Raw genomic sequence first — 72,089 nt, 5'->3', positions numbered from 1 at the left:
AGGCAATGGCTAATTTGCCATAGAGCCTAGGCAATGGCCTATGGGACTGACAGCTCTTGTCATAGAAGGCTGTGGGTCTTCCTATTCTTTGTATGGCAAGGAGGAATCTATAGTAGGCGAAAGGCTATGTTGTTTGACAGGCAGTCTTTAACATGGATTGGAAAGTCCTCTTGTGATTGGTCAACTTTGACCGATATGGAAATGAAGAAGACTTTGCCGTTTTTTCTCTCCCTATGGTATTACCGGATAGGGAAGTTGAGGCTTACTAGGCACAGGTCAACACATGGTCATGTGTTGGAATGTAAGATTTTATCATGGGAGTTCTTAGGCAATGGCTAATTTGCCATAGAGCCTAGGCAATGGCCTATGGGACTGACAGCTCTTGTCATAGAAGGCTGTGGGTCTTCCTATTCTTTGTATGGCAAGGAGGAATCTATAGTAGGCGAAAGGCTATGTTGTTTGACAGGCAGTCTTTAACATGGATTGGAAAGTCCTCTTGTGATTGGTCAACTTTGACCGATATGGAAATGAAGAAGACTTTGCCGTTTTTTTCCTCTCCCTATGGTATTACGGGATAGCGGCAATGTCAAATTGTCATAGAGTCTAGGCAAAGGGCTATGTTGTTGACAGGCAGTCTTTAACATGGATTGGAAAGTCCTCTTGTGATTGGTCAACTTTGACCGATATGGAAATGAAGAAGACTTTGCCGTTTTTTCTCTCCCTATGGTATTACCGGATAGGGAAGTTGAGGCTTACTAGGCACAGGTCAACACATGGTCATGTGTTGGAATGTAAGATTTTATCATGGGAGTGCTTAGGCAATGGCTAATTTGCCATAGAGCCTAGGCAATGGCCTATGGGACTGACAGCTCTTGTCATAGAAGGCTGTGGGTCTTCCTATTCTTTGTATGGCAAGGAGGAATCTATAGTAGGCGAAAGGCTATGTTGTTTGACAGGCAGTCTTTAACATGGATTGGAAAGTCCTCTTGTGATTGGTCAACTTTGACCGATATGGAAATGAAGAAGACTTTGCCGTTTTTTCTCTCCCTATGGTATTACCGGATAGGGAAGTTGAGGCTTACTAGGCACAGGTCAACACATGGTCATGTGTTGGAATGTAAGATTTTATCATGGGAGTTCTTAGGCAATGGCTAATTTGCCATAGAGCCTAGGCAATGGCCTATGGGACTGACAGCTCTTGTCATAGAAGGCTGTGGGTCTTCCTATTCTTTGTATGGCAAGGAGGAATCTATAGTAGGCGAAAGGCTATGTTGTTTGACAGGCAGTCTTTAACATGGATTGGAAAGTCCTCTTGTGATTGGTCAACTTTGACCGATATGGAAATGAAGAAGACTTTGCCGTTTTTTTCCTCTCCCTATGGTATTACGGGATAGCGGCAATGTCAAATTGTCATAGAGTCTAGGCAAAGGGCTATGTTGTTGACAGGCAGTCTTTAACATGGATTGGAAAGTCCTCTTGTGATTGGTCAACTTTGACCGATATGGAAATGAAGAAGACTTTGCCGTTTTTTCTCTCCCTATGGTATTACCGGATAGGGAAGTTGAGGCTTACTAGGCACAGGTCAACACATGGTCATGTGTTGGAATGTAAGATTTTATCATGGGAGTGCTTAGGCAATGGCTAATTTGCCATAGAGCCTAGGCAATGGCCTATGGGACTGACAGCTCTTGTCATAGAAGGCTGTGGGTCTTCCTATTCTTTGTATGGCAAGGAGGAATCTATAGTAGGCGAAAGGCTATGTTGTTTGACAGGCAGTCTTTAACATGGATTGGAAAGTCCTCTTGTGATTGGTCAACTTTGACCGATATGGAAATGAAGAAGACTTTGCCGTTTTTTCTCTCCCTATGGTATTACCGGATAGGGAAGTTGAGGCTTACTAGGCACAGGTCAACACATGGTCATGTGTTGGAATGTAAGATTTTATCATGGGAGTTCTTAGGCAATGGCTAATTTGCCATAGAGCCTAGGCAATGGCCTATGGGACTGACAGCTCTTGTCATAGAAGGCTGTGGGTCTTCCTATTCTTTGTATGGCAAGGAGGAATCTATAGTAGGCGAAAGGCTATGTTGTTTGACAGGCAGTCTTTAACATGGATTGGAAAGTCCTCTTGTGATTGGTCAACTTTGACCGATATGGAAATGAAGAAGACTTTGCCGTTTTTTTCCTCTCCCTATGGTATTACGGGATAGCGGCAATGTCAAATTGTCATAGAGTCTAGGCAAAGGGCTATGTTGTTGACAGGCAGTCTTTAACATGGATTGGAAAGTCCTCTTGTGATTGGTCAACTTTGACCGATATGGAAATGAAGAAGACTTTGCCGTTTTTTCTCTCCCTATGGTATTACCGGATAGGGAAGTTGAGGCTTACTAGGCACAGGTCAACACATGGTCATGTGTTGGAATGTAAGATTTTATCATGGGAGTGCTTAGGCAATGGCTAATTTGCCATAGAGCCTAGGCAATGGCCTATGGGACTGACAGCTCTTGTCATAGAAGGCTGTGGGTCTTCCTATTCTTTGTATGGCAAGGAGGAATCTATAGTAGGCGAAAGGCTATGTTGTTTGACAGGCAGTCTTTAACATGGATTGGAAAGTCCTCTTGTGATTGGTCAACTTTGACCGATATGGAAATGAAGAAGACTTTGCCGTTTTTTTCCTCTCCCTATGGTATTACGGGATAGCGGCAATGTCAAATTGTCATAGAGTCTAGGCAAAGGGCTATGTTGTTGACAGGCAGTCTTTAACATGGATTGGAAAGTCCTCTTGTGATTGGTCAACTTTGACCGATATGGAAATGAAGAAGACTTTGCCGTTTTTTTCCTCTCCCTATGGTATTACGGGATAGCGGCAATGTCAAATTGTCATAGAGTCTAGGCAAAGGGCTATGTTGTTGACAGGCAGTCTTTAACATGGATTGGAAAGTCCTCTTGTGATTGGTCAACTTTGACCGATATGGAAATGAAGAAGACTTTGCCGTTTTTTCTCTCCCTATGGTATTACCGGATAGGGAAGTTGAGGCTTACTAGGCACAGGTCAACACATGGTCATGTGTTGGAATGTAAGATTTTATCATGGGAGTGCTTAGGCAATGGCTAATTTGCCATAGAGCCTAGGCAATGGCCTATGGGACTGACAGCTCTTGTCATAGAAGGCTGTGGGTCTTCCTATTCTTTGTATGGCAAGGAGGAATCTATAGTAGGCGAAAGGCTATGTTGTTTGACAGGCAGTCTTTAACATGGATTGGAAAGTCCTCTTGTGATTGGTCAACTTTGACCGATATGGAAATGAAGAAGACTTTGCCGTTTTTTCTCTCCCTATGGTATTACCGGATAGGGAAGTTGAGGCTTACTAGGCACAGGTCAACACATGGTCATGTGTTGGAATGTAAGATTTTATCATGGGAGTTCTTAGGCAATGGCTAATTTGCCATAGAGCCTAGGCAATGGCCTATGGGACTGACAGCTCTTGTCATAGAAGGCTGTGGGTCTTCCTATTCTTTGTATGGCAAGGAGGAATCTATAGTAGGCGAAAGGCTATGTTGTTTGACAGGCAGTCTTTAACATGGATTGGAAAGTCCTCTTGTGATTGGTCAACTTTGACCGATATGGAAATGAAGAAGACTTTGCCGTTTTTTTCCTCTCCCTATGGTATTACGGGATAGCGGCAATGTCAAATTGTCATAGAGTCTAGGCAAAGGGCTATGTTGTTGACAGGCAGTCTTTAACATGGATTGGAAAGTCCTCTTGTGATTGGTCAACTTTGACCGATATGGAAATGAAGAAGACTTTGCCGTTTTTTCTCTCCCTATGGTATTACCGGATAGGGAAGTTGAGGCTTACTAGGCACAGGTCAACACATGGTCATGTGTTGGAATGTAAGATTTTATCATGGGAGTGCTTAGGCAATGGCTAATTTGCCATAGAGCCTAGGCAATGGCCTATGGGACTGACAGCTCTTGTCATAGAAGGCTGTGGGTCTTCCTATTCTTTGTATGGCAAGGAGGAATCTATAGTAGGCGAAAGGCTATGTTGTTTGACAGGCAGTCTTTAACATGGATTGGAAAGTCCTCTTGTGATTGGTCAACTTTGACCGATATGGAAATGAAGAAGACTTTGCCGTTTTTTCTCTCCCTATGGTATTACCGGATAGGGAAGTTGAGGCTTACTAGGCACAGGTCAACACATGGTCATGTGTTGGAATGTAAGATTTTATCATGGGAGTTCTTAGGCAATGGCTAATTTGCCATAGAGCCTAGGCAATGGCCTATGGGACTGACAGCTCTTGTCATAGAAGGCTGTGGGTCTTCCTATTCTTTGTATGGCAAGGAGGAATCTATAGTAGGCGAAAGGCTATGTTGTTTGACAGGCAGTCTTTAACATGGATTGGAAAGTCCTCTTGTGATTGGTCAACTTTGACCGATATGGAAATGAAGAAGACTTTGCCGTTTTTTTCCTCTCCCTATGGTATTACGGGATAGCGGCAATGTCAAATTGTCATAGAGTCTAGGCAAAGGGCTATGTTGTTGACAGGCAGTCTTTAACATGGATTGGAAAGTCCTCTTGTGATTGGTCAACTTTGACCGATATGGAAATGAAGAAGACTTTGCCGTTTTTTCTCTCCCTATGGTATTACCGGATAGGGAAGTTGAGGCTTACTAGGCACAGGTCAACACATGGTCATGTGTTGGAATGTAAGATTTTATCATGGGAGTGCTTAGGCAATGGCTAATTTGCCATAGAGCCTAGGCAATGGCCTATGGGACTGACAGCTCTTGTCATAGAAGGCTGTGGGTCTTCCTATTCTTTGTATGGCAAGGAGGAATCTATAGTAGGCGAAAGGCTATGTTGTTTGACAGGCAGTCTTTAACATGGATTGGAAAGTCCTCTTGTGATTGGTCAACTTTGACCGATATGGAAATGAAGAAGACTTTGCCGTTTTTTCTCTCCCTATGGTATTACCGGATAGGGAAGTTGAGGCTTACTAGGCACAGGTCAACACATGGTCATGTGTTGGAATGTAAGATTTTATCATGGGAGTTCTTAGGCAATGGCTAATTTGCCATAGAGCCTAGGCAATGGCCTATGGGACTGACAGCTCTTGTCATAGAAGGCTGTGGGTCTTCCTATTCTTTGTATGGCAAGGAGGAATCTATAGTAGGCGAAAGGCTATGTTGTTTGACAGGCAGTCTTTAACATGGATTGGAAAGTCCTCTTGTGATTGGTCAACTTTGACCGATATGGAAATGAAGAAGACTTTGCCGTTTTTTTCCTCTCCCTATGGTATTACGGGATAGCGGCAATGTCAAATTGTCATAGAGTCTAGGCAAAGGGCTATGTTGTTGACAGGCAGTCTTTAACATGGATTGGAAAGTCCTCTTGTGATTGGTCAACTTTGACCGATATGGAAATGAAGAAGACTTTGCCGTTTTTTCTCTCCCTATGGTATTACCGGATAGGGAAGTTGAGGCTTACTAGGCACAGGTCAACACATGGTCATGTGTTGGAATGTAAGATTTTATCATGGGAGTGCTTAGGCAATGGCTAATTTGCCATAGAGCCTAGGCAATGGCCTATGGGACTGACAGCTCTTGTCATAGAAGGCTGTGGGTCTTCCTATTCTTTGTATGGCAAGGAGGAATCTATAGTAGGCGAAAGGCTATGTTGTTTGACAGGCAGTCTTTAACATGGATTGGAAAGTCCTCTTGTGATTGGTCAACTTTGACCGATATGGAAATGAAGAAGACTTTGCCGTTTTTTTCCTCTCCCTATGGTATTACGGGATAGCGGCAATGTCAAATTGTCATAGAGTCTAGGCAAAGGGCTATGTTGTTGACAGGCAGTCTTTAACATGGATTGGAAAGTCCTCTTGTGATTGGTCAACTTTGACCGATATGGAAATGAAGAAGACTTTGCCGTTTTTTTCCTCTCCCTATGGTATTACGGGATAGCGGCAATGTCAAATTGTCATAGAGTCTAGGCAAAGGGCTATGTTGTTGACAGGCAGTCTTTAACATGGATTGGAAAGTCCTCTTGTGATTGGTCAACTTTGACCGATATGGAAATGAAGAAGACTTTGCCGTTTTTTCTCTCCCTATGGTATTACCGGATAGGGAAGTTGAGGCTTACTAGGCACAGGTCAACACATGGTCATGTGTTGGAATGTAAGATTTTATCATGGGAGTGCTTAGGCAATGGCTAATTTGCCATAGAGCCTAGGCAATGGCCTATGGGACTGACAGCTCTTGTCATAGAAGGCTGTGGGTCTTCCTATTCTTTGTATGGCAAGGAGGAATCTATAGTAGGCGAAAGGCTATGTTGTTTGACAGGCAGTCTTTAACATGGATTGGAAAGTCCTCTTGTGATTGGTCAACTTTGACCGATATGGAAATGAAGAAGACTTTGCCGTTTTTTCTCTCCCTATGGTATTACCGGATAGGGAAGTTGAGGCTTACTAGGCACAGGTCAACACATGGTCATGTGTTGGAATGTAAGATTTTATCATGGGAGTTCTTAGGCAATGGCTAATTTGCCATAGAGCCTAGGCAATGGCCTATGGGACTGACAGCTCTTGTCATAGAAGGCTGTGGGTCTTCCTATTCTTTGTATGGCAAGGAGGAATCTATAGTAGGCGAAAGGCTATGTTGTTTGACAGGCAGTCTTTAACATGGATTGGAAAGTCCTCTTGTGATTGGTCAACTTTGACCGATATGGAAATGAAGAAGACTTTGCCGTTTTTTTCCTCTCCCTATGGTATTACGGGATAGCGGCAATGTCAAATTGTCATAGAGTCTAGGCAAAGGGCTATGTTGTTGACAGGCAGTCTTTAACATGGATTGGAAAGTCCTCTTGTGATTGGTCAACTTTGACCGATATGGAAATGAAGAAGACTTTGCCGTTTTTTCTCTCCCTATGGTATTACCGGATAGGGAAGTTGAGGCTTACTAGGCACAGGTCAACACATGGTCATGTGTTGGAATGTAAGATTTTATCATGGGAGTGCTTAGGCAATGGCTAATTTGCCATAGAGCCTAGGCAATGGCCTATGGGACTGACAGCTCTTGTCATAGAAGGCTGTGGGTCTTCCTATTCTTTGTATGGCAAGGAGGAATCTATAGTAGGCGAAAGGCTATGTTGTTTGACAGGCAGTCTTTAACATGGATTGGAAAGTCCTCTTGTGATTGGTCAACTTTGACCGATATGGAAATGAAGAAGACTTTGCCGTTTTTTCTCTCCCTATGGTATTACCGGATAGGGAAGTTGAGGCTTACTAGGCACAGGTCAACACATGGTCATGTGTTGGAATGTAAGATTTTATCATGGGAGTTCTTAGGCAATGGCTAATTTGCCATAGAGCCTAGGCAATGGCCTATGGGACTGACAGCTCTTGTCATAGAAGGCTGTGGGTCTTCCTATTCTTTGTATGGCAAGGAGGAATCTATAGTAGGCGAAAGGCTATGTTGTTTGACAGGCAGTCTTTAACATGGATTGGAAAGTCCTCTTGTGATTGGTCAACTTTGACCGATATGGAAATGAAGAAGACTTTGCCGTTTTTTTCCTCTCCCTATGGTATTACGGGATAGCGGCAATGTCAAATTGTCATAGAGTCTAGGCAAAGGGCTATGTTGTTGACAGGCAGTCTTTAACATGGATTGGAAAGTCCTCTTGTGATTGGTCAACTTTGACCGATATGGAAATGAAGAAGACTTTGCCGTTTTTTCTCTCCCTATGGTATTACGGGATAGCGGCAATGTCAAATTGTCATAGAGTCTAGGCAAAGGGCTATGTTGTTGACAGGCAGTCTTTAACATGGATTGGAAAGTCCTCTTGTGATTGGTCAACTTTGACCGATATGGAAATGAAGAAGACTTTGCCGTTTTTTTCCTCTCCCTATGGTATTACGGGATAGCGGCAATGTCAAATTGTCATAGAGTCTAGGCAAAGGGCTATGTTGTTGACAGGCAGTCTTTAACATGGATTGGAAAGTCCTCTTGTGATTGGTCAACTTTGACCGATATGGAAATGAAGAAGACTTTGCCGTTTTTTCTCTCCCTATGGTATTACGGGATAGCGGCAATGTCAAATTGTCATAGAGTCTAGGCAAAGGGCTATGTTGTTTGACAGGCAGTCTTTAACATGGATTGGAAAGTCCTCTTGTGATTGGTCAACTTTGACCGATATGGAAATGAAGAAGACTTTGCCGTTTTTTTCCTCTCCCTATGGTATTACGGGATAGCGGCAATGTCAAATTGTCATAGAGTCTAGGCAAAGGGCTATGTTGTTGACAGGCAGTCTTTAACATGGATTGGAAAGTCCTCTTGTGATTGGTCAACTTTGACCGATATGGAAATGAAGAAGACTTTGCCGTTTTTTCTCTCCCTATGGTATTACCGGATAGGGAAGTTGAGGCTTACTAGGCACAGGTCAACACATGGTCATGTGTTGGAATGTAAGATTTTATCATGGGAGTGCTTAGGCAATGGCTAATTTGCCATAGAGCCTAGGCAATGGCCTATGGGACTGACAGCTCTTGTCATAGAAGGCTGTGGGTCTTCCTATTCTTTGTATGGCAAGGAGGAATCTATAGTAGGCGAAAGGCTATGTTGTTTGACAGGCAGTCTTTAACATGGATTGGAAAGTCCTCTTGTGATTGGTCAACTTTGACCGATATGGAAATGAAGAAGACTTTGCCGTTTTTTTCCTCTCCCTATGGTATTACGGGATAGCGGCAATGTCAAATTGTCATAGAGTCTAGGCAAAGGGCTATGTTGTTGACAGGCAGTCTTTAACATGGATTGGAAAGTCCTCTTGTGATTGGTCAACTTTGACCGATATGGAAATGAAGAAGACTTTGCCGTTTTTTCTCTCCCTATGGTATTACCGGATAGGGAAGTTGAGGCTTACTAGGCACAGGTCAACACATGGTCATGTGTTGGAATGTAAGATTTTATCATGGGAGTGCTTAGGCAATGGCTAATTTGCCATAGAGCCTAGGCAATGGCCTATGGGACTGACAGCTCTTGTCATAGAAGGCTGTGGGTCTTCCTATTCTTTGTATGGCAAGGAGGAATCTATAGTAGGCGAAAGGCTATGTTGTTTGACAGGCAGTCTTTAACATGGATTGGAAAGTCCTCTTGTGATTGGTCAACTTTGACCGATATGGAAATGAAGAAGACTTTGCCGTTTTTTTCCTCTCCCTATGGTATTACGGGATAGCGGCAATGTCAAATTGTCATAGAGTCTAGGCAAAGGGCTATGTTGTTGACAGGCAGTCTTTAACATGGATTGGAAAGTCCTCTTGTGATTGGTCAACTTTGACCGATATGGAAATGAAGAAGACTTTGCCGTTTTTTCTCTCCCTATGGTATTACCGGATAGGGAAGTTGAGGCTTACTAGGCACAGGTCAACACATGGTCATGTGTTGGAATGTAAGATTTTATCATGGGAGTGCTTAGGCAATGGCTAATTTGCCATAGAGCCTAGGCAATGGCCTATGGGACTGACAGCTCTTGTCATAGAAGGCTGTGGGTCTTCCTATTCTTTGTATGGCAAGGAGGAATCTATAGTAGGCGAAAGGCTATGTTGTTTGACAGGCAGTCTTTAACATGGATTGGAAAGTCCTCTTGTGATTGGTCAACTTTGACCGATATGGAAATGAAGAAGACTTTGCCGTTTTTTCTCTCCCTATGGTATTACCGGATAGGGAAGTTGAGGCTTACTAGGCACAGGTCAACACATGGTCATGTGTTGGAATGTAAGATTTTATCATGGGAGTTCTTAGGCAATGGCTAATTTGCCATAGAGCCTAGGCAATGGCCTATGGGACTGACAGCTCTTGTCATAGAAGGCTGTGGGTCTTCCTATTCTTTGTATGGCAAGGAGGAATCTATAGTAGGCGAAAGGCTATGTTGTTTGACAGGCAGTCTTTAACATGGATTGGAAAGTCCTCTTGTGATTGGTCAACTTTGACCGATATGGAAATGAAGAAGACTTTGCCGTTTTTTTCCTCTCCCTATGGTATTACGGGATAGCGGCAATGTCAAATTGTCATAGAGTCTAGGCAAAGGGCTATGTTGTTGACAGGCAGTCTTTAACATGGATTGGAAAGTCCTCTTGTGATTGGTCAACTTTGACCGATATGGAAATGAAGAAGACTTTGCCGTTTTTTCTCTCCCTATGGTATTACCGGATAGGGAAGTTGAGGCTTACTAGGCACAGGTCAACACATGGTCATGTGTTGGAATGTAAGATTTTATCATGGGAGTGCTTAGGCAATGGCTAATTTGCCATAGAGCCTAGGCAATGGCCTATGGGACTGACAGCTCTTGTCATAGAAGGCTGTGGGTCTTCCTATTCTTTGTATGGCAAGGAGGAATCTATAGTAGGCGAAAGGCTATGTTGTTTGACAGGCAGTCTTTAACATGGATTGGAAAGTCCTCTTGTGATTGGTCAACTTTGACCGATATGGAAATGAAGAAGACTTTGCCGTTTTTTTCCTCTCCCTATGGTATTACGGGATAGCGGCAATGTCAAATTGTCATAGAGTCTAGGCAAAGGGCTATGTTGTTGACAGGCAGTCTTTAACATGGATTGGAAAGTCCTCTTGTGATTGGTCAACTTTGACCGATATGGAAATGAAGAAGACTTTGCCGTTTTTTTCCTCTCCCTATGGTATTACGGGATAGCGGCAATGTCAAATTGTCATAGAGTCTAGGCAAAGGGCTATGTTGTTTGACAGGCAGTCTTTAACATGGATTGGAAAGTCCTCTTGTGATTGGTCAACTTTGACCGATATGGAAATGAAGAAGACTTTTAAGTTATGTTTGTTAGGCCTTTTTGTGATAGCTATCTCATGCACACATTTCTAATTGGTAAATGTAGAGGGTTTTTCTATATGGCCAAACTTGGTTCTTGGGTCTTTAAAACTCTGCCGTTTGATCTCTGTTTTATTGATTAATTAGTTAATTAGGCTCTGGTTTTCTAAATTATCTGCTTATAATTTTAGACTCAATTTAGGGGATGGCACTAGTGTCAGGGGCATGGCACTAGTGCTAACATTTCCTAAGTGCTAATATTTCACAAGTGTTATTATATGACAGTTAAACACGGCAGTTGGACAAGGCAATGACAAGGCTGAAGGCACAAAATTCTCTCCAATCTTCATTGAACCATCTGGGATAATTGCAGGTTTGTAGCTGGTAATTTTTTACTCCATACTATAACATTGTTTTAGCCTGTATTTTTCCTCTTTGTACTTTTATCCTTCTAAAAAGATTTTCAGGAAAATATAGAAATTTTAGCTTCTCTCCTCTCCTCCTTTCACGTTTAACATTTGACTTATACAAAGTATTCTTTTGTTGTTCCATGAAACTCCTTTTCTTCATTCAAATTTAGAACTTACAAATCCCACTCTCATTTTGCTTTTCTCTTCTTTCGATTGATTTCAGCTGGTTACATTTACCCCAACCCTGGCCCTTACACCATCCAAGTTATTTCAATTTAAATAAATGCCAGTATCACAGAACTACTATCCTTATACACAAAAACATAGTTTATCTTACCTGTGCTCTATGGAACAGCCGCTCCATTTGCTGAATATAACTATATCTTTATTAATTCCTTTAATCTGCTTGTCATTAATCAAACGTGGCTTTGTCCCACTGATGCTGCATCACCAGGTGCCCTATACTATTGGGGCCTACACCTCACTCATAGGGGGTTGGGTAGAATTACTTCTCTCTTCCTAATTCACTTTTACATTTCTTCCACCTGTTTCTTCTGTGTCTTTTTCCTCGTTTGAGGGTCTTTTCTCCTGTATCATTTTGCACTGCTGTCATATATCGACTGCTGGGCCAACCTCTGAATTTCACTGCTTTGTCTCCTTATTACCTTTTATCTGACACCCCATCCATCCATCATATTAATATATCTTTAATATACCTTCAATTTCCTATTTTACTATCTCACCATTGTCCTGTACTTCACATTGCAGTGGGTACTAACGGGTTAATCCCTGGTCATGTGACACTGAGGAAATAGCAATAAGTTTAAATTCCAGCCCCACAATCCAGCCTTATTTTCCTGAGCGTGAGTTCATCCCAATACAGCAGGGTCTCGGGCCTGTGACTGCTGAAGCTCCAGGGTTTATTTAATGTATCCTGCGAGGGTCCTATCCAGACCATGGCCTTCCATTGCCGGTACATCACAGTAAGCCGCATGGTGGTTGAAGTCGCGCAGTAAGTCGATGGTTGTATTCCAAATGATTTGAGAATGTAACAAGGACAAGTGCTCTCCTCAGGTACATTCTGTTTAATAGCTTGAAGCCTGCTATGTAAGTACAATAGGCAAATTTCTATACCACATAGTGATTTAAATAGTGATTTTTCCTTTCCCCCAGTTATGGGAGGAAGTTTTAGTTAAGTGGGTGAGTTACAGGAGAATATCATGGTGTCGTTGATATATCTTGAGAAATTCAGCATCTTGGGAGGAACCTGCATTATGTGAATCTCAGAGTCTGGTAATTTGCAGTGTGCAAGGTGTGTATAAGCACAATGTATGTTGTATACAGACTACAGGTATGAATCCCTTTATTCCAGGGCTAGGCAAGCCATTATCTATTCTGATATGATCACTTTTGTCTTTGGTGGACTAGGACTTGGAGGTTGTATTCCTACTAATGTGAGTTGGAGGCCTGTTTGCATCTCCATATTTATATTACCACGTGTAAATTCAATATGTTCATATTGTTTATATCAACAGTTGATCTGTATGGACAGGTTAAATCAACTCAACACAGTAACATCTCATGTTTGTGGTCACTGTTGCAATCAGTATGTTATATTATTGTCTCTCTGAAGTTATTATGCTTCCAGGTTGTCACCAGTAGATTATACTGTCAGTATCTCTGTAGACATGTGATAACTGTTCATTTGGTAGAATATGAGATGCCAGGCTTATTTATCTCATAGAGCTGTGGTTAAGTAGACAGGAGAGCCCACTACAGCAACATGGAGCAACTAATAGTTTTATACTGGACATTTAGATTTCACTACTACCATGTTACAAATCCTCAATATCTAATGCTGTACATTTGTACTCATCATATTCCAGTGTTGCAACCTACTCCGCATATTGATACTGTGTATGTTGTAGTTCATTATACTTACTACAAGCAACTATTCAGTAAATACCATGTTATATTTTCTCAGCAAGTTTATACTATACAATATATAGTCTGTAACAACTCAGTATATTATCTATGCAACTACTTGGTATATATTTATGCATCCAGTGATCATTATTTTTGATTCACAATTGCTTCTACTCTGTGTGTAGGTGTATGTGTGTAGGTATATGTATATAGGTATATACACTGTGCATATACAGTCATCATTTTACCATGTGGCAATTACTCAGCATTATACATAATGTAGTACAGTATGTAACATAGTAACATAGTAAGTAAGGTTGAAAAAAGACACATGTCCATCGAGTTCAACCTTTTTTTATTTTTTATTAACTACCTATCTGCCAGTTGATCCAGAGGAGGCAAAAAACCCATCTGAAGCCTCTCCAATTTGCCTCAGAGGGGGAAAAATTCCTTCCTGACTCCAAAATGGGACCAGTCCCTGGATCAACTTGTACTATGAGCTCTCTCCCATATCCCTGTATTCCCTCACTTGCTAAACACCATCCAACCCCTTCTTATACCTATCTAATGTATCAGCCTGTACCCCTGATTCACTTCCCAGCTCTCCCTGTAACACCCCTTTCCCTCCTCTAATCTCATTGGCTCCCTCCTGTCTGCTGGGAGGAGCTACTGGTGAATAAAGCATCCGACCCTTCCTTGTACCTATCTAATGTATCAGCCTGTACCCCTGATTCACTTCCCAGCTCTCCCTGTAACACCCCTTTCCCTCCTCTAATCTCATTGGCTCCCTCCTGTCTGCTGGGAGGAGCTACTGGTGAATAAAGCATCCGACCCTTCCTTGTACCTATCTAATGTATCAGCCTGTACCCCTGATTCACTTCCCAGCTCTCCCTGTAACACCCCTTTCCCTCCTCTAATCTCATTGGCTCCCTCCTGTCTGCTGGGAGGAGCTACTGGTGAATAAAGCATCCGACCCTTCCTTATACCTATCTAATGTATCAGCCTGTACCACTGATTCACTTCCCAGCTCTCCCTGTAACACCCCTTTCCCTCCTCTAATCTCATTGGCTCCCTCCTGTCTGCTGGGAGGAGCTACTGGTGAATAAAGCATCCGACCCTTCCTTGTACCTATCTAATGTATCAGCCTGTACCCCTGATTCACTTCCCAGCTCTCCCTGTAACACCCCTTTCCCTCCTCTAATCTCATTGGCTCCCTCCTGTCTGCTGGGAGGAGCTACTGGTGAATAAAGCATCCGACCCTTCCTTGTACCTATCTAATGTATCAGCCTGTACCCCTGATTCACTTCCCAGCTCTCCCTGTAACACCCCTTTCCCTCCTCTAATCTCATTGGCTCCCTCCTGTCTGCTGGGAGGAGCTACTGGTGAATAAAGCATCCGACCCTTCCTTGTACCTATCTAATGTATCAGCCTGTACCACTGATTCAGGGAGACAATTCCACATCTTCACAGCTCTCACTGTAACAAACCCCTTCCCAATATTTAGCTGGAACCTCTTTTCTTCTAATCGGAATGGGTGACCTCGTGTCAGCTGGAAAGACCTACTGGTAAATAAATCATTAGAGAGATTATTATATGATCCCCTTATATATTTATACATAGTTATCATATCACCCCTTAAGCGCCTCTTCTCCAGAGTGAACATCCCCAATTTGGCCAGTCTTTCCTCATAGCTAAGATTTTCCCTTTACCAGCTTAGTTGCCCTTCTCTGTCCCCTCTCTAATACAATAATGTCCTGTTTGAGTGATGGAGACCAAAACTGTAGGGCATATTCTAGATGGGGCCTTACCAGTGCTCTATACAGTGGGACCCCCTCCTCCCGTGACTCTCTGCCCCATTTAATACAAGTCACGACCTTATTTGCCCTTGATGCTGCTGACTGGCATTACTTGCTACAGACAAGTTTATTATCTACAAGGACTCCAAGCTCCGTCTCCATTATGGATTTGCCTAGTGCAGTCCCATTAAGGGTATAAGTGGATATTGTTACATCCCAGGTGCAGGACTTTACATTTATCAACATTGAATCTCATTTGCCACTTAGCTGCCCAGATTGCCAGTTAGTCAAGATCCTGTTGCAAGTGCCACATCCTGGATGGAATTAATTGGGCTGATAGTTTTGTGTCATCTGCAAACACTGATACATTACTTACAATCCCCTCCCCTAAGTCATTAATGAACAAGTTAAATAAAAGTGGACCCAATACTGAGCCCTGGGGGACTCCACTAAGAACCTTACTCCAAGTAGAGAATGTCCCATTAACAACCACCCTCTGTACCCGATCCTGTAGCCAGTTTCCTATCCATGTGCAAACGACTTCATTAAGCCCAACAGACCTTAGTTTAGAAAGCAGTCGTTTGTGGGGCACAGTATCAAACGCTTTGGCAAAATCCAAATAGATCTACTGCCCCCCCACTGTCCAGAATCTTACTTACCTCATCATAAAATGCAATCAAATTAGTCTGACATGACCTATCCTTCATAAAGCCATGCTGATTGTTGCTCATAATGACATTCATTAGGACAAAATTTTGAATGTGATCCCTTAACAAGCCTTCAAATAATTTGCCCACCACAGATGTCAGACTTACTGGCCTATAATTGCCAGGCTGAGATCATAATCCCTTTTTAAATATTGGAATAACATCATCTTTTCTCCAATCCATAGGCACCATACCAGATGACAGTGAATCTGAGAAAATCAGAAATAAGGGCTGGTCTAAAACTGAACTAAGCTCTCTTAGAACCCAGGGGTGTATGCCATCAGGCCCTGGAGCCTTGTTTATATTAATTTGTATTAAAGCTTTATGAATCATATCCTGAGTCAGCCACTGACTAGATTGAGCTGAGCCATTAGTGCAGTTATAAAGTGAGCCTGGGAACTCACACTCCTCTATTGTATACACTGAAGAAAAGAACTGATTTAACACATTTGCCTTTTCTGTATCTGTTACAACCATACTGGTACCATTATTTAATGGAGCAACAATCTCAACCTGCATCTTTTTACTATTAATATATTTAAAAAACTTTTTAGGGTTAGTTTTCACCTCCACCGCAATTAACTCTTCGTTTCCTTTCTTAGCCTTCCGGATTGCTGATTTACAACATTTATTACAGTGTTTATATTCATTAAATGCAGCTTCTGTCCCTACAGACTTGTAGTTTTTAAACACCTTTCTCTTCTTTCCCATTAACTTCTTTACTTCTGTATTAAGCCACACAGGATCATTCTTAGAGCTTCTACGTTTAGTCCTTAAGGGAATAAATTGAGAACAGTAATGATTTAATATCATTTTAAAGGACAACCATTTCTGTTCTGTGTTTTTAGCTGAAAACCTAATGCCCCAATCAATACTCTGTAGGGCAGCCCTCAAGGCACTAAAATGAGCTTTTGCAAAATTCATGGTTTTTGTTGCCCCAGTATATTTTTGTTTTTTGCACCAGACATTAAATGATATAACATTATGGTCACTATTACCCAGGGGCTCAATGACTTGCACATTTGCTATAAGTTCTGGCTCATTAGAGATCACTAAATCACTGCATGAGGCAAATGAAGAAGTATAAATATTGTGCATATGTAGTTCTACAACATTTCTAAGGCTAATAATTAGTGCAAACACTATACATATATAGGTGCGGATTCACCAGCTCATTTACTGGGTGCAACTTCTCAACATTTAAATAATATGCATTCGGCAGTCCATCGTTATTCTGGGTGTCACTATTAATGATAAAGGTGCACATGAAGTTATAGTTCTACTAGATTGCAACTACTTAGTGCAACATATGTTCTGCAGTTAAAGGGTCTATTTGTGACAATTCTCATTATATACTGTTGTTAGGGAATAATCCAAAAACCGGAGATCATTGAGGTAGAAGAATTCAGGAAGTTTATTAATTATATAATAAACATACACGAGCTTCGTGGGTTCTGTACAGAGTACAAGACAGAACTCCCGAACAAAGAAAAGACCACACATTATATACCCTTCAGGAGAGGAACTTCAATGGGAAAAGGCCTCTCTAGGGAGAAAAGGGAGTATTGCCAATTATCTATCATAGTGTCTCAGTGTACAATTATCTAGTGTTAGCTAGCTATGTGAACGAGAAGGGAGTAACATAGTGGGAGAGCTTCAAGGCCAGGGCACCTGCTAGAAGCAAAAGGATAACATAACATACTACTGATAAGGACCTTCTCAGATGGCACACTGTCTCCTGGGTAGTCTTGAAACAGTTCATAGAAGGGCCCCATGGGCACTTTGAAACTGCTCAGTCTACCTTGGAGGGGGGCTTAGGAATGCGAGGGGCCATCTAGGGCCTGCAAGTCTTTTCCTTCCACACTGTGTATTCTATAGATTAGAATAATTGTCAACAACACACTATATTAATACTGTACATTTGCAGTTCTTCCTTTTTTTCATGATGCAATGGCTTAATATATACAGTATATATATATATATATATCGTACAGTCTATAAGCAGGCAGGTTACTGTACAATGTGCAGTTAACATGGCAGATATAACTATTCATTAATTTAAGCCATGCATTTTACTATCCATATGTACTATATGTTACTACTAAATACTTAATACATATATAAATTCTTGGCATATTCCATATGTATATTCATAGTTTTTGTACCATCTGATTATTATCAAGATTTTATGTCACAACTATCATCCTTAATTCACTTAGTTCACTACTGATGGTTTCTACAGTTCTATTAAATGCATTATTTTTGTATTAATACTGCATACTTCTTGCAGTTCAGCACTATCATATGTAACTAACTTAACAGAATTATTCATGTTACTCCTGGTTCAGCATCTCTGCAAATGCATCGAACATGGTGCAGGTAAGTTTGTGCAGAACAACGTTAATTATGAGCTATGGCCCTGTAGTAATCATGCAAGGTATTAATACTTTGGTATCTGCAATTAATTATTGTTGTTACATCTTGTACTTCAATGGCTAATACTATCAATTACAATTCAATTTATAATGGTACAACTTCAGTAAACCAGCACATGGTAAATTCAGCATATTATTATGTGTTCTAGATCTACAAGTAATCTCTCTCTCATATACAGATTGTTATACCATATCATAGATTCTGCTTGTTTCAGTAGTATATTCCAGTTTCAGCTGTTCGTGTATCTATGTTGTAATAAGAAGGTAGAGAAGTTGTAATACACAAGTCTATAGTCATACAGGGTCTCCTGCATGGATTGATGCTGCAGGTTACGACATTATTAAGGGTTATCGTAAAACTCTGATAAAATAGTTGAGATTTGCTTAGGCATTGTCACACTAAATTACACTAACAAAGGATCTATATTGTGTATTGCTCTTCTACATTGTGTTACATCTATGTTCTTGATATACAAGGGTTGACATTACCTTACTGATTCTGCGCATGTAAGTTACAGCTAATGTTCCAAACCATTTTCTTTTCTTTTAAATGAGTAAACTCATCCAAAATGGTGCTGTAGAATAGTAAGTTATTTATCAGTATACCAGTAATGAGGAAAAACTTCAATAGCTGTAGTATGTATATAGTATCTTTTTACCTTTCAGTAGATTGATACTGAAGTATCCATGGAACATGTCTTATATTAGGCTACTGACTTACCCTTTTTACCTTTATATTTTGCATTTTCTTTTCAGCTCATTATTACAATGACACTTGTTGTCGCTGCAGCAGGTAAATATAATGTGCACCAAGTCAATGTATCACCTTGTAATGTGGGTTTGATATCTTAAACCTTCTGTAGTTCATCTTTAGTGCTATTTGTTGTAGTGCAGCCAATTCAACACAATATGTTGTTATAGTTTCATCATTTATGATCTCATGTTGGCCCAGTTGGTCTTCTATAGACATTTTTACACAATGTTGTCTTGTCTACTACTTTACACTGCATAATCTTACCAAGATGTTATTCAGTATAATAATAAACATTATTTAGCTGAAGGATTTAAAAAATGATCAATCTTTCAACAGGTTATTGGTTGTTCTTAATAGGCAATGGTAAAGTACTATAAGTTCTACTGTCCTTTTTCTACAGTAAAAGAGACCCAAAGATTACTGCAAGTATCAGCTGGTCTTATTCTAATTGTACTATTGATATTATGGTACAGTATAATTATTACTGTGGGGTGTTATAGCCATGTTAGTATCTCAGTGGTTGTATAATTTAAGTACTATAGATATGGTGTTGCAGGTATATAATATGTATACTGCTTGGGTATGTCCCATTAGTAGCCACTGCCATGTGAAGTAAGGGATTTTAGTTTCCAGTACTGAAACATGGCAGTGGCTACAAGTTTCCCGGCCCTAGTGTTACAGTAAAATAAAGATGGATTGCTGGGGCTGGAATTCAAATGTATTGCTATGTCCTGCGTGTCACATGACCAGGGATTAACCCATTACTGCCATGCTTCAGTACAGGAAATGAAAATCTCGGTAAGTTTGATTTGATTTTCCATTTTCCCACTCTGACCACAATCTGCTAATATTTAACTCTCCGAAATGCCTTCACACCCCCTGCTCCTCCCCAAACATGTACCTACCAAGTCTTACAAACACTAGACGTGTCACATCTCTCTCTTCTCTCTAATATCTCAGCCACCTCTTCTCCTAATCCAACTACTATAGCTCTTATACCACTGCCCTTAATGAGCTGCTCCTATAAAAACTAAATGTTCTAGACCCAAACAACTGCTCATACAAAAGCTCCAAAGACCTTCACTTAAATGTCACTGACACAAATCCTATTTAGAATCAGACTTTTGGAGCAACAAATCTGCCCTGCGCTCCTATAACACCAGCCTTTCTCTAGCAAAACAAACCTACTTTACTTCACTCATTAACTCCCTTTCCAGAAAACCTCTGCAACTTTTCTCTACTTTTAACATTCTTTGATCCCCCTTTCCCACCCCTCCGTTTGCATCTGTCTCTACTCAAGATATTGGGGAGCACTTTAAAAACAAAATCATGAGAAGTGACATTACAACACTACTAAACCCCCCTAGACAATCACCACCCCCTGTCCATACTCCCCAGTCTCTTCTGTGCTCCTTCTCCTCTGTGATTTATGATGAAGTCTCAATACTATCAGTTTACTCTCACCTTACTACCTGCCCACTTGATCCCATTCCTTCCAAACCTCACAATGCCAATCCCTGTCTAATTAAAGCCTAAACTCACTTATTTAAGTCTTAACTGGAATCTTTTCTTCTGAGCTAAAATGTGCACTTGTTACCCCCATTCTGCAAACAATTGTATAGTCCTCCAGGGATATAAGATTCTCCCCCACAATGAGTAAGTCCCTCTTGGATTTAAATAAATACTTACTCAAATCGAGCCTGGACCCAAAGTTTCCCCTGGGCCTGACTTGAACCAATCAGATTCACAAAGGAACTTAACCAGCCAGCTTTATTTGAGGTATACATTAATACAGAATATTACAATACAAAGTATTAAATAAATGCTCATATGTCCTGAAAGCCCGTTAGGATGTTGGGGGACATTAGTAATATAACATACAACCATTTAACCATTTCTTCCCTCATGGGGCTGATCCTGTGACATCCAATCATTGTCCTTTGTTTAACATAATTGTGCCTTTCTGTCCATCTGTCCGTATAAGCCTTTCTAAGCTTAGTATAATATGCAGATAAGTCCATGTGCTGCGCTAGTACAGTGAGTGTCCAGAATGGTATGTGAGCAGTGGCTGAGACTTAGGGGCCGATTCACTAAGCTCGAGTGAAGGATTCGAATGAAAAATACTTCGAATTTCGAAGTATTTTTTGGGTACTTCGACCATCAAATGGGCTACTTCGACCTTCGACTACGACCTTCGACTTCGATTCGAACGATTCGAACGAAAAATCGTTCAACTATTCGACCATTCGATAGTCGAAGTACTTTCCCTTTAAAAAAAACTACGACCCCCTACTTCGGCAGATAAAACCTACCGAAGTCAATGTTAGCCTATGGGGAAGGTCCCCATAGGCTTGCTAAACTTTTTTTGATCGAAGGATTTTCCCTCGATCGTTGGATTAAAATCCTTCGAATCGTTCGATTCGAAGGATTTAATCGTTCCATCGAACGAAAAATCCTTCGATCGATCGAACGAACATTTAGCGCTAAATCCTTCGACTTCGATATTCGAAGTCGAAGGATTTCAATTCGAGGGTCGAATTTCGAAGTATTTTTTACTTCGAAATTCGACCCTTAGTGAATCTGCCCCTATATGTGTCTTTCCTAACCTTGCACTAAGAATTCTTCTGATTTGAGGCAACAGATATATTCCCTGTTCTTAGTAGAAAGGCCTCTAACCTTGAAGTTTAACACAGCTGTTCTGTGGCAGTGTCCTGTTCTATAATCATTGTAGTTCATACATAACCCTTATATACAATATCTACACTTTATTCCTCCAATCTCAATAACCTCTGATACCTTTCAACTCTGAACTGCTTCAACACCCAGTCTATAACTGACTGACAATAACCTGCTGGACCCCCTACATTCTGGTTTCAGGCAACAACACTCCACTGATGGTGCCTTAATTGACCTTTTAATAGTGAAAACCAACAATCACTTCTAACAATCTAACACTGCTTTATCTCTTAGCTGCATTTGACACTTTGGACCATCCTCTCCTCCTCCACTGCCTTCAGTGTCTCTCTTGGCCTGGCCACACATTACTGTCCTGGTTCTCTTCTTGCCTCACTAACATTTCCTTCAGTTTCTCTTACAATATAATATCATCTTCTCCCCACCTCTTTCTGTTGTGGTTCCTCAAGGGCTTGTCCTTGGCCCCTTATTATTGTCTCTCTATACTTCCTCCCTTGAAAAATGAATTAACTCATATAGTCTCCAATCCCACCTCTATGCTGTTGATACTCAGATCTATTCTCCTCTCATGATCTCAACCCAGAATATTAATTCTCTTCCTGACTGTCTGCTTTCTCTACTTATATGTCACAGTGCTAAATGAAAACTTTCTAAAACTGAAATTCTTCTATTTCCCCAACTAAAATGCATAACATCCTACAAGTATCTATCATAGTTAACAATTCCACTATCACCCCATCACACCAGGCCTGATGAATTGGGGTAATCCTAGTTCTTCACTCCTTATATCCAGTCACTTTTACCTAAGTAACATATCCAAAATATGATCATTTATCACCCACAATACTGCCAAAATTCTTATTTATTCTCTCATATGATCATGTCTAGATGACACTAACTTTCTATTAATTCACCTTTCCCACCAGAGACACCTCTCCAGTCCGTAATGAATATTGCCACCAGGCTTATACACCTCACCAAGTGTTCCTCTACCATGCCACTATGCCCATCCCTGTTTATGACCCTGTGCAAAGCAGTTACCTCTGCCCAAGTTGTTTTCTTGGCCTAAATTAAGGTGAAAGCCTTGATCTTGTTACCCATTTACCTTTTTACTTTGCATCGGGACATCTTTTCATTGAAATTTAAGTCCCATGTTACTGTTGGGTAAAGGGATATTCCTAGGGAGCAAGAGATGATGTATTGGTGGAAGTGGTTTGGCTGTGTATTAGTTTTTTATCTTTGTTGATGTCTGGAACCTTTCCCACTGATATTCTCCTATATATTTCCATCCGGGGAGACCCTTCTGAAGAACACCATCCATTTTGAGGTGGAGGAGGAACATAATCCACAGAAGGGCCTGCGGTTTGTTGTTCAGGAGGTTCTGTTTGAAGCTCTCCACATTAAGAGTGATGATATCCTGTGTCTTCAGGATCAAAAAAGTCACGGAGTGTACACTGTCACCTTCACTTCCATACCACATTGCCATTGGCATTCTATGCAGTGCATTTACTTGTATGGTCAAGTTGGCTTATATTTGGTTGTCCATGCATACAATGCACATATCAAGACAGCCAATATCATTATCTTCCTTGAATGTTACTGTTCAGATGCCCATTTTTCACATTATGTGAGAAATGAGGAGGCCTAATGGAATGTTTAAATAATTTTTTTGGTTATATTTTGGCACAATTTAGAAGGATTGAGGGGTTCAAGCAATTTTCTTATCTATAGAAGTACTTTTACTCTGGGATGTCTCTTTTCTGTCATAATTGTTGGCTATTCAGGCATACACAGAACGCATGTTCTCTGAAGGGAGATTGACCCAGTGTAACAAGTGTAGTTGACCATGTCATAGTGCTGATGCTTGTCAGTCACAGAAAGTTCTGTATATGTGTGTTTATTGGAAATGTGCTTATGCAAAAAAATATATGGAAGAAGATGAGAATGTTGATTAAAGGTTTGACTGGTGTGGCTTTTACTATGATGATGTATAGTTTAGGAATGACTGATAAAAGAAAGGCAAGGAAATTGTCGTTTATTGTAAACTGTATAAAAGAAGTATTATGGGACTCGAGAAATGTACAAGTATTCAAGAAAAATGACAGACGAGACTGATGTTCGTGTTCAGACTTTTCCTGAGGTGCGGATGAAAGATTCTGTTAAGTTGGTGGTGGTGGAGAAATTCCATGGAGAAATAGACCAATGAGAAAAGATTCTTTTTGGCCTTTGTGGTAAAGAAAGAGGATATCTTGTGCATCCAGGATTTTCCAAAGGCGGGTGTCTATGACGTTAAGTTCATAAGCCAAGTCATCTGCCAGAATTTCCATCAGTCTATTCTCAGCATAAAGATGATCCCCTTCTGGAAGGTATCAAAGTTTCTTTGTTATACACCCAAGATACTAAGCTTTTGTTTGTACACATGTACAACCCACATGTGCCAATTGAAGATATTTCTCTTTTTCTACTGAGATTCTGCAAGTTAGTGAAATATATTGGCAAGGCTACAAATGAGTTGAGTTTGTGGTCATCTTAAAAGCTGACAAGACCGGCCCTGGAGGCCAATCACACCCCCTGCAAATTTCATGATTGGCCCTAATAAGAGTTATCTTTTTTATAGGGATCAACCAATATTTTGTAGGAAATGTCGATGTTACGGGCATGTACAAGAAGATTGTAACATAGAAATATATCTTCATTGAGGGTCTAAAGATCATGTTACAGCTGGCTGTGTATCAATTTTTTTGTACATTGTGTGGAAAAAGTGGGCATGTATCGTTGTTGTTGTCCAACGTCTTATGCAAATAGGACAAAAGTAGCCAGGCAGGTAAATGCTAATGAGATCACTGATTTACCTGCAGAACCTGAGGTGGAGGTGTCTCTGCTGCTACCACTGAAGGTTCTATGTCTGATGAGGAAAATGTGAAACAAAAGCTTAGGTCTAAGGTTCCTCCAGAGGGCCAAAACTGGTGTTCCGAAGGCCAAAAAAAGTAGACAAACCAAGAAGAAAAAGAGGAAGGAAAAAAGCTAAAAATCCAACACAGGAGATTAATCAGTTTCCTTCCTCTGAGGAGGACGTATCATCTCTTGATGAGATGGAGATTTCAGCTGAGTCATCTGGTGTGCAGTGTTCAGGGGTTAAACCACCAGATGGATCTGAGTTTCATGGTAATGGGTAATATGATTTTCTTTTATGACCCTTATCTTTAAAACTGTCTTCTTAAATGTCAGGAGCATAAAGAGTCCTCAGAGGAGGGCTGCTTTTTTCGATTACGTACAAACAATTGATTTCCATTTTTTATGTCTGAAATAGTGTCATTTAAATTTTATGTCAAACTATGATTTATTAAAAACTGAATGGAGTTTAGGTCCATCTGTTTGGTCAGGTGGTAATGATGGTAAATCTTCAGGTGTTGTTATTCTTTTTAAAGGTCATGATTTTAAAATTCAAGCAGTTCATGATATTATACCTGGGAGAGTGGTTTTGGTAAAAGTATCCTTTAATGATATATTTTTTAAAATTGTGAATGTGTATGAATCACCTGGAATAGAATTAAGATCTGATCTTTTTGCTACTTTGAATTTGTTCTTACCTGGTTCTGAGCCAATGTTTTTATTGGGTGATTTTAATTGTGTTCTCCCCGGGGAGAAGAGGGCTGGGGGGGCTGTGAACATAACAATGGATAAATCAGCTAATTATTTAAAAAACATGGTATCTGATCTAGGTTTTACTGATGTGTGGGCAAAGTGCAATAAAAATCAACCTGGTTACACTTGGACAAATGGGAATGTAAGTTCAAGGATCGATTTTGCCTTTGTGTCGCAGAATTTGGATCCTATTAGTGCTACTTTGGTACAAAATATTTTTCTGATCATAATTTATTATTGGTTAAGGTGTCATGCTTGGGAACACAAAAGATTGATAAAAACGACTGGAAAATGAATGTTTCTTTACTAGATGACTCTGTGGTTATTGAGAATTTTAAAAATAAATATTCTCAGTGGAGAAAACAAAAATCACCAAAAGAAAGCTTTATGTGTTGGTGGGAGAAAATAAAGTTAAAAATTAAAGATTTTTTTATCTCCAGTGGTAAAGAAAAAGGAGGAAAGGAGAAGGTATTATTCTTTTTTGAATGTCGTCTCCAAACTCTATACAAATTAAAAGAGGTTGGAATTGATGTTTCAAATGATATTGTCATGGTTAAAAATGAAAATACTAAGGGGCCAATTCATTAACTTCGATTGAAGGACTCGAAGTATAAAAACTTCGAATTTCGAAGTGTTTTTTTGGCTACTTCGACCATCGAATGGGCTACTTTGACCTTCGACTACGACTTCGACTTCGAATCGAAGAATTCAAACTAAAAATTGTTCGACTATTTGACCATTCGATAGTCGAAGTACTGTCTCTTTAAGAAAAAACTTCAACCCCCTAGTTCGCCATCTAAAAGCTACCGAACCCATAGGCTTGCCTAACTTTTTTTGGTCAAAGGATAATCCTTCGATCGTTGGATTAAAATCCTTCGAATCGTTCGATTCCTTTGATCGTTCGATCGAACTATTTGCGCAAAATCCTTCGACTTCGATATTCGAAGTCGAAGGATTTTCATTCCCCAGTCGAATATCGAGGGTTAATTAACCCTCGATATTTGACCCTTGATGAATTTGCCCCCTAATGTCTTGATCATAAGGGAAAGAAATTATCTTTAATAGCTGGATTAAGTTTCTGGAAGAAAATGGAAATGCACACAATTCTTTTTCAAAAAATTGGATTCTGGGAAAAAAATATTGAATGTTTAAACGGTCAAACCTCCATGGATGGTATACTTAAGGTGGCCACCGATTTTTATTTTATTTAATGAAAAGGTTGTAGATCTGGTGTTTTTCAATGATTGTATAAGTAATATTGAAAGTGTTCTAGATGATTCTGATTGTGACATTTTGTCAAAGGTTTTTACTGAAAAGAAAATTTTAGGCCAATAAAAGTGCTGCTGGGAAAAAACCCAAGTGAAGTGCAAGTGCAAGTGAATTTTATATGAAATTTTGGGAAATTATAAAGGAGGATTTGTTGGGTCTTTTTAGTGAATGTTTCTATGCTAAGGTTCTACCATTATCTTGGAGAAAAAGGTGATACCTCTGATATTAAAAATTGGCGTCCAATTTCTTTATAAAATTCTGATGTTTTTTTGCTAAATTATTAACAAACAGTTTCAAGTTGGTAATCAAAAAAGTAATTCTTTATAATCAGGTATGTGGGGTGCCCGGAAGATGTGTTTGGGATAATTTGTCCCTAATCCGGGATATAATATGGTATTCTGATGACCGTATGCAAAATTTAGCAATTTTGTCCTTAGACTTTGAAAAGGCTTATGATCGTGTTTCCCATCAGTTTTTACTTGCAGCTTTAAAGAAAATGGGGTTACCTGATGTTATGTTAAATCAAATCATCAAACTGTGTGTGAAATTCAAATAAATTGTAATAGGACACGTGAAATTCCCCTTTTGAGTGGTGTTAAACAGGGATGTCCATTGTCCCCTATCTTATTTATATGTGCATTAGAACCATTGTTATGTGCTTTGAGAAAAGATAAAATGGTGAAAGGAGTTCCGGTACCGGGTGGTAACGGTGTTCAAATTAAAGTTGTGTCATACATGGACGATGTAACCATTTTCTGTGAAAAGCCGGCCGCAATTCAAAGAGCTCTTTTGTTAACAAAATTTTATTGTCAAGCATCTGGGTTTAAGCTAAATGTAAATAAATGTGAGTGTTTGGGGATAGGTAATTGGGAAAATGTTAATTGTGAAGTGACAATACAAGACAAAGGAATAAAAATTTTAGGAATTCTTTTTGGTGCAGAAAATGATGGTCAACCTAATTGGGATATTTTACTAGGAAAAATGCAGAAAAAATTACAGTATTGGTCACTTAGAGGGCTGACAATGGAAGGGAAAACCTTAATTGTTAAGTCAGTATTGTTGCCAATGATGTTGTATATTGCAATGATTTTTCCACCTTCTACTTCTTTGTTTCATTTTCCTATGGAATTCTAAGATGGAAAAGTTAAGTCGAATAAAGGTTATTAGAGCAAAAGAAAATGGCGGAAATTTTTTTCCTGATTTTGAAAGATTCCTGTATGTTAAATTCTTTCGTTTTATTTATCGAAATCTTAAAAAATTAGAAATTCAATCTTGTTTTATATCTTATTGTGCTGGAGCTTTCTTTAGAAAATATAAATTATGTACTTTCCCTTTGACAATTCCAGTTTTAATGAATGTTTCCTCCCAATACATTTTATTGGAAAAAATCTTTAAAAAATATGTTTTAAGTGATGCCCCTAAGGACTTTTTATCTGACCAAAAGAAATTAACGAAATGGATCCAATCTAAAGAGGATGTTATTATTGTGGACAATTCTTCTGTTGAACAAAGTAAAAGGATTTGGAGGAATGTGTCACAAAAGCAAATGGAAAATCATCAAAAAGACTTAGCATGGTCAATTGTGCAGAATTGTTTACCCACTAGGTCTTTTCAGTATATGAGGCGCTCGGATACAACCAAAGTGTGTCCTAGAGAAAAGTGTAGATATGAAGAAACTGTTCAACATGTTTTTTGGGATTGTGTTTATGCTAAGTTTGTATGGGGAAAATTGTTTGTTTTATTGTATAATGTTTTTGATGTAAAAAACTTTGATATGAATGATGCATTTTTTGGTACCTTAGAATGCAATAATAAGGATAAAAAACTACGTGCATGGTATACTATAAACTGCATGAAGGAATCACTGTGGAAAGTTCGTAATATACTTCTGCTTAAACGTGATAACATAACTCCAGAGGAATGTATTGGATTATGTCTAGCAAAAATGTATTTGTATTTTCTAAGAGATGTAAAACATTTAGGGAAGACTAATGCTGAATTTCTATGGAGACCTACATCTTGGAATATGTTAGTTTTGTGAAAAAAAAAAAAATGTTTTTTTCTGTAAATAAAGTTAAAGAAAGATAAAATTTCCAACGCGATTGCTTCTCGGCCTTTGCATGGCCCCTTCTACTCGGCCTTGAGTCCCTTCCCTAAGGGGTTGGACTCTCGCTGCTATTGGGTTTAAGGCAGTTCCAGCAAAACCTCAAGAGGACCCTGCTCTCGGCCCTCCCGTTACTCCTTAAATGGTTAATGGGCTGCTGCTATAGGGAAACAGGCATGCTCTTGTGAGAAGGCAATCCTTTGATGGCGAATGATGGCATCCGACCTTCCTCCTGATGCTCCCCAGACAGTTCGGCTGTATGTTCCAGAGGAGAAGAAACAGACGTGGGGATTGATGCATATCCAGAGGAAGATAATCGAGGGGATTCTTGGTATGACGCATGATTCCATTTTTTGCGTCCAATCCTTTCCCCAGCAAGGATTTTTTGACGTTACCTTTTGTACCATGAATGAGCTGTATACCTGCTGGAGAGCATGCTGACTTGGAAGGAATCCGTTTTGTGATGTACCGTGCAAGACAAAGAACACCAGTGATGGTGCATATGTTTAATCCTTTCGTGAGGAATGAAGAGATTCATGCCTTTTTACGGAAATACTGTAGTTATGTATCACCTGGTGAAAAACAGAATAATGTTTTTGGGACCTTTAATGGTCAGAAAAGGTTCTGGGTTGAGTTTGAACGGGACCCAAATGGTGTTGGTGGTTTGTGCCATCCTCCCCAGTCCTTTTCCATTGGAGATAATAAAGGCTTTTTGTATTACCCAGGACAACCAACTTTTTTCCGGAGTTGTTTTAACTTTGGCCATAAAAAAGAGGACTGTACAATTGGTCAATGTTGTAGAAACTGCTGGAAACCTGGGCACAAGACTGCTGAGTGCCAGATGGGAAGAAAATGTCACCTATGTGGCTCAGACGTGCATCTCGCGAGACAATGTCCAAAAGTAAAGTCTTATGCGGCAGCAGTTCTGGGTCCTTCTTTGGAGATGGAACATGGAACAGGTGAGACTGAAAGCAAAGATTTAGAGATTGTGGAGCCTGTTTCACCATTAAAAGAGGATTCAAGGGATGTTCCAGAGGTAGTCCCTGAACTATTAAGCGCGGAAGGTGAAAACCAAGAAAATATTTTGGTTGAAAATGCTGAAAATCCTGGTAAGATGGAAGTTGACAAACTCTCCCTTAAGAGAAAGAGTGATCAGGAGAGCAACACTTCTACTCCATGGACTGATGACATTTCCAGCTCAGAAGTAACAGGTGGTGAATCTTCAGCAACCATTGATTCTAATTCATCTGTCCCATCTGCTGCTTTTTTGGATAAAGAGAGAGTTGAGGAGTTGACTCGAACTTTGTTTTTTTCAGAGACAGAGACTGTTATTTCTAAATCAACAAAGAAAAAAGAAGATGCTGTCCAAAAAATGCAAGGTACTAGGGAAGCTCAAACGGCTGAGCCAAAAACAAGTGCCAGAACAAATGCTAGAGGGATGGCAAAAAAAAAAGAACGATACATGATGAAGTTGTTTTGTTTTTTTCCTTTTCTTTAAATATGCAGCTTCGAATAGGTTCTATGAATGTGAGGAGCATTAAGACTTTGCATAGGAGAACTGCAATATTGAAAAATTTGTCATCATTTAATTTTGATATTTTATGTCTACAGGAATGCTTTTTGTCTGAAGAGCCAAAGATAAGCGGGTGGGAGAGTGGGTCATGCATATGGTCTACAAGTGCTGAAAGAAATGCTGGAATTGGTGTTTTATTTAAAAATAATTCTTTTGTTGTGAATAATGTTGTACATATTTTGCAAGGCAGAGCACTCTTAGTACAGTTTCATATTAATAATACTCCATTTAAGTTAATAAATGTATATGCTCCTTCAGGAAGAGAAAGAGAAAGACTTGAATTATTTGAATTGGAAGAGAACAGGTTATTTTGGGGGGGACTTTAATTGTATTCTAAATGCGGGTGATAGAGAGGGTACTAGGGTAGAGGGGAGTGGTTTAGATAGTTCAAGTAAGGAACTTAAAGATTTAATCAACACTTTTGGTTTCCAAGATGCTTTTAAGAATTTAAGCGGCAATCAAAAAAGGTTTACATATTTCAGTGATACAGGAAATGTGTGCTCAAAAATTGACTTTATTTTTCTTTCTAGATCATTTCAAGTCCAGAACTGTAATTCGCGAAGATTCAGTTTCTCGGATCATGTATGTTTGGAGTGCATGGTAAACATAAGTGGTGAGAGTGAATATGGCAAAGGAATATGGAAATTAAATGTAACTTTGTTAGATGATGAAGTAATAAAAAAGGAATATGAGGGTCTGTTTAAGAAATGGCATTCGAGAAAACATGAGTTCATTAACATAGTTGAGTGGTGGGAATGGGTGAAGATGGCAACAAAAAGATTTTTTGTTATAAAGGGGTGTGAAAAAGTTAGGAAGGAAAGAAATGAATTTCATATGTGGCAAATAAGACTTGAATACTTAGAAGAATTGAGAAGGTTGGGGGAGGAAGTGAACGATGAAATAAAAGAAGCAAGGGAAAAAGTGAGAAATGTATTGACGGAAAAAGGGAAGAAAATTGTAGCACAGGCAAAATTGGTAGTTAAGGAAAAGGATGAAAAATGTTCTAAATTTTTCTTTAAAAAGGTGTTTGGAAAGAGAACAAATATGGTGAATGTGCTTGGAAAAAATGGGGAGTTGGTACAAGGGAACCATGACGTTTTGAATGTAATAAGAGAGTTTTATAATGATCTCTCTACAGAGAAAGTGCAAGATAGATCTATAGAAAAAGAATGCTTAGAAGAAATTGAGTGTTGTTTGGATGATTTGGAAAAAGAAATTTTAAGTAAGGATATTTCAAAAAGTGAGTGTGATGAATGCTTGAGGAGTATGAAGAAAGGTAAAGTTCCAGGCAGTGATGGGCTGTCAGTGGAATACTACTGTGCATTTTGGCATTTAATAGGGGAAAGTGTGTATGAAGTATGTAAGAATGTTTTGGAAATGGGTCAAATGTCAAAAAGTATGAAAGAGGGTATAATTGTTTTGTTATATAAGAAGGGAGAGAAAAGCGATCTGAGAAATTGGAGACCTATATCGTTATTAAATGTAGAATATAAGCTGATAGCTAAGATTATTGCAAATAGGTTGAGAGATGTGGTTGAGAAAATGGTGGGAGTGGAGCAAGTATGTGCAGTTCCAGGAAGGCAGATAAGGGAAAGTTTGATGTTGTTACGTGATGCAATCTGGTATAGTAGAGAGAGAGGAGTGTCTGTGGGGGTGGTAGCTGTGGATTTTGAAAAAGCTTTTGATCGTGTAGTGCATGAATTTATGTTTAGGGTGTTAGAGTGTATGGATGATGGGATGGATCAAATGTTTGTATAAAGAGATTGTAAGTAAAGTGCAGGTAAATGGGTTTTTGAGTGAGGAAGTGGATGTGCGTACAGGAGTGAGGCAAGGATGCCCACTATCTCCAGTATTATTTATTTGTGTGATTGAACCTTTGATGTGTATGTTAAGAAAAGATAAATTGGTAAGGGGAGTGGAAATACCTGGTAGTGGCGGAAGAGACTTGAATGTTATAGGCTATATGGATGATGTAACTGTAATATGTAAATCAAATGTGGGTTTGAGGAGGGCAAAGATGTTGATTGAGATGTTTTGTATGGCAAGTAGGGATGTCGCGGACTGTTCGCCCGCGAACTAATTCGCGCGAACATCGTCCGTTCGCGTCCGCCGAATGTTCGCGAACGTCGCGCGACGTTCGCCAATTTGGGTTCGCCTTAGCTGGCGCTTATTTTTGCCCTCTCACCCCAGACCAGCAGATACATGGCAGCCAATCAGGAAGCTCTCCCTCCTGGACCACACCCCCTGGACCACTCCCCATATATAAACTGAAGCCCTGCAGCGTTTTTCATTCTGCCTGTGTGTGCTTGGAAGAGCTAGTGTAGGGAGAGAGCTGTTAGTGATTTGAGGGACAGTTGATAGTAAGTTTGCTGGCTAGTAATCTACTTGATACTGCTCTGTATTGTAGGGACAGAACTCTGCAGGGATTTGAGGGACAGTGAGTTTAGGTTAGTTAGCTTTGCTGGCTAGTAATCTACCTTCTACTGCAGTGCTCTGTATGTAGCTGCTGTGGGCACTGCTTCTGATCTCATCTGCTGACTGCTGTAATAACCCAATAGTCCTTGTAAGGACTGCTTTTATTTTCTTTTTTGTTTTTTTACTTTGCTACTATAAGAGCCCAGTGCTATTAGTCTAGCTGTGTTGGGGAGTGGGACTGGTGTGCTGCTCCTCCTAGTAGTTCACCACTACCAGCACCAACCAGAGTCAAAATTGTTACAAAGTATCTTATTTGCACCTGTTAGCTGTTCTGAGCTCTCTGCCAAAAGCCAATTAAGTTAGAAACTGTTTTTTTTCTGGCTGTTCAGTGCAGAGAAAAGAGGGACTTTCCAGTACAAAAGAGGGACAGGGGGTTGAGTGGTCAAAAGAGGGACAGTTGGGAGGTATGCAAGTGCCACCTAGCTGTGTGAGCTTTTTCACATTCTGTCTAAATAACAATAATAATTCCGTGTCCGTAAACATCACCTGAGTGATGTTTTTACAGCAGCAATAATATATTCCGTATCCACTACTGTATACGTTGCCCTTGCAGGCATTGTTTGCCCAGTCTTTAACCAACTGCCAGCTAGCTGTGTGAGCTTTTTCACATTCCGTGTCCAGAAACATCACCTGAGTGACGTAGTGTGATTTCTGCCCTTTACAGCACAAAACGCAGCGCTGTGTCAACAATGTATTTTTCAGATACATTTTTGCCCTTGATCCCCCTCTGGCATGCCACTGTCCAGGTCGTTGCACCCTTTAAACAACTTTAAAATCATTTTTCTGGCCAGAAATGTCTTTTCTAGCTTTTAAAATTCGCCTTCCCATTGAAGTCTATGGGGTTCGCAACGTTCGCGAACCGTTCGCATTTTTGGACGCAAGTTCGCGAATATGTTCGGGAACATTTTTTCCGCCGTTCGCTACATCCCTAATGGCAAGTGGTTTTAAATTAAATGTAGAAAAGAGTGTATGTAAGGTGTTTGGTGTGTGGGAGGAAATAGAGTGTTGTGGGTGGCCCGTGGAAAAAAAAGGGATTGAAGTGTTAGGTGTGATTTTTGGAGAGGATTTGTATGGGAAGGATAGTTGGGAACGAGTGCATAATAGAATAAAGAAAAAAATTGACTTCTGGGCTTTAAGGTCTTTAACTATAGAAGGAAGGATACTTGAAATTAAAGCAGTATTGTTACCAATTTTGCTATATATAAGTTGTGTGTTTCCGGCTCCGGATGAATGTTTGAAAAAGATTATAAGACTAATTTTTGTGTTTTTGTGGAATTCTAGGATGGAAAAACTGAAGAGAGTAAAAATAACAAAGAATAAGAAGAATGGGGGTAAAGGTTTGATGATGATTGAAAGATTTTTGGCAGTAAAGTATGTGAGTATATGTGTAAATGTAAGTAGAAAAGAGGGTCTGGAAGGTTGTATGGTGAGATATGCGGCTGGGAATGTTTTGCGAAAGTATGGCCTGGGGGTGATAGATTTGAGAAAGCCAGTGTGTTTTAAGGTACCCTGGTTTTATGTTAGGATGGAAAGGTGTATAAGGAGGAATCATTTGGAAGGTGTTGGTGTGGAGGAGTGGCGTGATAGTAAAAGTGTGATGAAAATTATTGAAGAAAAAGAAGAAATGGAAGTGATTGGAGGTTTGACTGTTGAAGAAAGTGAAACGGTGTGGAGTTTGGTTAATGAAAAATCTCTAATAAATAGACAGAAGGACTTGGCTTGGATGGCTGTGCATGGATGTTTGCCAACGCGTGAATTTCAGAAAAAAAGAAGTCTAATCAATAGTGAAATATGTGAGAGAGAGGGGTGTGGGAGGAATGAAAATATTCCTCATGTGTTTTGGGAATGTCTGTATGCAAAAGAAGTATGGTGGAAAATGGGAAAGATGATTAAAGGCCTAACGGGTGTACAACTTTTAACATTTCACATGATGTTATATGGTTTATGTGACATTGATAAAAAACAAAGTCAAATATTATGGTTAATAGTTAACTGCATAAAGGAGGTTTTGTGGGATGTCAGAAACATTTTGGTCTTTAATAAAACTGTGATTACAGTGGATGAATGTGTAAATATGATCCGAGGAAAACCTTTTTCTTTACGTTTTAAGTGATCAAAATAGATTGGGAACAGTAGATTCAGAAGGTATATGGAAATACAAAAAGTGGAAGTTCTGGATTTGAAATGATGAATTAATTTTGTCCTTTTTCTCTGTAGAAAACTTCAAGTTAAAATGATACATTGTTGATTGTACTAAAAGAAATGCAACATGATTTTGTAACATTGATGAAGTTTTTGAAGTTTTGTTTTTTATGATGTTTTACAATAAAAAATGAAAAATTGGTCAGCTTTGACTGATATGGAAATGAAGGAGACTCGGTGGGTTGTACTCTCCCTATGGTATTACGGCATAGCGGCAATGTCAAATTGTCATAGAGCCTAGGCAAAGGGCTATGTTGTTGACAGGCAGTCTTTAACATGGATTGGAAAGTCCTCTTATGATTGGTCAACTTTGACCGATATGGAAATGAAGAAGACTTTGCCGTTTTTTCTCTCTCCCTATGGTATTACAGCATAGCGGCAATGTCAAATTGTCATAGAGTCTAGGCAAAGGGCTATGTTGTTGATAGGCAGTCTTTGACTTGGATTGGAAAGTCCTCTTTTGATAGGTCATATTTGACTGATATGGAAATGAAGAAGACTTGAACGTTTTTTCTCTCCCTATGGTATTACGGCATAGCGGCAATGTCAAATTGTCATAGAGTCTAGGCAAAGGGCTATGTTGTTGATAGGCAGTCTTTGACTTGGATTGGAAAGTCCTCTTTTGATAGGTCATATTTGACTGATATGGAAATGAAGAAGACTTGAACGTTTTTTCTCTCCCTATGGTTTATGGGATAGGGAAGTCGAGGCTTACTAGGCACAGCTCTACACATGGGCATGTGATGAAATGTCAGATCTTATCAGGAAAGGGCTTGGGCCATGTCAAATTCCCATAGAGGCTACCCAGAGGACTATGTGATTGACAGCTCTTTTGATAGATGGGTGTGGGTATTCATATTCTTTATTTATGTGACAAAGACAGTTAGCCCTAACTAGGGCTATTGGGTGATGAGCAGGCAAGCAGAAAAGGGAAAACAGTCAACTAAAATCTACAACTTACACTAACAATGAAAGAATAAAAGCTAACTCAATTAACTCCTCTAGCTAAATAAAAACAAATTCTCTCTAAATTCACCTTTTTTTCTTTCCTTACTTAAACACTAAACTTATTATGTTAAGTTACATACTTGATAATTATTGTCTATATCAGCTCAATATGGCTCTAGATAAGAAATTAACATATGAAACACTGTCTAACGCAGGACCCTATGTACATCAGAACCAGAGGGTTTGGCTTCTCGCTGGCACAGTCCAACCCAAACCCAAATACCATCTATTAATCATTTAAGACAGGGAATAGGTTAAATTATGTATATGACAAATACAATAGAATCCCCCATTTTCCATCCCCCATTCAGGGGACTAGAAAAAAATGATGTAAAATCCAGGAAAATGTATCATGCATAATATATATGTGGGACCACAAAACAACAATGTAAAATGAGGAAAAACTTAAAATAAGGGGATGTAAAATGGGGGTTCTAGTGTATATCAGAAGGTAAAAATGTATCAGAAAAAACAACTAATCATTTCCAAATAATCCCCTGGAATGTGGGAGGCCTTAACTCTCCAATAAAAAGGAGAAAGGTATTGGATAAGCTACACAGAGAAAAAGCCCAAATAATTATTTTACAAGAAACTCACTGGAAACGAAAAGATACTACTTGTATCCATTTATCTTTTAGTGTCTACACACCTCCTAGAAAACGAAATCAAGAGGAGTAATAAAGATAAAATGGTTGTTATATGAGAGCAGATATAAATATCTCTGGAACTAGATATACAAAAGTAAACATTTATGCACCAAATGATGACAACAAATCTTTTTTTACAGAAGTCTTACAACAAATAAAACTCCTGGGAGGCTGGGAATATCCTATTAGGAGGAGATGTCAATGTGGTTTGGGACAATTTCATGGACAAATCAGGTAAATCAACTACACACAGAGCTAAAAGGCTACATGCCTTATGCAAAACTGTGTAACTATATGACACATTGATACTTTCAACCTACAACTAAAGGCTACACATTCTACTCATGTGTACATAACACACACTCCAAAATAGATTACATATTTATCTCCCAGACATTGTTACCAACGATGATCTCGTTTAAAATAGGTAACATAGAGATCTCTGATCATGCACCAATCTCAGCTAATTTAAATTTGACAATACATCTTACAACTGGAGATTTCTGGTCCTATCTGTATACTAGCAGATACTAACCCTAACCCTAACCATCCTACCAGGCAGCTCATATGAAAACCATCCTACCAGGCAGCTCATAGTGACATCACCATCCTACCAGGCAGCTCATAGTGACATCACCATCCTACCAAGTAGAACCTAAATGAGATCATCCTGGGAGGCAGAGAGCAAATGGTTATGACTTACTATTTTAGCATTACTAAACACATTATAATTGCATTTGTACAGCACATTTATTGCACAAATAAACAAAAAGTATAGTTGGGAAGCAGATTTGTTTTGAGCTAGAAAGATAATTTGCAGCTCTCTGCCCTCAGAGCCTCCATGTTACATTAAGATGTCAGTGTAATTCACAAAAAAACCACAGCCTACACACACCCACAGATTCCCTGCCTGCACTCAGATTACCACCTGTATGTGACTTTCTGTTCTGTGCAGTCTCCTACATAAAACTTCTCACTGAAATTCTGCTTCTCTGCAGGAATCCTCTCACTTTTCAAATAACTTTCCCTCCAGACTTCAGCAGCCATGATACAGAAGGAGCAGATGACATCACACAGCACATCATCAAAGGGAGGAGAAGATGACATCACACTCCATATCTGGCAACTTCATTGAAAGCAATTATAGAGTGTACTGACCAATCGGCTGGGGGAGGTGTGTTTAGCCTAGGAGGAGGGTGTGGCTGAATTGTTATCTGTCTGGTACATAGAGCTGCCTTGAGGGCATACTTCGTTCCCTATTCCTCCCTACTCCTGAAAGGTGACTTAGAGACTGAGTCAGTGTTTTCATTGATTCTGAATTGAGATATAGTCGTTTTCGGGTAATGTTGTGCAGTTGAATGCGACAAGATATTGCAAGTGTTTGAATGTGTGGTGAAAAAGACAGATGAGAGTCTAAAATAACTCCTAGGCAGCCTGTGTGGTGGAATGAAAGGTGGTGTTGTTTACTGTGAGTGATATCTGAGGGACAGGGGAAGATCTTGGAGGAAATATAATGAGTTCTGTTTTAGAAAGGTTCAGTTTCAGGTGTGACATCCAGGAGGAGACAGCAGAGAGACAGTCTGTGACTTGGGAAAGGACAGAATTAGAAAGATCACGAGTAGACAAGTATAGTTGGGTGTCATCAGCATAAAGGTGATACTGAAGTCCAAATGACTGAATACGTTTTCCTAGTGAAGTTGTATAGAGCGAGAACAGCAGGGGGCCAAGAATAAAGCCTTGAGGAACTCCAAAAGAGAGAAGTAACATAGTAGAAGTAGAGTTAGAGAAGGCAACTTTAAAGGAACGGTCAGACAGATAAGATGTAAACCATGAAAGAGCAGTGAATGCCAGATGAGTGTAGAATGTCAAGGAGGAGTGTGTGTTCAACTGTGTCAAAGGCTGCAGAGAGATCTAGAAGGATTAGAATGGAATAATGACCTTTAGACTTTGCCAATAGAAGATCATTGGTTACTTTGGTGAGTGCAGTTTCAGTCGAGTGTGATGGGCGGAAGCCAGATTGCAGGGGGTCGAGGAGGGAGTTGTGAGTGAGATGCTGGATCAGGCGTTTGTAAACAAGCCTTTCTAGTAATTTGGATGCGAATGGAAAAAGAGAAACCGGATGATAGTTAGTGGGAGAGATGGGATCAAAGGAAGGTTTTTGAGGATAGGAGTGATTAGTGCTTGTTTGTATAATGATGGAAAGGTACCAGTAGAGAGTGAAAGGTTTAATAGGTGGGTAAGTGCAGGAGAGAGTGTATCACAGATTGGATAAAGGAGGCGAGAGGGTATGGGGTCAAGGGAGCAGGTTGTGGGTTTTGAGCAGGTTAGAAGTTTACTAACTGCATTAGTGTTGCAGGGATGAAGGAGTGTAAAATGGATGTGAGTGGATTGGTGGTGAGTTTTAGATTATTGTCAGACAGTATGCTCTAATGAGATTGATTTTTTCATTAAAGAAATGAGCAAGATCTTGGGCAGTTACATTAATAGGTGCATGAGGTAGAGGGGGCATATGAGTGAGTTAAATGTGGCAAACAGTCACTGCGGTTTAGAGGACAGAGTGGAGATTAAAGAAGAGAAGTATTGTTCTTTAGCTAATGATAGAGCTTGATTGTACCAGGGGAGCATGAATTTGAAGTGGATGAAGTCAATATCAGTTTGTGACTTTCTCCACCGTTGCTCAGCTGATCTACCACATCTTCTGAGGTACCAAGTTACATTTGGGTCAACTCACCTCATAGGTTTGCAGGATTAGAAGTGCGTGAGGTTTTAGAGACTGGAACAAACAAGGGAAAGTTGTGCTCACCACTAATTATAAAACCATTAGGCGGGGGTGCAATGAGGCTGTGACCACAAAATACATATAGACAAATACAAGATTCCTCTGCGCTCAACCCATTATCAACATATTTAAGACAGAGACACTTTGTGCTACTGCTACTGAAAAATGTCTTACCCTTTAAACAAAACAGGGATTGTTTGTCCATATATTGCAATATATTTAATAATAAACTCATCCCATATCTGGCCAGTCCTACACTCAATTTTCATCTGATTCATTAAGAATTCTATTGCTTCATTATACATTTTACAAAGGGACTAAGTTTTACCTGCAACTTACTAGCTGCTTTCAAAGTAAAACTCCCAAACTTGGCTGCCCTTTTATTGGACACCAGTGGGATCACCTGACTATAGCTGGGAAGGGTGGGAGCTACAACATGGAGCTGGTCACTGCTCCTGTATAACTAGAACAAACAAGGGAAACTTGTGCTCACCACTAGTTTTTACTTTGAAAGCAGCAAGTAAGTTGCAGGTAAAACTTAGTCCCTGTGTAAAATATATAATGAAGCAATAGAATTCTTAATGAATCAGATGAAAATTAAGCGTAGGACTGGCCAGATATGGGATGAGTGTGACGTAGTTGTTCAGCTTAAATATATTGCAATATATGGACAAACAATCCCTGTTTTGTTTAAAGGGTGTCATTTTTCAGTAGCAGTAGCATAAAACGTCTCTGTCTTAAATATATTGATAATGGGTTGAGTGCAGAGGATCTTGTATTTGTCTATATGGTTTTAGAGACTGGAAACATTGTCAAATGCCTGAGAGTAGGAATAAGTGAGGGTACAAATGAGTGAGTTGGACCAGGGTTTGGGGAGATGTCCCCAGCTGCAAGTAACAGTAATAATGAGAGTGAGACAAGGTGTGACCTAGATTTGACAGTGCGAGCAGTGTATTGTTTGATGGGATGAGAGGGGATAAGAGATTTAACAATACAAGACAATGTGCTTAGATTGAGAGAGGGTGATGGGAGCAGTGAAAAGAGATTACAATTACAGGATAGTTTTATGTTTGGAGTGCAGATGATATATTCAGAATTATAGAGGGGAGAGAGAAAAAGAAAGTAATCAAAATTAAACATAGTTAAATGGTATAATCCGGCTTATTTTGTTTATAGAAGAATTGATGAGCTATGTAGGGAATGAGCCCTATCAGAAAAAACTCCCTTCAACAAGTCACCTGGACTTCATATACCCAAAACCAGAAAAATGTAGGAAGACACAATTTAATTGCATTTGGAATTTTGCCAGAGAACCACAATCTGACAGTGTTAGATTATAGCAGACAGAATATGAACTGCAAAAAAACCCTGTTTATTCTTAGGAGAGGGAATACAACATGGCTTAGTCACCAAGGAGTGAACCACTGATGCAGAGCAGTTTAGTCATTTATGTTAAGAATTCTGACTAGGCCAACCTTAGAATGGCCACTTAAGCATTCAAGAACAGCTGCATCAAGCCTTGTCCTTCACTAACATGGATACTTGTGACTTGTCCAGGTTCACAGGGAGTTCTTGGTCCCATGAGGTGGATTGAACCAGGGTTTGTAGCGGGGGTGTCTGCGCTGAAGGCAGATCCCTTATCCACCTCCTGTTACCTGCAAAAGAGAACTGCTTAACTTGTTATATCTATTGGTATAATCCTATACAATCTGCATCACAAAAATTCCTAGTAGTGATGGGCGAATTTGCGCCGTTTCGATTCGCTGAAAAATGCGTGAATTTCGCGCAAAATTTGTGAAACGGCGAAAAATTTGCGAAACGGCGTTTTTGACGAATTTTCGCGAATTCGCGCCTGGCGAATAAATTCGCCCATCACTAATTCCTAGTGCTGGTAGTAGTCAATGCAACTGCATTCACAGAATGCCAGAATACTGAATAGAACTATAAACTGCATAAACTTTATCTGAAAATAGATAAACAGAATAGATATGATGAAGGAACAGCTGCTCCCTTTCCAATATTATACTAAACTGTAGAACATCCTATAAGGTTCCATATTCATCTATTACCTGGTTATAACCAAGTATTGCCATAATGACAAGCTGCCCTAATGTGGCCTATATGCAAAGCACTACAGTTTATGTTAATAACACTATTTTAAGGTATGAATGGCTTGCACCTAATGACCCCTCATGGCCAATATTATACAAAATTTTAAACTGCATTGAACCTAAAGGGATTCCCCAGGCCTCTCCTGAATGTGTACATGGACTAGTCTAACACTAAACTGCTGATTAGTAATGGGGTCCAAATCAAAGTTGTATTTATACATGGACGATGTATCAATTTTTTGTGAAAAGCCGGCCGCAATTCAAAGAGCTCTTTTGTTAACAAAATTTTATAGTCAAGTATCTGGTTTTAAGCTAAATATAAAAAAAATTGAATGTTTGGGGATAGGTAATTAGGAAAATGTTAATTGTGAAGTGACAATACAAGATAAAGGAATAACAATTTTAGGAATTCTTTTTAATGCAAAAAATGATGGTCAACCTAGTTGGGATATGTTATTAAAAAAAATTCCAGTATTGGTCACTTAGAGGGCTGACAATGGAAGGGAAAACCTTAATTCTTAAGTCAGTTTTGTTGCCTATAATGTTGTATATTGCAATGATTTTTCCACCTTCTACTTTAAATATGAAGAGAATAATCAGATTATGTTTCATTTTCCTATGGAATTCTAAGATGGAAAAGTTAAGACGAATAAAGGTTATTAGAGCAAAAGAAAATGGGCAAAAAATGTGTTTCCTGATATTGAAAGATTCCTGTATGTTAAATTCTCTTGTTTTATGTATTGAAATCTTAAAAAAATAGACATTTCAATTCAAATGTTTTATATCTTATTGTGCTGGAGCATTTTTTTTTAGAAAATATAAATTATGTACTTTCCCTTTGACAATTCCAGTTCTAATGAATGTTTCCTCTCAATACATTCTATTGGGAAAAATTTTTAAAAAATATGTTTTAAGTGATATCCCTAAGGACTTTTTATCTGACCAAAAGAAATTAACGAAATGGATCCAATCAAAAGAGGATGTTATTATTGTGGACAATTCTTCTGTTGAACAAAGCAAAAGGATTTGGAGAAATGTGTCAGAAAAGCAAATGGAAAATCATCAAAAAGACTTAGCCTGGTCAATTGTGCATAATTGTTTACCCACTAGGTCTTTTCAGTATATGAGGCGCTCGGTTACAACCAAAGTGTGTCCTAGAGAAAAGTGTAGATATGAAGAAACTGTTCAACATGTTTTTTGGGATTGTGTTTATGCTAAGTTTGTATGGGGAAAATTGTTTGTTTTATTGTATAATGTTTTTGATGTAAAAAACTTTGATATGAATGATGCATTTTTTGGTACCTTAGAATGCAATAATAAGGATAAAAAACTACGTGCATGGTATACTGTAAACTGCATGAAGGAATCACTGTGGAAAGTTCGTAATATACTTCTACTTAAACGTGATAACATAACTCCAGAGCAATGTATTGGATTATGTCTAGCAAAAATGTATTTGTATTTTCTAAGAGATGTAAAACATTTAGGGAAGACTAATCCCAGAATTTATAAATTTTATACAATTAACGGAAAAATTGGAATATTATGAAGCTAGAAATAAAAATACATTACATAAACATATGAAAAAATGGGCTTTATGGAATGCTTTTATTATAAAAGAATTAGAGTTGGATTAATTTAAATTTATAGATAAATAAATAAAAAAAGGACATAGGAAGAGATTATTTTTCATACTTTCTTCTTTCATCTTGTTTTCTTCTTTTTTTTGGTTTTGGCCATATGCTGGCCTACGATATCTTTTATTATTGTTCACATTGTATAAAAATTTGTCATTTGTAACTAACTTTATTAATGTAAGTGCAAAATAAAAAATAAAAAAAAAACATTTATGGAAAACTAAAGGTGAATTTTTATGGAGACCTAAATCTTGGAAAATGTTAGTTTTGTAAAATATTTTTTTGTTTTGTCTTTATGTAAATAACATTTTTAAGAATGATACCTCTTGTGATTGAAGCTTCTGGTTCTTCTTATTCTTTTCGTATAAGTGGGCAATCTAATAGTCAAAGAGTCTAGGCAAAGGGCAAAAAATGTTGTTGACAAGCTGTATGTGACTGACAGATCTTGTGATGAAAGGGGCTGGGTCTTCCTATTCTTTTTCAGGTAAGAGGCTAATCTATAATAGGCAAAGGGCTATGTTGTTGACCTGGATTGGAAAGTCCTCTTGTGATTGGTCAACTTTGACTGATATGTAAATGAAGAAGACTTGGTAGGCTTTTCTCTCCCTATGGTATTTGTGAGAAAGTTGAAAGGCCAAGTAAAGTAAGAGATGGGAAGTTTGAAGGGTATAGATTGACACGTGCCAAAGTGGTGGGCCCCATATGGGCGTAATTAAAGATTGGTGTCTGCATGGGTCTCCGGTCTCTCAAGCAGTCCTGGGGCTCCTAGTTAACTATTCATTACAAGAGTTCAGTCTGCATGTGAGTTGTGGGACAGCAGTTGGGGAAGTTGTTGGGGTCATTTCCCCCTTGGTTCTACATTTGGTTAAAGCTTAAACCAGAAATGAGTTAAAGTGGAAATGTGCCCTGGGGGTCAAACATGACCAGATGAATCTAATTTTCATGTCAAGTACAAGTTACTGTTTTGTTAAAGGGATGGTTCACCTTTAAGTTATCTTTTAGTATTTTATTGTAACCCCAAGTAGGTTAGGCTAGACTTTGTCCAGCTAAGAAACAGGCAGAGCACCAGTTACATTTGACCCACTCTCTACAGGATGGGCCTTTCTTACCTGAAAGGGTGAACGAATGGTGTTGTTCAACTACACCTCACTTGTTCTGTGTGCCTAAATAATAAAGCATTGGACGCCAGAAGGTTCTTGATCAAAACAAACAGCAACCGGCTTTATTTTCTTAAAGTGAAAATCAGGGTTTAACACTGACAATCCTTGAGGTTTATCACATACATTGTCAGGTAACATCACTGCATTTCAGAGGCATCACCTTGTGACATCCCTGTGGAGATAGTGTACCCCATGAATAGATGCACCTCAGGATCTCTGTTTTGTGACCTGGATCCCCACACGTTGGATCAGGGAAATCACTAAACCTAAATCCCTATCAGGCTGTGATCCCTACACTACAGGCCAGTCTGAGGGGAGAGCTTGCTATCCCTCGTAGTTGGAGCACAGGCTGCTCTAGCTCACTAGTTCTATCTGCCTCCCTTTCATAGAAAGGAATTTATGAATGTATTTGCCTTCTTCTGCTGACTCTTTCCAGCTTTCAAATGAGGGTCACTGACCCCATCTAAAATCAAATGCTCAGTTTATCAGCTACTTTTTATTACTCATCTTTCTGTTCAGGGACTTCTACTCATATTCCATTCCCTTATTCAAGTTAATGCATGGTTGCTAGGGTAATTTGAATCCTAGAAACTAGACCACTGAAATTGGAGAGCTATTGAATAAAAAGCTAAATAACTCGAAAACTACAAGTAATACATAATGAAACCCAATTGGAAATTGTCTCAGAATATCACTGTCTCATTCTAAAAGTTAACTCAATGGAAGGACTTTATGGGCTTCCTGTAATTCACAGGTTTAAAGAATTTTCAGATAAGAGATTCAATAAAATCTATCATAGTTTTGTCTCACCCTCTCAATTATCCAATGATGTCTCCAAGGGAACACACATTACCCTGACTCCCTATTTACTGAGGGGTCTATGCTGGCAGAGGTCACCTACACATCACTGAGGCCACTGGTCCTATTGGCTCACTAGTCAGCTCGTCTCACACTGACTCTCTGTTTAGAATGAGATATATACACATAGGGGCAGATTTACAAAATTCGAGTGAAGAATTCGAATGTAAAAAAATTTGAATTTCGAAGTATTTTTTGGGTACTTCGACCATCGAATTGGTTAAATTCGATCGAATTCGATCGAATTCGAACGATTCGAACGATTCGAAGTAAAAATCGTTCGACTATGCGCCCATTCGATAATCGAAGTACTGTCTCTTTAAAAAATACTTCGACCACCTACTTCGATAGATAAAACCTACCGAAGTCAATGTTAGCCTATGGGGAAGGTCCCCATAGGCTTGCCTGTGATTTTTTGATCGAAGGATTTTCCTTCGATCGTTGGATTAAAATCCTTCGAATCGTTCGATTCGAAGGATTTAATCGTTCGATCGAACGGAAAATCCTGCGATCGATCGATCGCAGGATTTGCGCAAAATCATTCGACTTCGATATTCGATGTCGAACGATTTTAGTTCCCAGTCGAATATCGAGGGTTAATTAACCCTCGATATTCGACTATTGATGAATCGGCCCCATACAGTATATGGAAACATTGCTTATAAATCATTTGGTCTTGCCATTTGCACCAATGCTAATCCCACATGAACTTTAACTGGGCTTTGAGTTGAACACAAACCGAGTGCTGCTGTCACAAACATTCTATACACTATTGTAACAAAAGAATACAATAATCACTATATGGCAGCACATATTGCTCCATGCTCACACACTGACATTCTCTCCCACACCCAGTATTACTCACACACACACTGTTGCTTCATTATTAGCAAGAAACAGCTGAACAAGACTATTGTGTAACCCGGCCTGAGACACTTCCTCCTCCTCCTCCTCCTCCTCCTCCTCCTCGTCTCCCTATTCCTTCCCCTCCCGTCTACTGACTGACATTTTCCTCGACTGACACAAACAGAAGCTCAGGGAGAGGTGGGTTCACTGCACACACATTGTGTCCTGCATTGTATTATGCTACACATTGTGCTACACCACACAACACACACTCACTACTCAGCTTTAAGCTCTGCTTCATTTACTATTAAACACACAACAGCAACTTGCACCTCCTACTCACACCCAACTATTCACTGTTTTACACACTGCTCCCATGACTCCCCCTGCTTCACAATACACACTGATTTCTGCTCCACGCACAACTACTAATCTCTGCACCCTCCTATAAACTCTCTGCACTTTATTATCCCTATGAAAATGATTTCTAAATGATCTATGTAACTGCACTCTACTATGCACCTTCCATTAAACTACACACAAACTATTAAACTCTACCCTCCTGCGCACACTGCACACAGGCATTCCCACTATACTAAGTACATACAATAGACTCACAAACTACTGAACTGTAACAAATAAACTGCACTGTGCCTACAAAATGTACATTTCTTGTGCTCCCTGCTCCATTGCACAATAGATTGACACCCTGTTAAATATTCACCCTTTTCTGCGGCACGCTGATACTTCAGACTGCACAACAATACACATTCTAATGCAGTCTGCTACACACACACACCCTTCTACACAAATGGTGCCTCACATAATACACAATGCAGTCTTCTATACAAAACATCCACTGCACTATGCACTCTGATCTCTGTAACACATAAACACACATTGGACTTTGCATCAGTCACACATTGTCTTCACACTACTACACACAATGCACATACAATGCACTCACATTACCCACATGCAGTGATTGAATCTGATATTTAATTCGGGGGCTATAAAAGTTCCACTGGGCTGGATATATAGTATATTCCCATAGGGCCACACAGTTCTGTATGCAGGGAAGTGTCTCATTGGCTGAGGCTGCCAGTATTGGTGGGCTCCAGGCTTTTGCTATTGGAAGGGTCCTGGCTAAATTGCAGGTGTTGCTTCTTGTATGGAACTGTCATCTTGTTGGGTTATTTGAGCTCTTGGGAAAGGGACTTTGTGCAAATGAATGAACTTTGCCTTTATGTTACTTGGCTAGTGTTTGTAAGTGGGGAGGTGAAGTGAACTATGTTTTGTCAATCAGGGTTATAATATAATATAATGGTGCATTGTGTGTCTCCATGTGAAGGCATTGTTGGAATGTATTAGATGCGTGTTGGCATAGTCTGCTTCTTATAAAAAGGTCCCAGTTGGCCCAGTATCGATGTGTTAATAATTTTCTCTTTACTGGGATTCCTTCAGGTGTGTCCCATTGATCCCAGAAGGTGGCGTCACTGAGCAATATTCCCTCTACGTTGTTCTTACACAAGTGCAGACACATTCAGAGGGTTAATAAAGAGCTTTCTGTCAAAAGACATAAAAGTTCCTTTGGAAACACACCTGCAAGTGAGGGTGCTCTCAGATGGGTGCCAGGAATTGGGGGAACTTTGTAGCTAGAGGTAGCAGCTTCTGTCAGACTTGGGTCCAGCCAATCAGGTACAAATGCCATTTTGATTGGCCACTGTGGAAATTATGTCGCACCCACAGCAAAACTGCACTAGGTTACAAATGTGTCTGTTCTGTGGCCACTGGAATTTTGGAATGCTGCATTATGGGTAAAAACCATGGCTAAGTGGGATTTGTCTGTCTGATGTAGAAAATAATAAGAGAATATTTTCTTTATTGTACTGACCTGTGCCGACCATCTGCCCCAGCGAGGCAGGAACCATAGGAAAGGTGAGAGGTGCGGCTTTATCTACATACAGTTGTCTGATACATTAGAAGCCCAGTCTGTGGCTCAGCTAGTGGCAAGTTTGGGGTAAACTGACAGGCCCATCTGTCAAATCTGAGGGAAAATTCCCAAATCACATATAACAAACATCTATATGTCCGCTCCTTTTTCCCAGCAAAATTCTTTGACTCAATGGACACTTTTTGCACTAAATACATAGGATTCCAATGGAACCATCCACCCCACTGGATTGTAGAAACCATAAGATCTGCAGCTTTACTAAGCAAAGATTCTCTGTGGGACCCACTGGGAAATAGAAAATGTTGTGGTTGGCAATTAGGTTCCCTCTCACAGCCTGTGGGTCAGATGGGCCTGTTACACCCGTTCAATTGGTCCCTTTACTCTCCTGTATCCCAGTGCAATGTGCCATTCTAAAGCAATAGGGAGACACTGGCAATGCTTCACCTTGTTCTGGGTACAATTATCCTCTGACCTGAGAATCCCCAGATCCATCAATATCGCATATATAGCAATATCCCACAGGTTTTGCTTATTCACAAGGACTGACCACCAACAAGTAGGGATGCACTGGATCCACTTATTTGTGATTCGGGCGAATCCCTGAATCCTTCGTGAAAGATTCAGCCGAATACCGAACCGAAGGGAAAAGAAAAGGTGGGAAAAATGTTTTTTACTTCTGTGTCACGTGATTTCCCTTCCCACGCCTAATTTACATATGCAAATTAGGATTCCGATTCGGTTTAGCAATGCACAAGGATTCGGCCGAATCTCAATCCTGCTGAAAAAGGCTGAATCTTGAAGCGAAGCCTGGATTCAGTGCATCCCTACCAACTAGCGCCAGTGCCAATACATCCAAGCAAACTGGACACTAATGTCATTATTAACACCATACAACCTGTGACATGGACAATTCTATTGGTGCATCACACAATCACGCTGAAATTCTGGGTAAAAACCACTGAGATTTGTCATGTGTCTTTTTCTGCCGCAGGATGGCGTCTCAGGAGGAGGTGTTAGAGCGTCTGCGCAGCAGCTTTCTGGCAGGAAAAACTCGAGATGCCAAATTTCGTCTCTCCCAGTTGGAAGCTTTGGCTCGATTCTTGGAAGAGAACAGAAAAGAAATCTGCCACAGTCTGAAAATGGATCTCAGTAAGGTACAATGACAGCTTTTCTTGGTGTGGGTGTGTGTAGATGGGTGTAGATGGGTGTAGATGGGTGTGTGTGTGTAGCTGGGTGAGTGTAGGTGGGTGTGTGTACAAGCCATGGCTAATGTGTTGTGTGTTCCTCAGCCCCAGTTTGAGTCGGAGCTCTCCGAGCTGAGCCTGGTGAGAAGTGAGATCAACCTGGCACTCAGCAGTCTCAGCTCTTGGATGAAGGACGAGTACGTCACCAAAAACTTGGTAAGTACAGAGAGAGAGAGATTTGGGGGTACAAGAGACTGGGGGAGGGGGAGTGCTTCTGCACATGATACAATGTTACAAACACATCTTTCTCTATTTACTCTACTGTGCCTCATAACAAATAACCCTAATTGCTCCAGGACATCTTCTTCTGTTTTCTGGAGAAGATTAAGAGATACTGGGCCAGATTCAATTCAGTGAGAAAAAGGTTTATCACATGAAAACTCATGGATGAGATTCAATTTGAGATACGATTCAGTTCAGAAAATCTTATCTTACGGTTTATCACGTGAAAACTCTATTGAAGTCTATTGGGAAAAACTGGGACTGATTTTGGAGGAAAGTGTTGAATCTTGTGCATAAGTTTTCACGTGATAAACCTTGAGATTTTCTCACTGAATTGAATCTGGCCCACTGTTGAAAAGGGATAGTTCATCTCAAAATTCATTTTAGAAGGTTGCAAAAATGGAACTCTGAGACAGTTTGGGTTTGGTCTTGTTTTAAAGTTTTATGGTTTTGAATTATTTTATTATTTGTTCTTTTTTCTGGTTGCTATGTCCCACTTACCGTAGCAGCGGGAATGAAAGCTAAATTGACAAGGACTCTATAGAAAGGTAGCAATAAATGACATTTGGGTTTAATGTGACCCTCTATTATTCATCTTCCAGTCTTGCATTCACATCACTTCCTGTTTGCTAGGGTATATTGGACCATAGCAACAGAGCTGGTGAACCAAATTCTAATTCATTAAAAAAACAAGAAAATGTGAAACTAAATTTCAAATTAAGTTAATTTAGCCAAGGAAAACTATACCCCTAAACAATTGTCTCTATAAAAATATATTGCATAAAACAGCTCATATGTAAAGCCCTGTTTCATTTAAATACATTATTTTCACAAAAATATAATTTTTTAGTAGTATTTCTGTTGGGTAATCCTAAATAGAAAATTGTCATTTTAAAGGGATACTGTCATGGGAAAAAACATTTTTTTCAAAATGAATCAGTTAATAGTGCTGCTCCAGCAGAATTCTGCACTGAAATCCGTTTCTCAAAAGAGCAAATTTTTAAATTTTTCAAATTTAACTTTGAAATCTGACATGGGGCTGGACATTTCCCAGCTGCCCCAAGTCATGTGATTTGTGCTCTGATAAACTTCAATCTCTCTTTACTGCTGTACTGCAAGTTGGACTGATATCACCCCCTCCCTTCCCCCCAGCAGTCTAACAACAGAACAATGGGAAGGTAACCAGATAGCAGCTCCCTAACACAAGATAACAGCTGCCTGGTAGATCTAAGAACAACACTCAATAGTAAAATCCAGGTCCCACTGAGACACATTCAGTTACATTGAGAAGGAAAAACAGCAGCCTGCCAGAAAGCATTTCTCTCCTAAAGTGCAGGCACAAGTCACATGACCAGGGGCAGCTGGGAAATTGACAAAATGTCTAGCCCCATGTCAGATTCAAAATTGAATATAAAAAAAAATCTGTTTGCTCTTTTGAGAAATGGATTTCAGTGCAGAATTCTGCTCTAGTATTCATTTTGGGGGTAAAGTTTAAAGGTGGATTACCAAAGGACCAAATCTAGACTCCAATGACTGCCCCATTTAGCCCCTTCCCAAATGCATTATTATTCTTCACAAAATGTTCTGGCTTTTAGAAGTACCAGAATTCCAAATGGGTCCCTGTATCTCTGAACACTTTATGGATCCTCTGACATCACAATTGTCCCCCGCAATTAATCTTGGTTCAGTCCTGGGTCAATGGTGACACAATAGCATCGGGGGTATAAGGATAGACCCTGCGGTGTGTAACCTTCTAATATATGTATATTGATAATAATAATAATATATCCACCCACTTACTAGGGTTAGGGTTCTTTTGAGCAAGCAGACAAAGAATCCACACCAATAAGTGTATAGTAAAATGAATTTTACTACTATTGAATATTTAACCAAGGGACCATTATGGCAATTAAACAATTGAACTAGACTAAAACAATAGTTACAATATTTACAAATGTTCTCTAATTCTACATTGTTATTATTCATCGCTCTCTGGCTAATCGGATGTCTCTTGCTCCCATCTTGCTCCCAGACTGTCTCCGGCTCCCTCCCAGCACTCTCCAGTGTTCTTTTTATCCACGTTTTTATAATCTGCCACCACAGCTCCCCTCCCAACTGATAACATGGGGGAGGTCAAACCCCAACTTGCCCAATTCCTGTTGAACGGGTTTTCTCACATACAGTAATTAGACTTATGGTCCCCACAGCAGATGTAGGACTTACTAGTAACAGGTAACTCCTTGTTCTGATAATGGAAGTTTCCTGGAAAACTGCTTTTACATTAACATCTAGAGGCCCATTTACTAAGGGTTGAATATCCAGGGTTAATTAACCCTCGATATTCGACCATCGAAGTAAAATCCTTCGACTTCGAATATCAAAGTCGAAGGATTTACTGCAAATACTTCGATCGAACGATCGAAGGAAAAATGATTCGAAGGATTTTAATCCATCGATCGAACGATTTTCCTTCGATCAAAAAAGGCTTAGAAAGGTCATGGGGAAGGTCCCTATAGTCTAACATTGGTGCTCGGTAGGTTTAAAGTGCCGAAGTAGGTAGTCGAAGTTTTTTTTAAAGAGACAGTACTTAGACTATCGAATGGTCGAATTGTCGAACGATTTTTAGTTTGAATCGTTCGAATTGAAGTCGTAGTCGAAAGTCGAAGTAGCCAATTCGATGGTCAAAGTACCCAAAAAAAAACTTTGTAATTCAAAGTTGTTTCAGTTCGAATCCTTCACTCGAGCTTAGTAAATGTGCCCCCTACTGTCAAAGCCAAGATGGCAATTTCTTCCAAGTGCAGCTATGTGTAGTAAAATCCAGGTTCTTTCATTTGTGGGCAGGCTTGGAGCTGAAGTCAAATTCTAGGAATAAGTAAAAAGTACTTGGAGACACAAGGTGGGTTCCACTAGAGCTGAGGGGGAAATTTAGAAGAAATTGGACATCAAGTTACCTCCTCATGTTCCAGCACCATTAGTTGGCCAGTATTTCTACTTTGCCTTTCCTTGTCCTTAACAACATGTAAGACCCAAAATGATATTTACATTAGCAGAGCAACCAATTGAATTAAATGTATAATAAGATTATCTGAGCACTAAAGCATACATTATTTATTATTATTATTATTATTATTATTAACATGTATTTCTATAGTGCCAACATATTGTGTAGCACTGTAAAGTAAATGTGATTATACAACTACATCACATGAATTACATATATAGAATATATGGAGTAACAAACATCACAGTCAATACCGGTACAAGAAGGTGAGGAAGGCCCTATACATCAATATTGTAATATTAAATCCATATCACAAGTATAAGAGGAGAACCAATTCCTCCCTTACTTACATCCCATTTCATTATAATTCCCCAGCCCAAATAGACTGAGATCAGTCTGCCTCCAGTCAGCCTCCTGGCCTCCCCCTGAGTCTCCAGTCAGTCCTGCTGCTCATTACATGCCCACAGCCCACTGGGAGATCCTTACAGAGACAGATAACCCAGAACTGTATTTAGGGGGGTCTCTGTGAGTAGAAGGGTTACTTGTCTTTGTAAGGATCTCCCACTTGTGCCACTCAGGCTTAAACACACAAAGGAAACTGAATGTACAGTGAGTCATTATACGGGAGGTGTAGCCTCTGAGATTTGCTCTTTAATTCTGTTATTCCTCTAACACACATATGCCTCCCAGTGTGAGATGTGCAAGAGAACAAGATAACACATCTTTTTGTACAATACTGTTTATTTTTAGGGATAAAATAAGGACAAAGCCTCAATGAACTGGATGGAGGACGCCAGATACCCTGTTGGAGACTTTGCTGTAGATTTTGTGCTTTTGGGGCTGTACAGTTTTGCACATAACTTTTAAGGATACAGATTTGGTTTGGCTAAACGCTATGGATTGGGCCAAATATGAATCCCCAATTTCTTAAATCCTTGATTTGCTGCATTTATCCTGAATGGAAACACAGTCTGCAGAATGCATTATATAAGTAATACAAATCACTAATGCACCGTGAGGATTTTCTATGTGTTTGATTCAATGATTTGGGAAATAAATGCATAAGCTCCATGCATATGGTAAACCCTTTACGCCATATTCATTTGATTTGGTTATAGCTCTTCTTTAAATATTATATAAATGCAATTCCTCTTCTGCTTTCTACAGGCCACAACATTCGACACTGCCTTTATACGGAAAGACCCATTTGGTGTGGTTCTCATTATTGGACCATGGAACTATCCTGTCCATCTCACACTTCTTCCCCTTGTTGGGGCAATAGCTGCTGGTAAGTACAACTTAGTTATAGCAATGTCATGGGGATTAAGTTCTTATCAGAGCTCAGGTCTGGATCCAGGCTCATTCACCCCACTGGTGCCCTCCATCTAGTGCCCTCCATCTGGTGCCCTGCATCTGGTGCCCTCCATCTGCTGCCCTCCATCTGGTGCCCTACATCTGGTGCCCCATCTTCAATGCACACAGTGGCTGCTTCCTCAGTATATAGTTATGTAGTTTCAGTAATAAAGCTTGTTTGATTCTACATTTCTTCTCTCATTTCATAATACTCCTTAAATGGCTTCCTACCTGGGCCTGGTACAGGGGTTGGCAGACAAAAGAGGTACATCCTCAGCACCCTCTTCACCTTTGCACCCTCTTCTTCTTACCCCTAGATCTGGCCCTGGGGCTTTGTGTCACTACTGATGCAGCTAATTTCCACTCCTCCTCTGTGTATATGGGTTACACAAACATTTATTCCCACAAAAAAAACGCAACCTCTTCTATTATCTTATCAGACAATCATCCATATTATTGTTAACACACTAGAGACATGTGCAGATCTAGTTTGGCAGACCCATACACATTTAGCCCAAGTCTGACCAGCACCCACTTACCCCCAGTCTGATCCACATGTGAGTCCCACCACCTTGCAGATATTTAGCAGGTACCTGTGGGTATACACCCGATGCAGGACTCTAGAACACAGATATACAATGGCACACCAGTGAATAATACTGGAGCAATTAAAATAAATTGGAGCATCCCTTGATATTGACATCCCTTATATTGTTGGTACAGTGCATTGTAGTTATTAAAGTAAAGACCCCCTGCTCATTTGGGTGTAGTAGATGATTGCTTTTCCTGCAGTTTTAGAATGCTTTCTTGTGTTTTGTACTAGGCAACTGTGTGATTATTAAGCCATCAGAGATAAGTCAGCACACTGAGAGACTCCTGGCTGATCATCTTCCCCGCTATCTAGACAAGGTTTGTCACTTATGAAATACTAAATGGGCTGAGGGTGGATCATTTAAGAAGAACTGCTGCACTGCTGATTAGATGTGCCAGCTGAACCTGAGGAACAAAGTTTGGTCAGATGTACAAGGCCTACAACGAGGTCTACAAGGGTTACCTTAGGTACCATGCAGGTTAGATGTGCAAGAGGAACCAAAGATGGAAAGAAATCTTGGTGACATGTATGAGTAAAAACTAAGGTACAAGATGTACAATGGAATACTAAAGAACTAGGATGACAAGGGAAGCTAAAGCAGAAGAGAAACCTTGGTTAAAAATCTGTCAGTTATACATGGGGAATTTAGGTACAAAGATGAGTTACATTTACATCATGGAGGAAAGTACCAACTGGGAACAATCATAACTGAATGGCCAAGCTGGTACCAACTTATAACAGCTTTCATTCTATTTCTATGATATTAGGGTTAAGGGTCCAAGCCTCTAAAGTCTCTTAGGGTTTGTTTGTCCCCCTCTCATAGTGTTTAAAGGAAAACTATTGTGTAAATGAAAATTTAATATAAGCTTCATCACACTGAAATAAGAAACTTTCTAAATACAATCAATTAAATATTCTGCATTTTATCTGGAATAATGAAGTTTAAGTTCACTATTCCTCTCTCAGCATCTGTTTCTCTTCATTCTCTCTTCATGCAGCAGTTGGGTGTCAGATATTCACTGACAGTTACATCCAATATATCTTATAGGGGGGCTCCTTTCCTAGCAGATGTATTAGAGCTCACTCAAATAACTGATTCCAGTACAAACAAAATCTAACAAAATAACTGCCTTTTGCACAAATTCTGCATGTAGAGAGACAGGATGTCTGGTGAGTTTAATAGAGTGACCTCTAATACATCTTCTAGGCAAAAGGAGCCCCCCTATAAGATATATTGGATGTAACTGTCAGTGAATATCTGACACCCAACTGCTGCATGAAGAGAGAATGAAGAGAAACAGATGCTGAGAGAGGGACAGTGAAGAGAAACTTGATTCTTTCAGAAATGATGCAGAATTTATAATTGATTGTATTTAGAACGTTTCTTATTTCAGTATGCAGAAGCTTATCTTACATTTTCATTTTCGCGATAGTTCCCCCTTTAAAGTAGAGAGGGGGGACGTCAGTGTATTGTTATAAATCAACAATACAAAACATGAGAATGGAACGTGGGGTGCCCTTGGGTCATTCTGGGCATGGGCTGCACATGACTTCTACCTGGTTGGTCATGTGTCACAGCAACAGCTGATAGGCTAAAGAAACAAACAGTTTGGTCAGCTGACCTGCGCAGGTTGGAGATCATTGGCAGGCACTTTTGTAATACCCAGTGACAGTGGTAAAGCGGGAAAATCTGGGTATAAAAGCAACCGGTGAACTGCCCACCCTCTTCTTTTATTGGAATAAACAAAAGAGTTGTATGAATTAAAAATAAATAAATTAATAATAAAATATATATATTACAACAGCTTATGGTGGAGGCTCAGCCCCTCAGTCATTAGTTTGTTATGCTGGGACTTGCAAGTCCTTGGGATTTAGAGTAAGATTAGAGGCACAGGAACCCACTTAGTTGTATCAGATCATGTGAGTCTCTGGTGCCACAACTCACGGGGATGTATAGTATATGTAGTAAATAGTATATGTAGTAAATAGTATATAGTATAGTATATAGTGTATGACATAGTCTGGCTCACATGTTCCTTGTGTGTATATTACAGGACTGTTTTGCGGTGATCTGTGCTGGAGCAGATGATACTTCTCGGCTGCTGGAGAACAAATTTGATTATATTTTCTTTACAGGTAACACGTTAGAAATACATAGTAAATGTCCATGGACAAGCTTTATATATATAGGGGCATATTTATCAAACTGTGTCAATGTTTTAGCATAAAAAGTGGTGTCAAATCAAAGTGCCGTTTTCCAATCTGTTACTCGATTACCATATCTATAATTTTTAGGAAAAAATCCATTTTAATGTTACAATTGCTGATGTTTATGAAGGTAACAATTTGGATTTACTCCAGAAATGACACCGATATTTGTCACCACCTCAGAGCTGGGGAGCCCAAGGCAAAGAAAAGTAAAAAGTTAATATTTTTACACCAGTTTTAACACAGCTTTTAACATGAAAATGTTACACTCTGCTTCACATTCCTATAATAAATAGATAATATATATATAAAAAAACCTTGATGTGCATGTGTCTAACAGGGGGGTTTGATAGAGCAGAGTGGGTTGGTAAGAGCACATATTTTCCTTGGTAGAATTTGTGGTTCTTTGGCTCCCTAGGCTTATATGCCTTATGATTGTAGAGGAACAAGCTATGAGTCCTCCATCTTTATTCAAGGGATCCTTCACCCTGTTTAGTCTGTGCCTAAAGCCTACACTGCTCTTGGCTTTGGACAAAGATCACCTTCAAACCTTTTCTTTTGAAGATCAAAAAGACTGTGCTAGAGCATTTACTTCTTCAAATACTCTGTGCAGATCACTTGTATTTTGTTTCAAATTGGATCTTAGAAGCAACAATACAGGTTCTACATCAGCAGTGGGGCTTCTTCCATAAAGGATCTACAGGAGCAGTGGGCTACCTTGAGATCTCTCACTGCCCTGTGCCAGGGAAATTATGTTCTTGCAGCTTGGTTCGTCCTCCACTTAAGGTGGACATACAAGGGCCAATAAGAGCAACTGACTCAGTCTTTCTGGACTTGTACATGGGCCAATATCTGATATCAGCCAGCTATCAATTGGGCAGGTTTGATTTTCCTGTCCAACAAGGACTTCATCAGCCTGTTGATGTGGTCCTCATCCATTGGGCCTGTAGGCCCTTCTATATGATTAGATCATTGACCCCCTGGGCCAAAGTTCAGATCAGCTCGGGTTTGGCCCAACAAGTGGGTGTCAAAAATTCACAAAAATCCCAAAAGCATGCACATCATAATAAAAATAATGTTTATTGATCCATATTAAAAAGTATCATAAAAGTCCCCACATGGCCTCCATTTTTGAGGCTATACCTCTATTTGGTCATTAGAGGACCCCAGCATGCAACCAGCTATTTCCTAATGTCTATTTCCAAGCAACTTTAATGTCCAACAAGTGGGCGAACAAACTGGATCCAAAAACGCTTGTTTTATGACCCTGCAAAATGTGCAGATCTGGCAGTGTATGGCCGGCTTTACTTTTCTGGGGGACAAAATAGGGGAGTACACTCTGGTAGGGATACTACACAGTCATTTTAATCAAAGGTGAAAGTTTCTCTGTCTGGTGACCCAAAAAGCCTCCCAGTAAATGGCAGCTGCTGATCAGTTACTATGGTTTACAAGACCAGGAGCAAACTTTACACCTTTTATTTTTTGTTCATCATTTTATTGTGTTCCTTTGTGTGTGTGAAATACAAAAGAGTCAGGGAACTTATCTTCATTTTCTGTGTTTTTGGCACTATATATTTTCAGCTCACTTTTGTTTACTAGCAGAATGATGTGTGTAAGCCAGTGTGCATAATACTCTTTGCATATACAATATAGTGTGTATAATATATATTCAGCTTTATGTGTATATGAGCAACTGGTGTGTGTGTCCATGTGTATATAAGACATGTCCTATGTGTGTAGATGAAATATGGAATGTGTATAATATAGTATTATTTGTATGCGAGACCCCAGAGCAGCATTTCAATAGGACTCAGTTACTGCTGATTTGGAACAATGGGCTCCTGTTCAATGACTGGACCGGCGTGTGGGAGGCAGAAATATCTTCCCTTTCCCAGTGAAATTACTAAATACACAATAGTCAGTCCAATGTCAAAATACATTGCAAGTCTAGGGGCAACAACATTTATTTGACACATGACAATTTTCTTTCACCCATTGAAGTCTATGGGCGTCATTTTTGCTGCGAAACTTGGAGAATGATTTTGCTCATCACTACAGTTATCAGCAGTGGTTGCCATTGGTAACTACTCATTGCTTATTGTTACTGGAGTACTAGCCAGAATGGCAAAATATATATAAATGACTTGTTGTTACTGGAGTACTAGCCAGAATGGCACAAATATATATATATATAAAAGGCTTGTTGTTAATGGAGTACTAGCCAGAATGGCACAAATATATATAAAAGGCTTGTTGTTACTGGAGTACTAGCCAGAATGGCACAAATATATATAAATTGCTTGTTGTTACTGAAGTACTAGCCAGAATGGCACAAATATATATAAATGGCTTGTTGTTACTGGAGTACTAGCCAGAATGGCACAAATATATATAAATGGCTTGTTGTACTGGAAGTACTAGCCAGAATGGCACAAATATATATAAAATGGCTTGTTGTTACTGGAGTACTAGCAGAATGGCACAAATATATATAAATGGCTTGTTTGTTACTGAAGTACTAGCCGAATGGCACAAATATATATAAAAGGCTTGTTGTTACTGGAGTACTAGCCAGAATGGCACAAATATATATAAATGGCTTGTTGTTACTGGAGATACTTAGCCAGAATGGCACAATATATACATAAATGGCTTGTTGTTACTGGAGTACTAGCCAGAATGGCACAAATATATATATAAAGGCTTGTTGTTTACTGGAGTACTAGCCAGAATGGCACAAATATATACAAAATGGCTTGTTGTTTACTGGGAAGTACTAGCCAGAATGGCACAAATATATATAAAAGGCTTGTTGTTACTGGAGTACTAGCCAGAATGGCACAAATATATATAAATGGCTTGTTGTTACTGAGTACTAGCCAGAATGGCACAAATATATAATAAAAGGCTTGTTGTTACTGGGAGTACTAGCCAGAATGGCACAAAATATATATATAAATGGCTTGTTGTTACTGGAGTACTAGGCAGAATGGCACAAATATATATATATAATATAAAAGGCTTGTTGTTACTGGAGTACTAGCCAGAATGGCACAAATATATATATATATAAAAGGCTTGTTGTTACTGGAGTACTAGCCAGAATGGCACAAATATATATATAAAAGGCTGTTGTACTGGAGTACTAGCCAGAATGGCACAAATATATATAAAAGGCTTGTTGTTACTGGAGTACTAGCCAGAATGGCACAAATATATATATTAAAAGCTTGTTGTTACTGGAGTACTAGCCAGAATGGCACAAATATATATATAAAAGGCTTGTTGTTACTGGGAGTACTAGCCAGAATGGCACAAATATATATATAAAGGCTTGTTGTTACTGGAGTACTAGCCAGAATGGGCACAAATATATATATATAAAGGCTTGTTGTTACTGGCAGTACTAGCCAGAAATGGCACAAATATTATAATATAAAAGGCTTGTTGTTACTGGAGTACTAGCCAGAATGGCACAAATATATATAAAAGGCTTGTTGTTACTGGAGTACTAGCCAGAATGGCACAAATATATATATAAAAGGCTTGTTGTTACTGGAGTACTAGCCAGAATGGCACAAATATATATATAAAAGGCTTGTTGTTACTGGAGTACTAGCCAGAATTGCACAAATATATATATATATATAAAAGGCTTGTTGTTACTGGAAGTACTAGCCAGAATGGCACAAATATATATATAAAAGGCTTGTTGTTACTGGAGTACTAGCCAGAATGGCACAAATATATATATAAATGGCTTGTTGTTACTGGAGTACTAGCCACAATGGCACAAATATATATATAAATGGCTTGTTGTTACTGGAGTACTAGCCAGAATGGCACAAATATATATATATAAAAGGCTTGTTGTTACTGGAGTACTAGCCAGAATGGCACAAATATATATAAAAGGCTTGTTGTTACTGGAGTACTAGCCAGAATGGCACAAATATATATATAAAAGGCTTGTTGTTACTGGAGTACTAGCCAGAATGGCACAAATATATATATATAAAATGCTTGTTGTTACTGGAGTACTAGCCAGAATTGCACAAATATATATATATATATATATATATATAAAAGGCTTGTTGTTACTTGAGTACTAGCCAGAATGGCACAAATATATATATAAAAGGCTTGTTGTTACTGGAGTACTAGCCAGAATGGCACAAATATATATATATAAAAGGCTTGTTGTTACTGGAGTACTAGCCAGAATGGCACAAATATATATATAAAAGGCTTGTTGTTACTGGAGTACTAGCCAGAATGGCACAAATATATATATAAATGGCTTGTTGTTACTGGAGTACTAGCCAGAATGGCACAAATATATATATAAATGGCTTGTTGTTACTGGAGTACTAGCCAGAATGGCACAAATATATATATATAAATGGCTTGTTGTTACTGGAGTACTAGCCAGAATGGCACAAATATATATATAAATGGCTTGTTGTTACTGGGAGTACTAGCCAGAATGGCACAAATATATATATAAATGGCTTGTTGTTACTGGAGTACTAGCCAGAATGGCACAAATATATATATAAATGGCTTGTTGTTACTGGAGTACTAGCCAGAATGGCACAAATATATATATAAATGGCTTGTTGTTACTGGAGTACTAGCCAGAATGGCACAAATATATATATATATAAATGGCTTGTTGTTACTGGAGTACTAGCCAGAATGGCACAAATATATATATATATATATATATATAAATGGCTTGTTGTTACTGGAGTACTAGCCAGAATGGCACAAATATATATATAAATGGCTTGTTGTTACTGGAGTACTAGCCAGAATGGCACAAATATATATATAAATGGCTTGTTGTTACTGGAGTACTAGCCAGAATGGCACAAATATATATATAAATGGCTTGTTGTTACTGGAGTACTAGCCAGAATGGCACAATATATATATAAATGGCTTGTTGTTACTGGAGTACTAGCCAGAATGGCACAAATATATATATAAATGGCTTGTTGTTACTGGAGTACTAGCCAGAATGGCACAAATATATATATAAATGGCTTGTTGTTACTGGAGTACTAGCCAGAATGGCACAAATATATATATAAAAGGCTTGTTGTTACTGGAGTACTAGCCAGAATGGCACAAATGTATATAAATGGCTTGTTGTTACTGGAGTACTAGCCAGAATGGCACAAATATATATATAAATGGCTTGTTGTTACTGGAGTACTAGCTAGAATGGCACAAATATATATATAAAAGGCTTATTGTTACTGGAGTACTAGCCAGAATGGCACAAATATATATAAATGGCTTGTTGTTACTGGAGTACTAGCCAGAATGGCACAAATATATATATAAATGGCTTGTTGTTACTGGAGTACTAGCCAGAATGGCACAAATATATATATAAATGGCTTGTTGTTACTGGAGTACTAGCCAGAATGGCACAAATATATATATAAATGGCTTGTGTTACTGGAGTACTAGCCAGAATGGCACAAATATATATATAAATGGCTTGTTGTTACTGGAGTACTAGCCAGAATGGCACAAATATATATATAAATGGCTTGTTGTTACTGGAGTACTAGCCAGAATGGCACAATATATATATAAATGGCTTGTTGTTACTGGAGTACTAGCCAGAATGGCACAAATATATATATAAATGGCTTGTTGTTACTGGGAGTACTAGCCAGAATGGCACAAATATATATATATAAATGGCTTGTTGTTACTGGAGTACTAGCCAGAATGGCACAAATATATATATATATATAAATGGCTTGTTGTTACTGGAGTACTAGCCAGAATGGCACAAATATATATATAAATGGCTTGTTGTTACTGGAGTACTAGCCAGAATGGCACAAATATATATATATAAATGGCTTGTTGTTACTGGAGTACTAGCCAGAATGGCACAAATATATATATATATATAAATGGCTTGTTGTTACTGGAGTACTAGCCAGAATGGCACAAATATATATATAAATGGCTTGTTGTTACTGGAGTACTAGCCAGAATGGCACAAATATATATATAAATGGCTTGTTGTTACTGGAGTACTAGCCAGAATGGCACAAATATATATATAAATGGCTTGTTGTTACTGGAGTACTAGCCAGAATGCATATTTAAGTAGTACTTGGCGCACACACTGTATCACGCAGCTTCCAGTCCATTTGCTAAGGCTTTAGGTGGAATATACAGCCCAGCCCATTAGCTTGAGGCCCAGTCAATATTAATAATAAAATACAAAGTGAAGGTAATTGTCAGTGTTTATGATGCAGGTAACACACATGTGGGGAAGATTGTTATGGCTGCCGCTGCAAAGCACTTGACTCCTGTGACATTGGAACTGGGGGGGAAGAACCCGTGTTACGTGGATGAGGAGTGTGACATTAATAACGCAGCGAGGCGCATATCTTGGTCCCGATACTTCAATGCTGGACAGACGTGCCTGGCTCCGGATTATGTGCTCTGCACCCAGAAAACCCGGGATCAACTGGTAGAGGCTCTGAAGGCCACTGTGATGGAATTTTATGGGCAAGATCCCAAAGTGTCCCCTGACCTGGGCAGGATCATTAATAACAGACATTTCCATAGAGTCTCTGCACTCCTGTCCAACGGCAACATTGTGCTTGGGGGACAGACGGACGAAGCTGAAAAGTATATTGGTAAGTGTTATTATTAGCAGAGATCAGTTCCCAAAGCCTACACTAGTGTACATTATGTATCAAGCAACTGTATTCACAATCATTATAATGTAGGCACCACCTGTAGTCTCCTGTCTCACTCAAGTATTCCATGAGTACTGTCAGTATTTCCCTCGTCTAACAGTGAGTATACTGTAGTACTGTCAGTACTCCCCTTGCCTTACATTGAGTATACTGTAGGTACTGTCAGTACTCCCCTTGCCTTACATTGAGTATACTGTAGTACTGTCAGTACTCCCCTTGCCTTACATTGAGTATACTGTAGTACTGTCAGTACTCCCCTTGCCTTACATTGAGTATACTGTAGGTACTGTCAGTACTCGTGTCACAGTGAGTATACATTAGGTACATAAAAATGGATGAAGAATTATAGAAGAGACAATTGCAGAATCAATTTGAATGGAAAAAATGAGAGATTGTCCCTTTCCTTGACATATTCAATTGAACCCAACAAAGTGGTATTTGTATAGTGCAGTTGAGTTATTTGAGTTAGTTACAGCTTGACCAGTTCATTTAGATGGCAGCTCAGTGCCAATTGGCTAGTATAGTAAATAACAGGGAGAGCATTTTGGGAACATTTTAAATGAACCTGAGTTTGACCATGGGCTCTTAATTGTGTGTCCATTAAATTAAAGCTCCCGCTTCTTTTGCAGCTCCCACTATTCTGATTGATGTTAAAGAGTCGGATCCGGTGATGCAGGAGGAAATCTTTGGGCCGGTTTTGCCAATCTTGACTATCAGTGGCCTAGATATGGCTATAGAGTTTATTAACAGACGTGAGAGATCCCTGGCTACTTATGTGTATTCCTCTAAATCCCAGGTGAGTCTCATACAGGGGGGACTGGCACTGGTGAGGGTGTAGAATCCCTCTGGGTAGAGATTTTGACTGGGCAAAAGGTAACAAAGAGAATTCTCATTGGTGTATGTTATAAACCACCTGGTATAAGTGTTGAGTATGAAGCCCAGCTACTCTTGCACATACAAGCGGCTTCACAGCTGGGTCAAGTTGTTACTATGGGTGACTTCAATTATCCAGACATTGACTGGGGTAATGGGGTTGCTAAGACACAAAAAGCTAGTAGGTTTGTAAATATGCTGAATGACAACTTTTTATTCCAGCTCGTTCAAGAACCTACTAGGAATAACTCTCTTTTGTACCTGTAATAACTAATAATACTGAACTCATCTCTAACATTTGTGTGGGTGAGGGGCATTTAGGGAATAGTGATCATAACATGGTCTCCTTTGAGATTCTGTTGCAGAAGCAATTCTATAAGTAGGGGGTTCATCACAGTGAGGACAGTGAGGTTGGGGAATGCACTGCCGGGTGATGATTCAGTTAATGACTATAAGAGGGACTTGGATGATTTCTTGGACAGACATAATACAAAGGCTATTGTGATACTAAACTCTATAGTTAGTATAGATATGGGGATATATCATTTATGTGACAGTAGGGAGGGGTGTGTGTATGGGGCTGGGTTTTACTTTGGAGGGGTTGGACTTGATGAACTTTGTCTATTTTCAATCTGAATTAACTATATAACTATGTAACTATGTAACTATGTAACTATGTAACTATGTAACTATGTAACTATGTAACTATGTAAGTATTTCTGTGCAAACTCGTACTCCTCTAAATCCTTTATTAAAATTGTTTTGGGGCCAGTGGCACCTGAGGCATTTTTTAAAACTTGTCTTATGGGAAAAGGGGATTGTGTGTATTTCTCTATATCACACAGGAGCCAAGCAAGTGTTTTACTCTAAAGTAAAAATGAATACAGTGTGAGGATGAGTGTGTCCTTTAAACTGGCACCTGAAATGACTCAATTTATCAACTGCCGACACACAGAACTGACTTGGGTGCCAAATAGAATTATATTTATCAAACAAATAAAAATTGAAAATAAACCGTCACCATGTGAGCCAATAACATGTGGTACAAAAAATATAAACCAAAATGAAGGATCTGATTATTATAAGTGTTAAGGCATAGAGGCGGGGCAGACAATTACTTTCACTTCCGATATGTCACTGCTCTCCTCACATTCCCCCTCCCTCCTAACGCTTCATTATTGTTTAGGCCACTGTCTATGGGCATTAGGTCCCGCCTTCTGGTGCATACACAAGATTTTGGGGTACAACACAACTTGTGCTACACAACAGTGTCCACAAAATGGCTACTGCCTGCGTGCTGTGATTGTGTAATTCCTATTTCAAAGGAAACAAAATGTAAAAATGAATTTATTTTTCTTAAATAACACACGATAGAAAATAATTTGGAATTATTTCCTATGGTGACAGGTCCCCTTTAACTCTTAGTATTATTAGTTATAGTCATTTAACTAGAATGTATAGACTGGCCATCTCTAAGCAACATTTTAATTGGTCTTCACTATTTATTTTTTTATAGTTTTTAAATTGTGTTCCTTCTTCTGACTCTTTCCAGCTTTCAAATGAGGGTCACTGACCCCATCTAAAAAACACATTTTTATTACTCATCTTTCTATTCAGGCCTCTCTTATTCATATTCCAGTCTCTTATTCAAATCAGGGCACGGTTGTTGGGGTCATTTGGACCCTAGCAACCAGACCGCTGAAATTACAAACTGGAGAGCTGCTGAATCAGTAAAAAAAACACAAATAATAAAAAATAAAGACCAATTGCAAAGTTAATGGAATGGAATAAGTTTTTTCCAGTTATGGGGTTTGTTAGATGTCATTGGTGGATGTAATGTGTTGGCAGGTAGGAGTGCTGCTAAAATATCCTTTAATCTTCATCTTTGCACTTTATTGTGATAAATTTGATGTTAGGGGGTTTCAGAACAATAGTAACATAGTAACAAAGTGACTAAAATGAGTGCACTTTCATTGGTTTTTAATTCCTCTGTGTACCATAAAGACTTTAGGTAAATGGCTCTTTTTATTGCTTTTTATTATGATCAGGTTATGATATATGTAAGGTTTAAAACTGCTTTGATTGGTTCTTAATTGGCCCATAATAAAAGAATTTGTGATGTTGTCCTGGCAGGGCTGTAGCCTCTTCTAGTAAAATAATGACATAGTGACTCTGGGATATGGGGAAATCATATGTGAATGTGGGTTAAGTAACCAAACAGGGTACAAAAGGGATCTGATCCAATATTCACCTCCTCTGATGAAGCACCAAATGGTGAGAAACGTGTTGGGAGGGAGAGTCAGACATGAGAAATACAGACAGACGGACGACACTGCCTTGTGCTTTCTTTTATATTTCATACAATGGTTTTGATGTTATTTGTTTATTCTGCACTAATAAACACTTGCATTTATATTGCAACGGGAATTATATCCAGTTAGTGTAATGTTACTGAAATTCCATATGTTTATACTATTTCAGTGTCAAATCTTCCCCATATATTGCCCCCCAATAATGTCTTTGGCCTTACACAGGAAACAAAGTCCAATGTAGAGTGAAATGTTTCTAAGTTGGGTAAATTGGGTAAATAAAGTGAAATGCAATGAAGAAGAGCTGGAAATAGATGTTTTTATTAAGAAATGAGCTAGTTAATGAGGGATTAATTCAGAGGAAGTGATTGTGTGATTGTGTTTATTTGCACTATTGTGTACGACAGGTTGTGCAGCAGTTTCTGGAGAGAACGAGCAGCGGAGGGTTCTGTGCCAATGACGGCTTGTTACACAGCACTCTCATGTCCTTGCCCTTCGGAGGAATCGGTAAGAGCATTTCTACTTGTCTCCACATCTGACCATTCCCTACTCTCATTCCTCATCTTCCCTTTAACACTGGCTTTCCACAAGATCAATCTTCACACACCTCAGGGCACCAAGACCATGGCCATATCTCTAACATGGACACAGTTAATAACCCATTCTAACATTATGGCATGACACGTTAAAGGGGAAATAATGCTGCACAAAGAGCTGAGTGCAAATACTGCGCATCATGTTTTGGTTTTCTATATAAGTGTAAAGCCACCACTGCCCTTTCCTGAAAGCAAAACAATATATTGTTAGGAGTAGGGCACCTATATACTCGAGTTTCCTCCACCCGCACCCTAGCCTTCCCCCTCCCAACCCAAACCTGGCCAGCAGAACCCCCTTTATTATAGACAGGTGCGAGTTTATAAATTCAGGGAAGGGAATCTGGAAGTGTTTCACCCGTGAGCTGTGCCGGCTGTGTCTGTAACACACAAAACATTCACAAAAGATCCAAAAAGAAGCAAAGCACTTGTGTCATTTATTCATTCTCACATAACGTGGCAGCTGTATCAGAATGAAAGAATAAGTTGTGTAGCAGCTTCTATGGACGACAAAGTTCATTTTCTCTTTTTATTAATTCCCAAGCCCCCCTTTGCTTCTCAATAGAGACCCAGAGCCCACTGAGCATGTGCAGTGCCACTGACACAAGATGGGGAGCTCCTGGGACAATTTTGAAGGCCTTGATCATTACTGTTGGGTTGCTGAACCTCAACACTAGGACAATGAGTTCAGTATATAAAATAGAGCATTTCTGGGCACATTCATTTATTTGCCCCAATTATAAAAGAAATGAACAGAATGTTGCGTCAATATTGGCTGAAAATGTCCCTGATTGAATTAGAATTAGACAAATGACATGTTGGCTAAAGAATGAGGGTGTTGCTGGAGTGCGGATGAGATTGTGGGGGGTAAGTAGAGCCACCAATGCTTCTCACTAGGGATCTTTGTGTTTATACGCAGGGCACAGTGGCATGGGCAAGTACCACGGCAAGTTCAGCTTTGACACATTTTGTCACCAACGCGCTTGTCTCCTGCGCAGTGACGGACGGGAGAAGCTTAATGAGATCCGCTATCCGCCATATACCCAGCGACATTTAGGAATGGCTGTCTATGCAATGGAGGTGAAGAAGGGATGGTCCTGTTCAATTCAGTGATCCTCAGATATTTTCTCAAGCTCACCTTCTCCTTATTTCATAAGCACAGACTGGGGGAGCACAGGCCGAACCTATTGGTGACCCCCCGTGTCACAGCACCCCAGCAGTCACCTTGTTGCTTTCTCAATCATTCCCGTCATGTCTGCAATTCTCCGCCCATGTCTGACATCAGCAGAGGGGGAGGGTCTGATGCAGTGGAACATGGCGGAGCTGCAGACTGGCCCCTTCTTGTTTCCTTTAATAAATAAATGTGGGACTAATGTACATTATACACAATGTGGCTGAGGCAGGGAGCAGATGATACAGCTACAATTCCTGCCTTTATCTCTGTAACATCAGAGTAACCCCAACACCCAATCAGCTGCACTCGCATTCGCTAATCCTCTGATATTGACCCCACTGCTGCCCCCAAAAGCACAAAGATAGAGAAAGAAATCTTTATGCAAAACACAGTGTTAGACAAAATGTCAACAACTTCATCACTTTCTGGGTACTACACAGAGATTGACTGCAACCTCCCTTCTCCTGTATATTAGCTGCCCAGTCTAATTCTGACAACAGTTCTTTTGTTACACACAGAGACACACACACACAAAGACACACAGAGACGCACACAGACACACACACACAGAGACACACACATATACACACACATATATACACACACACAGAGACGGACACACACACAGACACACAGAGACGGACACAGACACACACACAGAGACACACAGAGACAGACAGACACACAGACACGCACACAGACACACAGAGACGGACACAGACACACACACACACACAGAGACACACACACACACAGACAGACACACAGACACACACACACAGAGACACACACAGAGGAATTTGTCACACAAACCTGATAATGTTGAAGATTTGTCTCATTCATTTCCTCACATTGCGGTTATTGAGGGTCTAACACTTTGATGGACGATGCTTTGTTCCCACCAAACAATTGTTACTGATCTAATGGAAAGTAAATATATTGAGAGAGAGCTTTGTGTATCTTGTGCAGAATGTATTTAGTCCGGGTAAGAGAATCAGGAGCAGAAGTTTAACCAGTAAATACCTGATTCTTATGATGTCACATTATCCCACTGGTGAGACCTTATGGGTATTTGTTGAGAAGATTTACAAAAAAAATGGAGAAAGTGCAGTTAAAGGAGAAGGAAAGTCATTGTACACTTGGGGGTAGAAAATGTTGGGCAATGATTGTACTGACTTAGCGGAAATCCTGGGATATCAGCAGAAAACTGTACGGCCGGGGTTATACCAGTGAGCACCACCGAGCGACCCTCTTCCACCTTCTTCTTTCCTCAAGTTCCCTGGGGCAAACGCATGCGCAGTAGAATGAAACAGCGACTTTTTAGTTAACGTTCAGCTTTTCACGCTAATGTGCATGTGCAGCCGCGAGAAGAAGAAGCCGGAAGAGGATCGCTCCGTGGAGCGTCAGTGAATGAAAATAAAAATAGGAATACCTTAAATTCATCTTTTATTCATCATTTTTAATGGGTTGACAAGTTTGAAAAACATCTGAAACCTCATCTAGAAGAAACGGTTTCAAACGGGTGCCTACGACCCAGTGACTTGTACAGGACCGGCTACTGGAGCCCGAGTTTCACATGAGAGCTTTTGGTTTTTTTTACTTTATATTAGAAATTGCTGAAATAGTTGAAAAAACCCTAAAGATTGATAAACAACCCCCTTATATGAAATAACAGATGTAACTCTTATAGGGGTTGTTTCCCTTTAAATGAACTACTAGTTTGATGTAGAGAGGGCTATTGTGAGACAATTTGCAATTGGTTTTCATTTTTTATTATTTGTGGTTTTTGACTTATTTAGCTTTTTATTCAGCAGCTCTCCAGTTTGTAATTACAGCAGTCTGGTTGCTAGGGTCCAAATCCCCCTAGCAACCATGCAGTGACTTGAATAAGAGACTGGAATCTGAATAGGAGAGGGCTGAATAGAAAGATGAGAAATAAAAAGTAGCAATAACATTTGTAGCCTTATAATGTTATAAGAAACGGTGACAGTTAAGAAGGGACAGTCAGGTTGAGAAAACTGTCAGCTTTAGAAGTTCAAGTAACAAAATGACTTACAACAGCAGAACTAGCAGTGAAATACTATCACTATAACCTACAGGTACAGTCATATGTTTGTGTCAGCCCCCCTATACCAGCTCCTGCCCCTCTGCATCAACAAATGGGAAATGTTAGTCCTACAGGAGACAGTGACGTTCAGCAAATATTGGGTCAATTCAAGAAAAATGGAGAATTCTAGTAAAACAGGTTGAGACAGACCAATAACAGGACAGGCTGGAAGGACAGAGGGACGTGATGAAGTGAAATGATCCCGGGATATAACAGGACTAGCTAAGAGCTAACACACACACACACACACAAAGTTACACACACACAAAGTGACACAGAGTGAAAGGCAAAGCACCCTGTGGTTGTGTTACTCCCACGCATGAGACCTCCCTCCACATTGTTACTAAATAGTAATGAGAGAATTTGTCCCGTTTCACTTCACCAAAAAATTTGCAAAACTTTTGTCAAGTGTCATTTTTGTAGCAAACGACATTAGAAGCTGCGGGAGTTTCTTTGCGGCACCGTGTTTCTACTTTGGGAGAGCAAAATATCATGTCCTGTACTTCACATGGCGGTGGGTACTAATGGGTTAACCCCTGGTCACGTGACACGCAGGAAATAGAATAAATGTGAATTCCAGCCCCAGCAATTGGTCCTTATTATTTGTGTAATAGCAGCAGGGTCTCGGGCCTGTGACTGCTGGAGCTCCAGGGTTAAATGAATGTATCCACGGCCTTGTGTTGTTACTACATCGCAGTAAAGCAGCATGCTGGTTGGACTCACGCAGTAAGTCAAATGCAGAAAAGGACGAGCTCTTAATCAGTAGCTTATTCCTGTGTGAGCTGTTAGTGTCTCTATTTTGTATCTATAGTTGTAATATACAAGTCTATATTGACCTGGGGTTAACCCATTAGTAGCAGTTTCAATGGCCACGTCAGGCCGAAGGATAACCAGCACCACTAGAGCAGAAAAAGTGAGTGAAATTCCAGGTGTGCGGTGTAACCATTTCAATACTGTTAACCCATTAGTACCCACTGCCAGGCTTCAGTAGAGGAAATGAAATTTTTTTTCATTGATTTGTCAGTGTGTGTTTGTGTCTTTGTGCTACACACGTACATTGTTACAGGACTTCTATCCACTGTAGCACAACTGCTTTCTCTACACAAATCATGTTGCTAATTTCTTAACTTCTCTGTGATATCTGACATTACCTCTGGTCCACCAGTACTGGTATCTACTACTACTACTACTACGTTGCTCCCTATCACAGCACAACAATGACAATAACTGTATCTATAGACTTGTTTCCTTCTAGAGACAGTGGGAGCCTCAGATCCCCCCCTTGATCAGGAAGTATAAACATCACGTGTGTTTCTCTCATGTTTCTTTTTTTCACTTGTTTTGAGAAGAAGTTTGTGGCAAATCTGTACTGGTGAAATATTTCACTCATCACTATTACTAAGTCAACTAGTAGCCTGACAAAAGACAATGTAGCACCACGTAACACAATGTAACACAACGTAACACAATATAAGACAATGTAACACAATATTACACAACGTAACACAATATAAGACAACATTACACAATATTACACAATGTAACAAAATATAAGACAATATAACACAATGTAACACAATATTACACAACATAACACAATAAAACACAATATAAGACAACGCAACACAATATAACACAATGTAATACAACGTAAGACAACATTACACAATGTAACACAACGTAACACAATAGAACACAATATAAGACAACGTAACACAATATAAGACAACGTAACACAATATAAGAGAATGTAACACAATGTAACACAATATAACACAACATTACACAATACAAGACAATGTAAGACAATATAAGAGAATGTAACACAATAGAACACAACATTACACAATACA

At 39.4% G+C, this 72,089-nt stretch overlaps 1 protein-coding gene across 2 annotated transcripts; it reads left to right on the top strand.

The window, feature by feature from the left end:
- Positions 1–12,130: 12,130 nt before the first annotated feature.
- On the top strand, positions 12,131–68,723 carry aldh3b2.L (aldehyde dehydrogenase 3 family member B2 L homeolog). 2 transcript variants are annotated; one of them, XM_041587424.1, is made up of 10 exons: positions 12,131–12,252; positions 48,812–48,974; positions 49,110–49,220; positions 53,455–53,575; positions 54,464–54,549; positions 56,287–56,368; positions 62,731–63,117; positions 63,810–63,976; positions 66,770–66,869; positions 67,875–68,723. In XM_041587424.1, exons 1-10 carry the CDS (start codon positions 12,197–12,199, stop codon positions 68,066–68,068), a joined length of 1,467 nt encoding a protein of 488 aa, XP_041443358.1. In that variant the 5' UTR covers positions 12,131–12,196; the 3' UTR covers positions 68,069–68,723. The 2 variants fall into 2 exon arrangements, with proteins under 2 accessions (XP_041443358.1, XP_018109414.1); XM_018253925.2 differs by lacking the exon at positions 12,131–12,252 and adding an exon at positions 45,956–46,064.
- Positions 68,724–72,089: the final 3,366 nt, after the last annotated feature.

The sequence above is a fragment of the Xenopus laevis genome, chromosome 3L (assembly GCF_017654675.1).
Source record: "Xenopus laevis strain J_2021 chromosome 3L, Xenopus_laevis_v10.1, whole genome shotgun sequence".
NCBI lineage: Eukaryota > Metazoa > Chordata > Amphibia > Anura > Pipidae > Xenopus > Xenopus laevis.
Note: the sequence above shows the minus strand (reverse complement) of the source record. Positions and strands in the feature narration are given on the sequence as shown.

Bases quoted from the DNA above. Each gene is read 5' to 3' on its own strand.
- aldh3b2.L (XM_041587424.1), top strand. From the start codon at position 12,197: ATGGCCTTCCATTGCCGGTACATCACAGTAAGCCGCATGGTGGTTGAA. The intron at 12,253-48,811 runs GTAAGTCGATGG...TTTCTGCCGCAG, and splicing joins ATGGTGGTTGAAGTCGCGCA to GATGGCGTCTCAGGAGGAGG. The intron at 49,221-53,454 runs GTAAGTACAGAG...TGCTTTCTACAG, and splicing joins AGTACGTCACCAAAAACTTG to GCCACAACATTCGACACTGC.